This window comes from Erpetoichthys calabaricus, chromosome 11 (genome assembly GCF_900747795.2).
Source record: "Erpetoichthys calabaricus chromosome 11, fErpCal1.3, whole genome shotgun sequence".
NCBI classification, from domain to species: domain Eukaryota; kingdom Metazoa; phylum Chordata; class Cladistia; order Polypteriformes; family Polypteridae; genus Erpetoichthys; species Erpetoichthys calabaricus.
The window spans coordinates 100,016,747-100,088,835 of record NC_041404.2 but is presented as its reverse complement, the minus strand read 5'-3'; the positions used below and the strand labels follow the sequence as shown (position 1 = coordinate 100,088,835).

At 39.3% G+C, this 72,089-nt stretch overlaps 1 long non-coding RNA gene across 1 annotated transcript; it reads right to left on the bottom strand.

Annotated features, from left to right (window-relative positions):
* Positions 1 to 25,544: 25,544 nt before the first annotated feature.
* LOC127529584 (uncharacterized) lies at positions 25,545 to 42,750 on the bottom strand. The gene is made up of 2 exons (XR_007936206.1): positions 42,529 to 42,750; positions 25,545 to 25,602 (listed from the first exon to the last, which is right to left on the bottom strand). It is a non-coding gene; the product is annotated as an uncharacterized LOC127529584 (long non-coding RNA).
* Positions 42,751 to 72,089: the final 29,339 nt, after the last annotated feature.

Here is a 72,089-nt window from a genome sequence, read left to right as displayed (position 1 = left end):
ACAATGACAACACAATTACATTGACAATCATGTTACGTTATTTTAAAAATGTTTCCTTTACTTTTTCATAACCTCTTTAACACACTACTTCTCCGCTGCGAAGCGCGGGTATTTTGCTAGTAGATATATATAGACACACACACACACACACACACATGTACAGTATACATACACATATACATCTATACTAATAAAAGGCAAAACCCTCACTGACTCACTCATCACTAATTCTCCAACTTCCTGTGTAGGTAGAAGGCTGAAATCTGGCAGGCTTATTCCTTACTGCTTACTTACAAAAGTTAAGCAGGTTGCATTTCGAAATTCTACACGTAATGGTCATAACGGTCGACAACGTCCGCCATGTTAAACTTTCTTATTTATGGCCCCATCTTCACGAAATTTGGTAGGCGGCTTCCCTGTGCTAACCGAAACCGATGTACGTACTTATTTCGGTGGTATGACACCACTGTCGGCCGCCATATTGAACTTTCCAACAGTCTTTGTTACTTAATGGGCCCATCTTTCAAGAAATTTGGTATGCGGGTTCCCAACGCTAACTGAATCCTACTTACGTACATATATTTGTCCATAGCCTGCATCTCGGTCCACACTCTGAATCCTCCAGGCACTGCTGAGCATAATCTAATTTTGAAGGTTGGGGCACCAATAATGTTACTGAGAAACTTACAGCCACCGAAACTTTGTAATGGCACGAGACTTCAGGTCACATGCTTGCAAAAGAACCTAATTGAGGCAACTGTTTTTACTGGCGGTGGCTCAGGGGAGAGAGTTTTTATTCCTCGCATCCCCGTTATACCCTCTGATCTCCCATTTCAATTCAAATGCCTCCAATTTCCAGTAAGGCTCTGCTTCACAATGACAATTATTAAGTCTCAGGGACAGACCCTACAAAAGGTTGGCATTGATTTGAGACAAGATTGCTTTTCTCATGACCAACTATACGTTGCATGCTCAAGAGTAAGCTCAGCACACAGCTTGGTTATATTACAACCGGAGGGGCGAATTGACAACGTAGTATACTAAGAGATCCTTAACAAATAATTATTGGTACATTTTCTCTCAGTTTATTATTTAAAATTTTAAAGCAGTACTTCGCCGCTGCGAAGCGCGGGTGTGTTGCTAGTAGACAATAATAATAATAATCCTTGTGTACTGTTTGAACATTGGCTAATTTAACATATGGGAATTCAGATCTGCTGTGCAAAATACTAACAGACATTAGCAGTACATACTTTATGAACTTCTTTAATGAGAAAATTAAAAAATATAAGATGTCGGCATCACAGTGCATCAGCATACTAGCTTGGCAGAGCCTGTCTCGCCTTGCATTCTACACTTTAGAAATTTTAATTCTGTACCAGAACATAAAGTCTCAACTTTAATTTCTAAAATAAAACCTACTACTTGTTCCCTTGATCCAGTGCCAACAAAACCAATAAAAAGTGCAATGGATGTTCTTGAAACATCTGTTCTTAACATTATTAATAGTTCATTAAAGCATGGCACAGCACCTGATGCACTAAATTTGCCGGTCATCAAATCATTACTTAAAAAGTCAGACTTAGACCCACACACACTTAATAATTATAGCCCAAGGGTGTCCAGTTTTGGTCCCGGTGGGCCGCAGTGGCTGCAGGTTTTCATTCTAACCAGTTTTAACTCCTTTTTCTTTCATTTAATAGTTCTGACTTAATTTGTTTCTTCGTTAAATGGCAGCTAATTTGGTGAGACCAACAGGGGGCTTTACCCTGTGGTCTGAATGTGGATCCCAATGCCTAGTACAGTGATGGGGACAATGTGCTGTAAAAATAGCACTGTCCTTCGGATGACACATAAAACCGAGGTCTTTACTCTCTGTGGTCATAAAAGATCCATAGCCATCCTTCATGAAGAGCAGGGTGTATCCCAATGTCCAGGCTAAATTAACCTAGTCATTCTGGCCCTCTAATTATACCCTATCTCTAATTGGCTATCTCTCTCTCACTACTTCACCACCTAATAGCTAATATGTGCGTACTGGTGCAAATATGGCTGTCATTGCATCATCCAGGTGGATGCTACACATCAGTGGTGGCCGAAGTGGCTCCCCACTCACTATGAAAAGCACTTTGAGTAGTGAGAAAAGCTCTATATAAAAAGAAAAAAAAAAATTATTATTATTATTATTATTAGTTCATGCATAATGTCTCTGTCTCAAGCATAACAAAAAATAACTTTCATATTGGTGACTGTATGTAATTTATAAACTCTGCTGAATCCCTGATGTAGGAATATGAGAGTTTAATAAAATGTATGAAAGTCAAGAAATTGATTGACAGATTGGTATAGAGAGTGATTGGCAAACTGAATATTCAGGAAACCCATTGGCCAGTTGAAAATTTCCTTCCAGTTTAAAGTTGTTAGAATAACAGCAATAATTAAGAGACATGGCTCACATTTCAAGGTGTACTTCCCAGCATGCATGAGAACACATATTATGGGATGTTCAAAAAGTGAAAGAGATGCACATGTACTGTATTACCGTATTCATTTCCGTGTTAGAGAAACATTTGTTTGTAATAACTAAGAGCCAGTAGTGTCCTGAATTAATAAAAAGTGTGCGTTAATGACCAGAGGTGGGTTCGTTTGCATTTTACTTGCATGTTTTAACTTTAACTTTATACTTTAAGATGCAAAGCTGTTTAAAGTGTACTGTTTAGCGTTTATATGTTGAGAATGTGCCTTAGTGTTACTTACATGCAGAAGTATTATTTAATAATAGTTTATGGTATTACATCAATGTACTTTACTATAAGTTTGTTAATACTATTTACTGATAGTTTATTGACTTGGATTTCATACTGCCAATAAGCTAGTGCCTAATTTGAGTAATACTGCCATCTAGTGGACTTTGTGTAATTTACCAATACATTTTATGTATTCTTTTTATTATAGACCACACACACATATACAGTATACCTATTCAAATACAGGTGTATATCTTCAAATAAATAAGTCAATTTCATTCTGAGCTGCTGTGTGGAATTATCTGCATCATTTACCAGTGTCCTGAACAACCGAAGTGAAGACTACAAGTCCTGAACACATTACAGATACAGTAGTCCTTTGTTACAAAAGTTGTTGGAATTATCTGCAATCTTTACTTGTCCTTGGAATCCTGTTGAAAAATGTAAGATTCTCCACGATTTAAACTCTATTTGGACATAGCTCATTTGATGGACTCCCTTGTGATGGTGCAGGTCAACTGAGCAGCACAAGTCAGTCACTCCAGCTTTGAGGTTGCTTAGCTGGAATGGTAATCAGCCCCTGAGCACTCCCTCCAGGACTTCCTCCCAGCTATCTGCCTTCTATCTTTCTCATCCAACTGCACTGGCTCTTTCTCACTCCTACCTTCTCTCTCTATCTTTTAACCTCATTTCCCATTCATCACTGATGTCCACCTTTCAAACTCTTATTTAATTCTCTGATTTACTCCTTTTTTCTCATGCCGGTTCTGTGGGAGCAGCATCTCATTCACAGAATATATGAAGCCGATGAAATACTTGCAACAGACCACACCCTCACATGCAGGAGCATCTTGACCCAATTACTCTACTAACACCCCACAGAGGGTGAGCTGGCCAATTATTTATTTATTTATTAAAATGAACACCTTTTTCTGAATTGCAGACCTGTTATACCACATCCCTTTTAAATTAGTATTTCTTTTGTACCAAATGCAGTTGCTATTTTGTCACTTGGTCTTATAAATGTTTTACTTTAATTTGTATTAAACTGTATATAATTATAATTAGGTTTATGTATGCCTTCTTAGGTATGGAATGTGGTTTTACATATATAATTTTATAGCTTAGGGCACGGTGGCGCAGTGGTAGCGCTGCTGCCTCGCAGTTAGGAGACCCGGGTTCGCTTCCCGGGTCCACCCTGCGTGGAGTTTGCATGTTCTCCCCGTGTCTGCGTGGGTTTCCCTCCGGGCACTCCGGTTTCCTCCCACAGTCCAAAGACATGCAGGTTAGGTGGATTGGTGATTCTAAATTGGCCCTAGTGTGTGCTTGGTGTGTGGGTGTGTTTGTGTGTGTCCTGCGGTGGGTTGGCACCCCTGCCCGGGATTGGTTCCTGCCTTGTGCCCTGTGTTGGCTGGGATTGGCTCCAGCAGACCCCCGTGACCCTGTGTTCGGATTCAGCGGGTTGGGCAATGGATGGATGGATTTTATAGCTGGAATGGCTATATTTTTCTAACCAAATTGTTTATTACTCAATTTAATGTATTTGATACTTATATGATAATATGAATATACAAACAGTGTATCTGGGCAGCATATTTCTTTACCAGGGCAGCTGTTAAGGGTGTAAGTGTTTTTCCCTAAGATCAAGAGTTTGCCCAACACCTCTGGAGGAGGGAATAAGGACAAGTTGTGGATTGTGTTTTGTTATGAAAATTTTGGATTGCGTTTTGTTGATTTTCTGTTCCTAAAATAAGACAGCAAAAAAAATTAGTATGTTTCTGATTAAATGACAAATATTAAGATAAGGGCTACATTGGTGATACAGTTAAACTCTATTCCAAGTAAAAGCTTGTGGTTAGACAAATTAGGTAAAGAAAAAATAAGATAAAAATTATGTACGTCTCTGATTGACAGCATATACATTAAATAACATAAAGTCTAGAATGTTCTGGGTTTAATTACTGGACTCAAGCAGGTGATTGAAGGGGATGTAGACAATGATAACACGCTCAAAAAATTTTTAATAGATTTTCCCTCCCACTGTCATATTCTTCCAATGACCAGTTTCCCCACAATATCCCTACTACATCAAAAACTCCTTCCACATCAACTGGAATGGCCAGTGATGAGTCCATCTCTGGCCATCAGTGTGGGCTGAACATAACTGAAGACCAAGTAAGGTGGCAAATGAAGAAGCAACACACAGGAAAATCTGCTGGACCAGATGGAATCAGGTCCTCAGATTCTTAAGGCCTGTGTTGAACAACTTGATGGTGACGATCTTAACAATTTTCAGCCTATTTCCCATTGACCTTTTCTGTCAAAAGTTCTTGAGCGCGTTGTAGCCTTCCAGCTCACCAATTACTTAACCACTAATAATTTGATGGAACTCTTTCAGTCTGGTTTCAGGGTGCATCACAGCTGTGAAACTGCTCTTCTTCGGGTAACCAATGATTTGCTTATGGCAGCAGATTCTAGGTAAACCAGCATATTAATTCTGTTAGACCTCAGTGCACCATTTGACACTGTCAGACATGACATTCTACTGTCCAGAATGGAGAACATGCTGGGTATCTCTGGCACTGCCCTCCAGTGGCTCAAGTCCTATCTGACTGATAGGCAAGAGTTTGTTAGTCTTGGCAACAGCAGATCCAACTCAGCACCAGTCACACAAGGAGTTCCTCAGGGCTCTGTCCTCGGCCCTCTTCTCTTCTGTATTTATATGCTTCCCCTTGGCCATATTATTCGTAGCTATGGACTGGGTTATCATTTTTATGCAGATGACACTCAACTCTATTTCAATGTCAAAAGTGCAACTTCATCAGAGTTTTCTCAGCTCACAACTTGCCTCAGTGAAATTAAAACCTGGATGGAGCAGAACTCTTTAAAATTAAATTGCAACAAAACTGAACTCCTGCAAATTTGCACTAAAGCGCTACTTAAGAAAATGAGCTCCTTTTCAGTCACTCTTGATGGTGATCTCATCAGACCTTCTTCTGATGCAAGGCATCTTGGTGTCATTTTTGATTCCTCCCTTTCTTATTCCACCCACATAAACCACATTAAGAAACATTCTTACTTTCACCTCGATAACATATCCCATGTTCGCTCATTCCTCTCCTTTTCTAATGTTGAGAAACTTGTCCATGCTTTTATCACATCCCGCATCAATTATTGTAACTCACTGCTGGCAGGTGCCCCTTCTAATCTTCTATCACAGCTCCAGTTGATTCAAAACTCTGCTGCAAGAGCCCTTTTCTCGAACCAGCAACAGTGAGCACATCACACCGATCCTGCTTCGCCTTCATTGGCTCCGTGTCTTACAGGATTGAATATAAAATTTTGTTAATAACCTATAAAGCTTTAAATGGCCTTGCACCGGACTACATGAGTGACCTTCTAAATCACTATGCTCCTGTTCGCCTACTAAGGTCCTCTGATTCTGGTATTATTGTTGTGTCTCACACTAACCTGCATTCTATGGGTGACAAGGTCTTCAGTTCCATAGCACGCAGACTTTGGAATGACATCCCGAAATTAATTAGATCAGATGACTCCATTCATTCTTTTAAAAAACAACTTAAAACTCATCTATTTAGGAAGGCTTTTAACTTAACATTCTGCCCTTTCTTTCAGTTTACCTTTCTGTCCAGGTGCTCAGGATAATTTATGTGTCTGTTATATCACAAATTAGGTTATTTGTTAAGTTTTTCTTTTAGTATTGAATTTAGTATTTTACTCTGGTTTATTGTTCTTTATTCTATTTAATGCTTTGTTATCTGTTACATTGTTCTATTCAGGAAAACATTTGAATCCAATGTTACATATACCGTGCTATTTTTTCTAAGACTCTGTGAAGTGCCTTGAGCATGGGAAAGGTGCTATATAAATAAAATGTATTATTATTATTATTATTATTAACTTTATTGAGTCCTCTGTCGCCTGTTCAGTCTGTCTCTAAAGCTTCAAAAAGTGCAACTGTTGTTGAAAACATTTTGCATTGCACCTGTTCCTAAGAAGGTAGATGCCTTTTGACCAAATGACTACAGACCAGTGGCATTTGAATTTAACATCATAAAGACTTTTGAGAAATTGGTTCTGCACTATATGAATCTTCTTATGGTAGGCAATCTGGACCCAGAGCAGTTTGCCTATCAGACAAAGAATGTAGTGGAGGATGCATTTATCTATTTACTCCACAAGGCTTATTCTCACCTGGACAGAGCTGGCAGCACTGTGAGGATTATGTTTTTTGATTTCTCCAGTACATTCAATACCATCCAGCCATCCCTATTAAGGGGTAAACTCAGAGATATGCAGGTGGATTTGCTTATTGCGTCCTGGATAACGGAATATCTGCCAGGCAGGCTGAGAATTATGAGACTCAAGAACTGAACTTCTGATAAAGATTAGAACAACAGTGGAGCACCACATGGAACATTCCTGTCTCATTTTCTCTTCATTCTGTACATATTAGACTATAAATATAGCACAATGTCATGTGTATTGTTAGCAGTCCTGGGTATGACATTAAACTGCATGTGGCCCTGCAAGCGGTCCTCCAACTTGCATGGAAATTATGGGGGTTTGTGGCAGGATTGTCACTCTAGCCACCATAAAAAACCATGCAGCTCTGAGATGATAGACAGGACTTTTTTCTGCCCTCTGGCGCCTTACCCCCGGAAGAGTCAAAACCGTTGGTGAGCCAATGGGGTCAGGCCTGTTAGGGATCAGAACTGGTGTGGTGCTGAGGCGTCAGTCTCCACATGGCAACACTAGGGTCCCAATTTGAGTCAGCCTATTCAGCTAGGCACGTGGAGCATCTTGTATCTTCAGCATGAAGTTCATCTTCCTCTGCTATCGGAGGAGCTTCGTAAACTTCTCATTTCAGTGGTGGCACTCTCTGAGGTTTGCAGACTGAGGATTAGCTAGATTTATGTGGGTGAGTACACCTTTTATTGGTCTGGTCACTATGATGGCTGTCATACTCAGGGAGTAGTTATTGCTTTTGTGGAATGGCTTCTTCCGTTGGTGTTCAATGTCACTCCTTTCAACGAGCGTATCATGAGACTCAGATTAAGGCACTATCTGGGTGCCTTGTCTGTTGTCTCAGTGTATGCTCTGATCACGATGAGTGATGTCTCATTGAAAGAGACATTTTATTTGCAACTTTGCTCGGTGGTTAATGGGTGCTTAGCCATGTCGTTGGACTTGGTACTTTAATACTGGTGGTGCAGTGAAAGAGATCGATCACATTCTTGTTACAGTTTCTGAATTCTGATCAGTGACTTGTTGTTGCTACCCTGAAGATCCAGCTTAGGTCCAGTAGGCTACCACATACTAAGAAAATGAGGCTGCACCTGTCCAGACTCCAAGATCAGGCTGTTTCTAACGTGTTTGTGTACAGTTTTTGTGAGGAACTTACAGACATGGATGCAACTACTGATCTGAATGTGACGAGTGTTATTCCAAATGACTGGAAAAAGGAACTTGTTGTCCCTATCTGAAAGGGAAGGGTGATCGCCTGGATTGTGGCAAATACAGGGGGATAATACTTATCTCTGTAGCAGGTAAGGTCCTTGCTAGGGTCATCCTCAATAACATCTGTGATCACTTACCCACCTACCAGCAACCAGAGCAGTCTGGTTTAATGCCTAAGAAGTCTACCATCGACCGCATCCTGGAACTGAGGGTTTTCATGGAGCTCAAACATGTAGGCTGAGTTTCTTTGTAACATTGGTTGATTTTTGTAAATCATTTGACTCTGTGCCCTGTGGGACAGCCTGAGGGTTGGTGGGATCCCCTCAAAGTTGCTGGATATCATGGCTGACCTGTACACTGGTACTGTGAGTGCTGTGCAGAGTGGAGGCACAACTTCTGCATTTTTACTTAGTTGATTCAGGGGTTAATCAGGGGTGTTTCAATGATGCTGTGATCTTTGTAAAGTCAATGGAGGCTCTTATCCAGGCTCTTAAAAGACTGACAGAGAAGTCTGAGTGTCTGGGCTTGCGAGTTTCCTGGATAAAAATGAAGATCCAGGCCTTTAATGACCTCTTGGGCACAGCCATCAGCGGTGTGTCTGTCTTTGGAGAGAGTGTCAACCTTGCCAAGAGGTTTACTGCATTGTGAGGGAAAGTTGGTAACAGCAACAACAACAACAACATTTATTTATATAGCACATTTTCATACAAATAATGTAGCTCAAAGTGCTAGTGAAGAAAAGAAAAATAAAAGACAAGGTAAGAATTAAAATAAGACAACATTAATTAACATAGAGTAAGAGTAAGGTCCGATGGCCGTGGGGACAGAAAAAAACAAAAAAAAAAACTCCAGACAACAGGAGAGAAAAAATAAAATCTGTAGGGGTTCCAGACCATGAGACCGCCCAGCCCCCTCTGGGCATTCTACCTAACATAAATGAAACAGCACTACGGCCATGTGGCACAATTCCTCAAGGGTGATCCAGCTTGCAGGATCCTCATTGTTGAGGACCTAAGCAGCTGGACCAGGCCAAGGTTTCACCCACATAACACCTGGCTGCAGCAGATAGAAGGTCGTGTTCTGGATGGAGGGACTGGACCATGTGTCTGCCTGGGGCGTTGTGAACCAGGTTCCAAGCTTTTTCGTAATGTGGTGGGTGCAGCAACGCACTGTACCAGTGCATGCTACCCAACCTGTTCTGACCTGTGTAACACTGATGCCCCATGAATCCAACATACAGATATGCAGACACAGGGTAAAAGCACAAAGAAGATCCTTTACTTATTCTTCTTTCTTTAAAGTACCTTTTAAGCACTACAGCCACCATACGCAAATAAAGAAATAATAAATCAATACATTTCTCTCCTCCACATCTCCCAGCAAGCTCTGTCTTCTACCTCCCAAATCCGCCTCTCTTGCTGGGTTCCCATCAGTCCTTTATATAGTCCTTGACCCGGAAGTGCTTCTGTTCTTCCTCCCACGTGACTTACTAGCACTTCCGGGTCAGCTAGAGAATTCAGGTTTTCAATCAGCCCGGAAGCACTTCAGGGCTTCCATTGTCATAGTCCATTAGTACTTCCGGGCTAGGTGAGAATTTGTTTTCCTACCAACTTCCCACAGCTTTCCCTGGCGGCACCCACGGTACCCAGCATCCGGGGTACTGCTGCAGTCCAGGGAAGCTGCTTTCTATCGTCTTGGGGAGGCAGTGTCCTTGATAAGCTGCCTTCCCCCATCCTTTCATTACTGGGGCATCCCAGCCAGATAAAATCCCTTACACCTGATAAAGGAGATTAAGCAGATTATAGATGTCAGGTGGAGAACTTTGTTTCCTGGTGCAACAAGAATCGTCTGCATTCTAAATATCAACAAAACCAAGGAACTGGTTATTTACTTTCACTGCACCAAAAAACCTCTATGTCGGGTCACTATTCAAGGAGTGGGCGTAGAGGTAGTTTACCTCTACAAGTACTTGGGGATCCACATTAATGACAGGTTGGACTGGTCTTCGATCACAGAGGAACTATATAAGAAAGAACAGAGCAGGCTCTTTTTTTCTTATAAAGCTTTGTTCCTGTAATGCGGGAAGTGACATACTTCATATCTACTATAACTCTGGGTGATTTTCTATGCTCTGATGGGCTGGGCCAGTAACATCACTTCAAGAGAGTCCCACTGAATGAACAAGCTAAATAAAAGGGCAAGCTCAGTTATACGACACAGGATCTCCTGAACATAGCAGCTAAGGAGAGAGTTAAAACAAAACTAAGTGTCATTACGAACAATGCTGCACATCCTCTTCATGACACACTAACACTGAATACTTTCATCCAACAAATTAGTTAGCAGAAGTGTGTCAAGAAATGCTACTGGGGCTCCTTTATACCAACAGCAATACATCTGCATTTTGCCTCACTGTGATAGCTACCGTAAGTCAGTTTCCTTTATTTTTAATTATCTTCTTTGTTCAGACCAAAGTGTATGTCTATATTTATTTATTTATTTATCTACCTATTTGTGTATTTATTTATTTAAAGAGCTTCTGTAAAAAAACAAATTTCCCCCTGAGGGCAAATTGCAACACCTATTAATTAAAAAACATTGAATTAGTGTTGAAAGCTGGAATCTAAAATAGGTCACTGCTTTTACTTAATACCACAAAATATCCACTAACATTCAGAAGCAGCATATCTCTAATCATTCACTAAACTTTCAAAGGTGGAATATCCATCCATCCATCTCCCAACCCGCTGAATCCAAACACAGGGTCACGGGGGTCTGCTGGAGCCAATCCCAGCCAACACAGGGCACAAGGCAGGAACCAATCCCAGGCAGGGTGCCAACCCACCACAGGACACACACAAATACACCAGGGCCAATTTTAGAATCGCCAGTCCACCTAACCTGCATGTCTTTGGACTGTGGGAGGAAACCCACGCAGACACGGAGAGAACATGCAAACTCCATGCAGGGAGGACCCAGGAAGCGAACCCAGGTCCCCAGCTCTCCCAACTGCGAGGCAGCAGCGCTACCCACTGCGCCACCAAGGTGGAATATCATAGGTCTAAATCACAAACTAAAGAGAAAAAAAGTAGCCTTCCATCTCATTCATAGGCCAAAATAGCAATTTTACATTAGATTAATCTAACACAAAAAGGACCACAGTTTCTACTGAAAAGAGACTGGATCGAATATAATAAGAAAACAGAGGTGTGGGAATTATTATACATAAAACAATTAAACATGTATCAACAGATGTAGAATCTGATAGCACTGACTGTATTTCTTCATGAATATTCATTTCTACCTACTTATTTTTATATCACTATGTCCAACAGTACATATTCAGCTTGCAACTGTTTTCTTACCCAATGTCATTAGTAGAGGATAACTATAGAATTCATCTCCAAGCAAATCAGTTATTTATTGAGAACAAATATCTCCAATGATTTTCACATTAACCTTTTAATTCACATGATCTTTTAACTATTTATCTCCAGAATAAACCAGAGTTAAAGGGGACTTTCAGAGAAGGACTCAAACAGAACACATCTCTATATGCAGAAGGTATGGTGTTTAATATATCAAGCCCATAATCTTCTCTACCATTAGTCTAAAATATGTTATGAAAATTTCATAAGATCTCTAGATTCAAAATTATTTTGCATAAAAGTGTGCTTTTCTCAGTAAATTTTTAGCAAAGCATACTAGAGTGTATACCTATTCATTAATAATATAAAAACAGTTAAAATATAACAACCACAAGTTAAAATAAAGCTTATTTTAATACAATTGTACTTTAAAAAAAAAATAAAACAAAATGTTAAAAAATGATTTACTCTCCACCTCACTTTAGGAGGGAGAATCATCATTGCCAAAATGAATATTCTCCTTAAGCTGCTATATGTATTCTGGAGTATCCTTTTATGTATCAGGTAGGAAATAAAAGTCAATCATAACATCATTCATCTAGAATTCGAAAGGTGGCATGACACTACCCCAACTTTCAATTTTACCAATGGGCAGCAAATATATACTCAATAACATCTTGGAAATTGGCAGAAATTCATTAAGTTTACAGTGGCCTGAATTGCAATGATAAACTAATCCTGTTGTAAATACTCCTTTTATGATCTGCTTTGTGTAGTAACTATTGTCAGTTATCAGCAATCCAGTTGTCCACCAATTACTTAAAATATGGATAAAGTGTCCTACCAATGTAGGACACATATCAAGGTAGGGAAGCTCTTATCTATTGTTCCTATACATAACAATCCCTTTTTTAATTTTCTCAGACCTACTCAGTACTTAATCTATGAAAAACATTAGGGATTAAGATGCTTACAGATCTTTATATAGACAACGTAAAAGCATTTTATGAACAATTATATTCCAAATTTAAACTTCGAACTACACACTTATTTTCCTTATGCACAATAGTAATTTTATTAAAATAAACCTACCAAGTTTTTAAATTCTTGAACCCATAACAATTCCAGAGGTTATACTGGTTAGACTTGATCAAGATTCAGGCAGCATTTCAACAACATATAAAAAAACTTGTAAAGAGTCTAACCTTTAAAGATCCTGAGGAACTAGTGGTAAATGAACCCTTTTTAACTCACATTTCTGAAAATGAGTGGAATCCAGATGTACATAGAATATGTTTTAGTTCTATATGCATAAACACTCCATAACTCAACTGAAATACTTTCATTGATCACATTTATCTCATTTAAAATTGTCTAAAATGTACCCAGGCAAGATACAACCTGCCAGCATATCCAGCATCACTGAGCCATATGCTTTGGGAATGCACTAAATTAACATAATTTTGTACAGAAATCTTTATATACTGTAATTCTCAGCACTTTAATGTAACAATCACACCTAATCTATTTAAGGTGATATTTGATGTACCCCTGGATGAAATTACAGTGAAAAGGAATACAGTAAGTCGACTATAACATCCTATACCACACTACTAGCATGTAGATTTATTTTGTTCAGCTTGAAGAATCAATGCCCATATTTTATATTTCTCTCTTTCAGGATATGTCCAAAATGTTTTTAAAACTTGCCAATATTAGTATTATTTGAGATTACGCATGCTGAGCCTGTGATTCTCTCTCGTACGCAATTAATTTTTCTATTATATTTTAAAAAAAATTAATGATTTTTTCTTTTTTTTTCTTGCATGTCTCTTGTTTTTACTAGGGTGGGGATTATTATTAATTTGATTGAGTAATTTAACCTCCTTTAACCGCCACCTTATCGTGGTGGAGGGGTTTGCGTGTCCCAATGATCCTAGGAGCTCTGTTGTCCGGGGCTTTATGCCCCTGGTAGGGCCATCCAAGGCAAACTGGTCCTAGGTGAGGGATGAGACAGAGCGGTTAAACAAACCTCCTATGATGAAAAACAATTTTGGACGGCATTTTCCCTCGCCCGGACGCGGGTCACCGGGCCCCACTCTGGAGCCAGGCCTGGAGATGGGGCTCGATGGCGAGCGCCTGGTGGCCGGGCCTGCACTCATTGGGCTCGGCCGGGCACAGCCCGAAGAGGCAACATGGGTCCCCCTTCCCATGGGCTCACCACCTATGGGAGGGGCCAAGGAGGTCGGGTGCAGTGTGAGTTGGGTGGTGGCCGAAGGCGGGGACCTTGGCGGTCTGATCCTCGGCTACAGAAGCTGGCTCTTGGGACGTGGAATGTCACCTCTCTGAAGGGGAAGGAGCCTGAGCTCTCACGAAGTTGAGAGGTTCCGGCTAGATATAGTCGGACTCACCTCGACGCACAGCTTGGACTCTGGAACCAATCTCCTTGAGAGGGGCTGGACTCTGTACCACTCTGGAGTTGCCCCCGGTGAGAGGCGTCGAGCGGGTGTGGGTATATTTATTGCCCCCCGACTTGGAGCCTGTACATTGGGGTTTACCCCGGTGGACGAGAGGGTAGCCTCCCTTCGCCTTCGGGTGGGGGGACGGGTCCTAACTGTTGTTTGTGCGTATGCACCGAACAGCAGGTCGGAGTACCCACCCTTTTTGGAGTCCCTGGAGGGGGTGCTAGAGGGCATACCTTCTGGGGGACTCCCTCGTTCTGCTGGGAGACTTCAATGCTCACGTGGGCAATGACAATGAGACCTGGAAGGGCGTGATTGGGAGGAATGGCCCCCCCGATCTGAACCCGAGCGGTGTTTTGTTATTGGACTTCTGTGCTTGTCACGGATTGTCCATAACGAACACCATGTTCAAGCATAGGGGTGTTCATATGTGCACTTGGCACCAGGACACCCTAGGCCTCAGTTCGATGATCGACTTTGTGGTCGTGTCGTCGGACTTGCGGCCACATGTCTTGGACACTCGGTGAAGAGAGGGACGGAGCTGTCAACTGATCACCACCTGGTGGTGAGTTGGCTTCGATGGTGGGGGAGGATGCCGGTCAGGCGTGGTAGACCCAAACGTGTTGTGAGGGTCTGCTGGGAACATCTGGCAGAGCCCCCTGTCAGAAGTAGCTTCAACTCCCACCTCTGGCAGAACTTCAACCACATCCCGAGGGAGGTGGGGGACATTGAGTCCGAATGGGCCATGTTCCGTGCCTCTATTGTTGAGGCAGCTGACCGGAGCTGTGGCCATAAGGTGGTCGGTACCTGTCGTGGCGGCAATCCCCGAACCTGTTGGTGGACACCGGCGGTGAAGGATGCCGTCAAGCTGAAGAAGGAATCCTACAGGACCCTTTTGTCCTGTGGGACCCTGGAGGCAGCTGATAGGTACCGGCAGGCCAAGCGGAATGCGGCTTTGGTGGTTGCTGAGGCAAAAACTCGGGCGTGGGAGGAGTTTGGGGAGGCCATGGAGAACGACTTTCGGACGGCTTCGAGGAGATTCTGGTCCACCATCCGGCGTCTCAGGAAGGGGAAGCAGTGCAGTGTCAACACTGTATATGGTGGGGATGGTGCGCTGCTGACCTCGACTCAGGACGTTGTGGGTCGGTGGGGGGAGTACTTCGAAGACCTCCTCAATCCCATTAACATGCCTTCCAATGAGGAAGCAGAGCCTGGGGACTCAGAGGTGGGCTCCCCCATCTCTGGGACTGAGGTCACCAAGGTGGTCAAAAAACTCCTTGGTGGCAGGGCCCCGGGGGTGGATGAGATACGCCCGGAGTTCCTCAAGGCTCTGGATGTTGTAGGACTGTCTTGGTTGACACGCCTCTGCAACATCGCATGGACATCAGGGACAGTGCATCTGGATTGGCAGACCGGGGTGGTGGTCCCCCTCTTTAAGAAGGGGGATCGGAGGGTGTGTTCCAACTACGGAGGGATCACACTCCTCAGCCTCCCTGGAAAAGTCTATTCAGGGGTCCTGGAGAGGAGGGTCCGTCGGATAGTCGAGCCTCGGATTCAGGAGGAACAGTGTGGTTTTCGTCTTGGTCGCGGAACAGTGGACCAGCTCTATACCCTTAGCAGGGTCCTGGAGGGTGCATGGGAGTTTGCCCAACCAGTCTACATGTGTTTTGTGGACTTGGAAAAGGCATTCGACCGTGTCCCTCGGAGAATCCTGTGGGGGGTGCTCCGGGAGTATGGGGTACCGGCCCCCCTGATAAGGGCTGTTCGGTCCCTGTACGATCGGTGCCAGAGCTTGGTCCGCATTGCCGGCAGTAAGTCGAACCCGTTTCCAGTGAGAGTTGGACTCCGCCAGGGCTGCCCTTTGTCACCAATTCTGTTCATAACTTTTATGGACAGAATTTCTAGGCGCAGCCAGGGCGTTGAGGGGGTCCGGTTTGGTGGGCTCAGGATTGGGTCACTGCTTTTTGCAGATGATGTTGTCCTGTTTGCTTCATCAGGCCGTGATCTTCAGCTCTCTCTGGATCGGTTCGCAGCCGAGTGTGAAGCGGCGGGGATGAGAATCAGCACCTCCAAATCCGAGACCATGGTCCTCAGCTGGAAAAGGGTGGAGTGCCCTCTCAGGGTTGGTACCGAGATCCTGCCCCAAGTGAAGGAGTTCAAGTATCTCAGGGTCTTGTTCATGAGAGGGAAGAATGGAGCGTGAGATCGACAGGCAGATCGGTGCGGCATCCGCAGTAATGCGGGCGCTGCATCGGTCTGTCGTGGTGAAAAAGGAGCTGAGCCGCAAGGTGATCTATGTTCCTACCCTCACCTATGGTCATGAGCTATGGGTAGTGACCGAAAGAACGAGATCGCGAATACAAGCGGCTGAAATGAGTTTCCTCCGCAGGGTGTCTGGGCTTTCCCTTAAAGATAGGGTGAGAAGCTCAGTCATCCGGGAGGGGCTCAGAGTAGAGCTGCTGCTCCTCCGCATCGAGAGGAGTCAGATGAGGTGGCTTGGGCATCTGATCAGGATGCCTCCTGGACGCCTCCCTGGTGAGGTGTTCCGGGCACGTCTAACCGGGAGGAGGCCCCGGGGAAGACCCAGGACACGCTGGAGGGACTATGTCTCTCGACTGGCCTGGGAACGCCTTGGGATTCTCCCGGAAGTGCTAGAAGAAGTGGCCGGGGAGAGGGAAGTCTGGGCATCTCTGCTCAAGCTGCTGCCCCCGCGACCTGACCTCGGATAAGCGGGAGACAATGGATGGATGGATGGATGGATGGATGGATGATTGAGTAGCATGTCATTGTAATGTTCTGCTTTTCAAAATAAAATAAAAGTAAAAAAAAAACAATTTCAAAGTAATCACCAATGCAGGCAGTAATTAGGGTGATAGCAAAAACATATTGCTATAATTAAATAAATATAATTAATTATTTTAATTTAAATGCTATTCTTAAATAGATAGATAGATAGATAGATAGATAGATAGATAGATAGATAGATAGATAGATAGATAGATAGATAGATAGATAGATAGATAGATAGATAGATAGATAGATAGATAGATAGATAGATAGATAGATACTTTATTAATCCCAATGGGAAATTCACATTCTTCAGCAGCAGCATACTGATACAATAAATAATATTAAATTAAAGAATGATAATAATGCAGGTGAAAAACAGACAATAACTATGTATAATGTTAAATATTAACGTTTACCCCCCCGGGTGGAATTAAAGAGGCGCATGGTTTGGGGGAGGAACGATCTCCTCAATCTGTCAGTGGAGCAGCACAGTGACAGCAGTCTGTCGCTGAAGCTGCTCTTCTGTCTGGAGATGATACTATTAAGTGGATGCAGTGGATTCTCCATAATTGATAGGAGCCTGCTGAGCGCCCTTCGCTCTGCCACAGATGTTAAACTGTCCAGCTCCATGCCAACAATAGAGCTTGCCTTCCTCACCAGTTTGTCCAGACGTGAGGCGTCTTTCCTCTTAATGCTGCCTCCCCAGCACACCACTGCGTAGAAGAGGGCGCTCGCCACAACTGTCTGATAGAACATCTGCAGCATCTTATTGCAGATGTTGAAGGACGCCAGCCTTCTAAGGTAGTATAACCGGCTCTGTCCTTTCTTGCACAGCGCATCAGTATTGGCAGTCCAATCTAATTTATCATCCAGCTGCACTCCCAGATATTTATAGGTCTGCACCATCTGCACACAGTCACCTTTGATGATCACTGGGTCTATGAGGGGTCTGGGCCTCCTAAAATCCACCACCAGCTCCTTGGTTTTGCTGGTGTTCAGGTGTAGGTGGTTTGAGTCGCACCATTTAACAAAGTCATTGATTAGGTCCCTATACTCCTCCTCCAGCCCATTCCTGATGCAGCCCACAATAGCAGTGTCATCAGCGAACTTTTGCACATGGCAGGACTCCGAGTTGTATTGGAAGTCCGCTGTATATAGGCTGAACAGGACCGGTTTCCTGTTTTTTTATTTTACTCAGAAACAGTGCCATTGTAAAACTGGGAGGTGGTTGGCGTCTCCACCTCTGCTGTGTGGGTGGGGCTTTCCTAAAGAACAGCAAGTGAGATTGGCCATGCTCTCAGTTCCTGTGATGGCCACTATAAGGTGAAGGTTTTCTTTTCTTTTAAGTTTTCTTTTTATATAATGTTTCAATTTCTTATGTTTTATTTATTGACATGTAAACATATTCTGTATTACAGGGCAAGCAGATGATGAGACCCTGTTCATATTCTGTATTGCCGATATCCATTTTATTTAATATTTTAAAAGTTTATTTTTTATAAGTTCTATGATGGCCACTGTAAGGGAATGCAGGTGATGAGACCCTGTTCATATTCTGTATTGCAGTGAAGAAATAAACTCGCAGAAGAGTGGAACAAGTGATTGTGTGGCCTCTACGATAATACATAAATCATAACGTAGAGGGGTTATTTATTTTTGTTAATTTTATTAGGAGTATGTTTGAGTTTTTTTCTAGTATACACATGATCTAGAACAAACCTCCTGGCTTATGAAGGTCTGCATTTACACCCACAAGGATCTGACTTAGCCTACATCACTTTGTCAGTTGAACTGAAGTATATCACAATCAGTTTGCTCAACTTTTTAGGTTTTGGCTTGGGTCTCTCTGTGCTATATCTCAGCATGTTACGCAGAGTTAAGGGTGATTTCTGCTAGTGCCTGATCTTGAAATATTCAAGTCAAAAAATTAGATTATTAAAATTAATATAATTGGAGAGAGTGACTGCTCTACCAGTCTGCCTGTAATATTCTTATACTTGCTTCCCAGAAAAAGACTAAGAAAGATTGCATTACACTTTTGGATGTTATCCACAAATTTGGTCAAGGAGCGATATGCAGTGACAGTTTAAATAGCGTCACACCAATGACATCACATGGTTTCACTTCAGAAACACTCCCCTAGCAAGCATTGTTGCATCCTAGCAATGGTTGCTCAGAATGGCAAGGCTTCAAACCTACTGATTACGTTTACGAGGATAATAATGATGAAAAGATTGCAACTATCTCACAGTATGATGATTAGCAAGTGAAACCCAAGAACATTATTCTGATCGATTACTATACAAACACACCAAGTATTCTACTGTGGAACTTCTGCAGCATGCAACAAGGATGTGCAACAGTAACTGGTGGAGATGCAGACTTAAGGAAAGGACTAGTATAAATGGATTTCAGCTGAGAGATATTAAACACAGGATGTATTCTAAAATAAATTCAGAAGACAAGCTTTTAAGATACCAGACAATTATGCTTTATCTATATAATAAAAGACAAGAGAAGGATCTTTGTCTGAAATAGGCACTTTCATTTTTGGAGATTTGACCTCAGAATTTCGACTATAAAGGGGTCTGAACAACATGTGGAGTATTTGTCAATCGACTCAATAAAAGACAGAACTGAGCAGAATCAAATTAACTTTCCATCAATTTCCTCAATTACCTCTGTAGCCGCTGATGTATAAGGCAAGTTCAAGCACGGGTAAAACACGTGCTGAAAGAAATAACTTAGTCCAAAAGTTCATATTAAAAATATTTAGTGAAAATTAAAAGCAAATAATCCACACAAGAATAAATAAAAAAGTAGTTTCACACATAGAATGAAAGGCAAAAAAAGGAAAATGTATCTAGCTTTTCTTGAAAAACTTTAGTTATTTCTGTACTTAAAAGTTCTTAATTTCTTCTTCTGTACACCTTAAGCGTATGGCTCTGCACTTAAATAAGCGCGTTGTCTTACGAGTTACTTCACACACTCAAAAGGCCCATAGGCACGGTTTAAAACCATGTGCCCTCTACGCCTTACACATGGCAAGGCTGGTCACTAACTGAGAATAATGTTTAGTCAGAGCTGTTAGAAATGGTTAGAATATACCAATTCAATTCTACTTATGGGGGTTATAGGAACCTCCCATAGATTATGCATAGTAAAACATTTATGAATCTTATTTAACTAGGAAATGGCTCTTACAACCTCATTCCAACTGGAATTCCCATATATCGACTTAAATTGAAAATAAGAGCCATTATTATTATATTACGGAACATCAATATGAAAAAAGGTTTATGTAATGGAACAAAACTTATTTTTTTTACACAATTAAAAACTAATCTCATATTCGGAGAAGGTCCTACTGAACCTGCTAAAGGACAAACAATTTTTATACCATGGATTATTTTGGATGATCAAAGATCAAATATTCTTTTTCAACTTAAATGACAACAATTTTCTATAAGAATTACATTTGCTATGACGATTAACAAGTCACAAGGACAAACTCTTCAAAAAGTTGGAATTTACTTACTTAATCCTTTCACTTGGGCAACTGTATGTTGCTTTCTCAAGACCAACTTCAAATGAAAATATCAAAGTTCAAATAGAGAAAACTGCGATTCAGGGAAAACTAATATCAAGAAGCGCCACAGCTTTTGCCCAGAATGTAATAGAATATAGGTCAATAATATGTGGAGACAATTTATTAGATTTAACCCTCAAGCAAATGTTCTGCATAGCAAGCCACATCTTCTGCCCAGCCCTGAACTTTGGGGCCTTACAAGGTTTGCAGTCTTGTGGCAGTTTCTGCCATCTTTGTTGTTTTTGGTTGCTTTTGAGGAAACCCATTTTTGTTTCCATATTTTGTGTCTGCAATTTTATTTCTTTGAAATATTTTTAAAATCTTTATAATAAATAATTAAATACTAAAAGAATTAATTTTTCTCTTTGGATCAGAGGTTTTCATGGTTTTCCATTCCTCCTTTTTAACAGACACTTTGATAGTTAGACTTTAAAATCCTTTGCCTTATTTTTGGGCCAATATTTGAATTTGGGACCTGGCTTCCAGTGGTGATTAGATCTGCTCTTTTGGAGTCAGCCCTGAGTGAACTTCAGGTATGGTTGTTTGTTTTTTCTTTCTTGACTATGAATACAACCCACATGTTTTCTCAGTATTGCAATGTATTCTTCCAAACAAATTCCTAAGTTTACTGTCTTGGTTTGGTATATTGATGGGAGGATCAGTAATAAAATCCATACAAATTGATTTCTAAGGTCTGAAAGCAGCTAGGAGGGGATAGGAAGACCCTGAAATGGTTTTGCTCTAGCTCAAAGACTAAAGGTTATAATATAGTTTCAGATGTCATAAAACATATTCCACCACCAGAAACAGGGTTCCTAATTTTTGTAATTGGATCCCAATTTTAACACCGGAGGGACATGACCTTTAATATCTGAGCATGTGACACCAATTGGTTGAGAAAGGGTAGCATGTATATATTTCATGTTATGCATATTTTATATATATATTTAATTTTGATTTATTTCTTGTTTCTTTGTTATTTCTTTTGATTCTCATTGTGACATTATAGTTGTTTGTTCGCTTTAAATGTTCTTCTGTTCAATGTTCTTTGTGGATGGAGCCCCAAAAAGGAGGGGACCACCGCTCCTAGGCCCTCCTTCAGACTATTTAAACTGACTAAAAATGCTTAGAAGTGTGAATCCTTCATTTGTTGGAGTTATTTAATAAGTGTCACTGTTTCTTTTTGGAGTTTTTAAAAATGGCAGCAAAATGTCACAAAAGTCAGGATTCTGTTACTGGATTTTGTATTGAAACTTTGTTTGCTTTGGATTGCCTTTTATGCAACATTGTGTCTCTTTATTGCTCTTTTGACCTTTTCTTTGAACTTTTATATTTTTTTGTTATAAATCTTTGATTTTGTTGCCCTTTTTGTACATAAGCTGGAGTTTTTATGAGAATCATTCTCCTTGTAGGGTTTTCATTTTGCTTTTGTAATATTTGTAATAGGGCGGCACGGTGGCGCAGTGGTAGCGCTGCTGCCTCACAGTTGGGGGACCCGGGTTTGCTTCCTGGGTCCTCCCTGCGTGGAGTTTGCATGTTCTCCCCGTGTCTGCGCGGGTTTCCTCTGGGCGCTCCGGTTTCCTCCCACGGTCCAAAGACATGCAGGTTAGGTGGATTGGCAATTGTGCTTGGTGTATGGGTGTGTTTGTGTGTGTCCTGCGGTGGGTTGGCACCCTGCCTGGGATTGGTTCCGGCCTTGTGCCCTGTGTTGGCTGGGATTGGCTCCAGCAGACCCCCGTGACCCTGTGTTCGGAGTCAGCGGGTTGGAAACTGGATGGATGGATGGATGGAATTTTCCTTGCTTCATTATCATTTTTGTTGTGTTAATTTATCATAATAATTTGGGATCTGTACCTTTAAATGCTCAGCCTTTTTTTGTGTTGTGGGTGAACCCCAGGAGGCAGGACCACCTGTACCTATGTACTATACAACATAGTAACTTGTACATTTGAGAGATTATCTTGTGTGTTCACTATATTATATTGTATTTAAGAGACAGGAAGCCTATTTTTACCTGCCAAATGTTTGATTTTGCAAATTCATAAATAAATTTTTTTACAATAATAGCACTTCCCTATTATTATACAATACAATACAATACAATATATGTTTGTATAGCCCAAAATCATACAAGAAGTGCAGCGATGGGCTTTAACAGGCCCTGCCTCTTGACAGCCCCACAGCCTTGACTCTTTAACAAGACAAGGACAAACTTCCAAAAAAAACCCTTGTAGGGAAAAAATGGAAGAAACCTTGGGAAGAAAGGCAGTTCAAAGAGAGACCCCTTCCCAGGTAGGTTGGGACTGCAGTGTGTGTCAAAAAGAAGGGGGTCAATACAATACAATACACAGAACAGAACACAAGAATCCTCAATACAGAATAAAAATAAAAATATTTCAAGTACGTAGCAGAATTTAACAGTAGATAATAAATCACATAATATGATTTGGATTTGCTTTATTAACATCATGCAGGTATAGTGATGGCAACAAACTGCAAGTATTTGATTGATATTTCAATAAACATATAGGCTCCGTTATATGTTATTAATCTATATTCCCAATTCCCTCGTTGTTGTTCATGCTGTTGATTGGCACCATTAAAAAAGATGAAAAATGAAAAGCGACTACTGTCGTCTGATGGGTGAAAACTGAGTACTGATGAGTGATGGCATTGTGAAGGATAAGGGAGTAGTGATGTATGATAAACAACTCCTGAGTAGTGATGTAAGACAAGTGATGAGTTACTGCTGATTCATGATACTGAGTAATAATGATGTTTATAAATGTTGAGGTTTTTAAATGATAATTGATACCTGGATAAGGAGAACTACTGATGTTGAATGACTAAAGTAGTTAAAAAATTACATGGTTTTAAATGTAGAGAAAAGCCAAGCAAAATGACACCTTTTATTGGCTAACTAAAAAGATTACAATATGCAAGCTTTCGAGGCAACTCAGGCCCCTTCTTTAGGACATCTTGCCTGAAGAAGGGGTCTGAGTTGCCTCGAAAGCTTGCATATTGTAATCTTTTTAGTTAGCCAATAAAAGGTGTCATTTTGCTTGGCTTTTCTCTACATTCAAAATGGCTAACACAGTACAACACCATGGTTTTAAATGAATACTGATAAATGATATGGAATAATTCTTATTTTTGGTGATTGGAGAAATGAAAAATGATGATGTCCCAAAATGGACACTATACCTAACATCACTGCTGGTGGGCTGTCTCACAGATTTTATATCGAGATGGGAAAGAATGTCTGAGCAGCAGTTTTTTGATTGTCTAATATTTGGAGAGTGCTTTTCTTGGATTTTTTATTTTCTGTCCTTGGATTTTAATTACTTGATTAAGATTTATTAGAGAAACCCTTTTTGCATTATTTTTACCTTTTTTTTTGTTCTCCTTTTGTTTTGACAAATAAATTCTTATTTTATAAATATTTTTTGTAGACTTGCTCCTCAAACGAAATGTTTTTCACAGTATCCCTTTCTTTTGAGATACATTTTAATATATTTTTAAATATTTGAATTTTAAAAGCCTCTTCCACATTTTCGGGGCCTGAACAAGTCAAAAGCCTGCCTGCTGAGTTGGGGTCTACAGGGAAGCCCATTTTAGGCAGGCTAGAGAAGGCCCTTGACTGCTTTTGTGGGTCTTTATGGGGCTGCATGCCATTTCTCCATTTTGTGTGCTGCTCTATCATAACAACAGACACCTGGGTGAATAGATGCTTGAGATATTCCAATGATTTTTTGAGCCTCTAGTGTAAAAAAATTTTTATTGAATTTAATTAGGAAAGGAACACAATTTCTGAATGAATTTTTTAAGTATTGATAACAGCATCCTGCAAAACATTGCACCTGTTTCATGCAATGTGGAGGGCTCCAATTCAGTATAACTACAAACTTAGTCCTACTGATCTGTGATTGAGGTATTTTATACCCCAGAAAAATAACTGATGGAATACACATTTTTCTAATTTCAAAAATAGGCTGTTTTTGTGAAATCTAGAGTACTTCTAGAACATGATTGAAATGATCTTGACATGTAAGCACAAAGGTGGGGTCATAGATTCTAAGAGCTCAGAACCAATGGACTTTCCATTAGGTAGTGGAATTTCTGATTTTATTGTTAAAGAAATAGTTTTAACTTTATGTTTCAATAAATTGGAACTAGAAAATTTTCTTCTGAATCAATTCAGAGAAGACAGTTACTGGTGCATTCATTGAATTATTTTGATGTACTTGACTACACACTCCCACCATACCAATTCTCAAGAAAGTTAAACTGTTCAGTTTCCTGGGAGCTAGGGCAAATTTGCTAAAAGGTTTCCTAAGCCCCCACAATAAAAAATTATTTTCCTGGGTTTGGCTACAATGTTCTTTGGAGTGAATTTAAACACCCCATGTACTCAATGTGCAGAGAGAGATTTTTCCATAGGGCTTGACTTGCCCAAGTGCTACATAACCTGAAGTACAGGCCTACATACGGACTGTTGTTTTAGTCCTGCTCTTGCAAACTTTCATCCCATTCCCACCTGAATTGCCTATCATTTATTCTGTGATGCACCTTTCCCATTTATCTTTAAATACAGTCCCACTATTAATCCTGCAGTATAATATTATGATGGAGTTCAACATACAAGCTCAATGCAGTGAAGGCACCACCTCTGTAGATTTCAGTGATATTAGCTCCCAGACATAAATATCAATCCATCATGCTCCATGTATTTTCAATCCTTCTTATCGCAGTTCAGAATTGTGGGTACTAGATCCTATCCAGGCAGAATGGAGTCCAAGGCAGGAACCAGTCTTAGACTTGATGTTTGCTAGTAGGGCTAAATATTCAAGCTAACAGCTTCTGCATTTGTTGTTTTGGGGGAACGCTACAGCATGTGATAAATGTGAACCTGATTTTGCTGCAATTTTAATTTTAGTAACGATAATTCAATGGTTGAATTTTCTATTATTTTTCACCACCAACAAAAAAATCTATCAACAACCTTTTTAGTTAACCTGCTTAAAAATCATTACAGTGTAATTAACAACAAGATTGGTTCTCTAATCAAAGCTGAACCAAAAAAAAATAACTTAAAGTCAGACTTACCCCCAGAGATATCAGAGTTATTCCCATGGGCAAGCAGTCTGTCTTTTTGAAGCAGATACCTAAAAGATGTAATATAAAACATTTGTTTGGTCATTCCATGAAATTCTCATGCTGATTTAATTTGCTTGTTGATCAGATTTACACTTACAATTTAGCTAGATGTGCTTTTAAGAAAAATGGTAAAAATGTTGATTACAAAATTACTCTAGATAGCTTTGGTTCAACATGTGTAATTCCCAGTTTTGTTTTAGTAATAAATCTTGGGGTTGAACCTATATTATCATCGATAAGTGGTGACTCTACTGCAGCTGTAGTTGTCACTTTCTATACCAAGCATACTCGTTCAAATAATGCTAGCAAACACTTTCCCCAGTCGTACCTTGAGTTATCAGATCACTTGCTTACTTACTTTGGACTGACTCAGTACTTTTGTTTAAACATCAAGCATTATTCTTTGTGTCATAAACGAGGTACTGAGCATCAGCAGTAAATAACTGCAGGTCTGGCAGAAGGTACCAGCCTTCCTTGATGTATGAAATAGTTTTTGCATCAACTCTTTTCACTCACAGAGCAGGAAGTAGAATAATCAGGCACCAGCCCTTCTTAAAGTTAATTGTCAGATGTCTTATGCAGGCCCTAGTTAATTTGAGCATTTCTTTGTGCATCAGAACATTATGGCTGAATATTAGGTGCTGAACATTAACCCTTAATGAGCAGCTTGTTGGGTATTAGTACATCCAGGATTGTATGTAAAACTAAGCACAGGTTTTAATCAAAGCTCATTGTAGCATATATGCCAGTGCAGGACAGTAAAAGTAATTTAAGTACTACATGTCAGTTCTTTCTTCACATCTCTTCTAACTTATGCCTTCCTTTATTCCTTTTGCAACTGAAACACTGCTTTTCTGCATTACTCTGACAGATGTTAAAATAGCATAGTAGAATAGTTAACAAAAGCAAAATGTTTCACATTCATAAAAGCCTTCCATTTTTTTAAAATAAAATCTGGATAGTATATGTATTTCAAAGCAAATTCAAAAGGTCAATACAGGTAAACCTGAATTTTGATTACAGAGAGCAAGGAGACATGAAGCAGGAAACAATTCCTTACATGATGCTGGATCAAGTAGATATAACAAAGCACATTTTTCTTTCCATAAATTAAATTATTCTGCCAGGTGTTGATAAAGGTGAAGTTTTTATCTTTTTTTGCATTGTTGTGTGGTGCCTATAAAATAAATACAAACATACACATTTCTACAAAGTCAATTTTTGCTCGCCATCTTTGGTAGCCATGCAGATTTCAGTATTCCAGTGTTTTTTATGATCTACAAGTACATTTTGAGTATGCAAGGACACCTATATTTATCTGACCCATTGATTTTAGATGGCCTGAATTTGCCAATACTTAAGAGACAGGATTGAAAAATGTGATACAGAGAAGTTTTAAGGAGAAGTATAACATTAAAATGAATACATCTCCATTTTGCTCTTGACTTTCCTTTTGCTACAAGTTTCTGCTCATGCAGTCCTTTGAAAGCCTTGTGAAAGATGTGTTCAGGTAATTAAGATAAAAGTAAGACAGGGGCTTCAGTGTGGAAGACTGTGCACAACTAGAGTATATTTTAATTATTTAGCAACTTGTCTTCCACTCATCTACTTATGCCATTTCATAGTGTCATTTGCACTTGTCTGCACAGTACAGAGTCATTGTGAGCCAAAACAACCAAGACTGGAAGAGGGCCTCAAGCTGCTTGAGCAAGCAGGAATGATTTACATCTGTTTATTAACCTTAGCTACAAAAATGTGGGAGGAAATGTGAGTACCCAAAGAAAACCCATGTGAGAACTCCAGAGTCAGTGGCTAGGCCAGAATTCAGCTAAGGGTTCTGAAGTTGTCAGGGAGCAGCGCTAATGAATATACCACTGTGTTGACTTTGAAAATATGACAGATACCATGCAAAATAAACATCATAAACAACTGCAGTTCACTGAGACAGACAAAAGTTGGGTATTTCCCATATAAAAATAAAATAAATTTAATTGTACTAAAATAATAATAATAATAATAAAAATATATGGTTTATTAGTTCATTACTGTTGTAATTAAACATATTAATTAAAGAAAGCAACTTATCCTTTAATAGGACAAATCAGTAATCAGGCAAGTGAAAAGCTGTTCATGGTATCTTTAATTACTCCTCTGCAAAATGCCTTAGAGACAGCATTCTTCAAAAGCTTTCTGTTAGAGAATGATCAGAGAAACAAAGGATACAGGTTCACTGGTTTACACACAAGTTATCAAAAATAAAATAAAACTTTATTTTATAATATAATTATTCTTGTTATACCTTTTGGGTTGATTCACCACCCTTGAAATTTCTGTGTATGTAACAACTGTCCCATTCTCAACTGCTGATTTATTAGTCATCTTTCAGTACATTTTGTTGTTCACTTGACCTTTATCTGATTTCTTGATACGCCTGAACAGGTTTCTGACATCTATTAACCCTTTATGTTCTTTCTTTAAGATGTATGCAATATTTTAATATGGAAAGCATATCAAAACACTATCCTAATTGACTATGTGACCATTAAGTCCAGTCTTTCTTCTACATTATTTAATAGTGTGCTTTCAGTTGCTTTAAATATAAATTCAGTTTTGGTGGAGTTTCACATTATCAAGTGCACTTAATGCGGGGGTGCCCAACTCCAGTACTGGAGGACCACTGTGGCTGCAGGTTTTCATTCTAAACCTTTTCTTAATTAGTGACCTGTTTTTGCTGCCAATTAACTTCTTTTGAATTCATTTTAATTGACTTGCTCTTGACTCAGACCCCTCAATTGTTTCTTTTTCTTAATTAGCAGCCAAGCAATAATGAGATACAAAATGAGCCAAAACAGGACCAGCAAACTGTGACCATCATACAATATATGTAAATAAAGAAATGTGAAGGTCTCAGGAATGCTGATCTGCTCTTAGAAAAGAGAAAATCCACAATTTCGGAAATGTCTGCTATTGCACAATGAGAGCAGCAACAAGCCATGGAATTAAAGAATGGGTTTAATTAATGACATGTCTCAGTGCCTCATTAAGGAACTGGTTGGAGTGAAATTGGTTGGAGTTTGAGGCCCTGACTTAGTTGGTCTTCTGTTGGCTCAATCACTTCACATTTCACTTCTGTTTTGGTGCCATTTAAGGAAAGAAATGAAGCAAAGGAACGATGAAGAAATTCAGGGAACTTTTCTTAAAAACCAAGTGAATTAAAATTAATTCAAAAAGAAGTTAATTAGCAGCAAAAACAGATCACTAATTAGGAAAAGGGTTAGAATGAAAACCTGCAGCCACTGCGGCCCTCCAGGACTGGAGTTGGGCACCCCTGACTTAATGGATTAAGACATTACTTTTGTTACACAATACTGTATGTTTTCAAGGCCTTGTTAGCAAAGCAGATCTGAAGTACTACATGAAGTGTATTAATGATTAAGATAACTAAATTTTGTATTCTTCCAAAGAACACTATAAACCAATACAAAATACTGAACATGTAGTCTTTTCTTCTAAAGTTTGTTTGGATCAGTTTTAAAAAAGATATATAAACAGTAAATTCCCCTTCATTTTAACAGATCTTTTCATTTTTTTTTTAAAAAAACAGTGTTTTTAAGCAGTACTTTAAAATTTGTGTTTCTTTTTACATAACTGAATTTGGATGAACACAAAGAATAATGTGCAATTCATGCTTTTTTAGAACACATAAACCAATATGTATCGGTATATGACTGGGCAATCTTAAAATATATTTTTTAAATTATTACATTTATTGTCATTAAAGAAAAAAATGTACTCCAAAGCTTGGCTCATTTCACATTTGACAGCTATCAAAAATATGCTTACAGTTGTTAGCATCTCAAATAACACATAATTCATCGCTATTACACCACATAGCAAAATAAGATTTATTTAGTTCATTCGTTAATTTACCTAACAACCTGCTCACTGTAATAGCCTCTATTGATGTCCCATTGTATGGAATTAATAGCCACCTAATGGCCATGCCAATTAGAAAGCAGCATTATTTGTTCAATAATTACAGTAGTCTAAAATTACACGTTTTGAATGATACTTGTATTTTCCATCACAGCATCACACAGATCTTAAATTGTAGTCAATGCATTGACATTGTTTTTTCTTTTACAGAATTGTTCTGTACAACATATATTTGATTCAAAGACCATTTTGCAGAAAGTTTTTGCAGACATGTAGCATTCTCACAGTCTACTGTCTTTTAAGGATATTCTTCTGGTAGCATCTTAATTTTGTCATCCTTTACCAGTGGCATAATGCATCGACTTCTGGCTGATTGATGTCTAAAATTAAATTACAAAATTAGAACTTTAGAACAATCTATGCTATTTGGTAGCTTATTCCAAGTGTCTATGGCTCTCTGTGTAAAGAAAATCTTCCTAATGTTTGTGCAAATTTACCCTTAACATGTTTTCAACTGTGTCCCTGTGTTTTTGATTAACTCATTTTAAAATAACAGTCTCAATCCACTGTATTAATTCCCTTCATAATTTTAAACACTTCAATTATGTCACCTCTTAATCTTCTTATTCTTAAACTAAAAATTCTTTAAGATTTTTAAGTTTTTTAATCTTTCTTCATAATTCATCCTCTGTATCCCTGGAATCAGCCTAGTCACTCTTCTCTTGACCTTTTCTAGCACTGCTATGTCCCTTTTTGTAGCCTGGGGACCAAAACTGCACATGGTACTCCAGATGAGGCCTCACCAGTGCATTTTAAACCTTGAACATAACCTCCTTGGACTTGTACTCCACACATCATGCTGTATACCGTAACATATTATTTGCCTTCTTAATGGCTTCTGAACACTGTCAGGAAGTTGATAGCGTAGAGTTCACTATGACTCTTAAATCCTTCTCATAAGGTGTACAGTCATGGCCAAAAGTTTTGAGAATGACTCAAGTATTGGTTTTCACAATGTTTGCTGCTTCAGTGTTTTTAGATCTTTTTGTCAGATGTTTCTATGGTTTACTGAAGTATAATTACAAGAATTTCATAAGTTTCAAAGGCTTTTATTAACAGATACATAAAGTTTATGCAAATCAATATTTGTCAAATCAATATTTGCAGTTTTGGCCCTTCTTTTTCAAGACCTCTGCAATTCACCCTGGCATGCTGTCAATCAACTTTGGGACCAAATCCTGACTAATGGTAGCCCATTCTGTATAATCAATGCTTGGAGTTTGTCAGAATTTATTGGTTTTTGTTTGACCACCTGCCTCATGAGGATTGACCTCAATGGGATTAAGGTCTGGAGAGTTTCCTGGCCATGGACCCCAAACATTTGATGTTTTGTTCCCCAAGCCACTTACTTATCACTTTTGCCTTATGGAACAGTGCTCCATCTTGCTGGAGATTGTTGTTCATTTTTCCATCACCAAACTGTTCTTGAATGGTTGGGAGAAGTTGATCTGGAGGATGTTTTTGTTACCATTCTTTATTCATGGCTGTGTTTTTAGGCACAATCGTGAATAAGGCCACTCACTTGGCTGAGAAGCTACCCCACACATGAATGGTCTCAGGATGCTTTACTGTTGGCATGACACAGGACTGATGGTAGCACTCAACTTTTCTTCTGCCGGACAATTTCCCACGATTTTCAGACCTCCCATTATGTATTCAAATGTAACATTTTTACTTTCACTGTGTATTACTTTACATTTACTGACATTAAATTTCATCTGCCCACAAATCTGCCCCAGCGCCCTGCCCCCATATGCTGTCCAAGTCCTTCTGTAATGATTCAACGGATTTCATATTATCTGTCAATCCACTTATCTTGGTTATCATCTGCAGACTTAACCAGCTTGTTACTTATCTTTCTATCTAAATCATTTATAAACAAATAGCAGCTGCTCTACAACTGACCCCCATGGGACACCATTCTTAACATCAGCCAATTCTAAGAAGGTTCCACCCATCTACAAAAACCACCCTGAACACAAACTTCTTTTAGTTTGATGCCCTACCTCTCATATGGCACCTTATGAAATGTGTGTTAATGCTTTAAGTTAAGTTAAATTCATATTAGCGCTTGCTTAGTCATAGTAATAGACAATAGTATAGCCTTTTAACCCCTGTAAGCTAATAAGAGGATATAACTTTCTTGCTGTAACTAAGATACAGATAGATAGATAGATAGATAGATAGATAGATAGATAGATAGATAGATAGATAGATAGATAGATAGATAGATAGATAGATAGATAGATAGATAGATAGATAGATAGATAGATAGATAGATAGATAGATAGATAGATAGATAGATAGATAGATAGATAGATAGATAGATAGAGTGTGTTAATTGAGTCAGTTGTTGTTTAGAATAGGTTCCAGTGCACAGGGACTTAAAAGACCCATTTTAGAAATAGAAATGGGATAGGTATACAGTTTTCTGACTGTTTTGATATGGTTCAGAAATGTTTTGAAATGATTTTACTGAATAAGCAAACTTAAAGAAATGAAACAATAATTTTAAGCTTTAAACAGAACTTTTCTTAACAAGATCTTTTCTTTTCTTTGCATATATAATTTTTTCTCTATTTAGAGAAATAGACTTTGAATTTTTTACTAAAGCTTTTAAAAATAAAGATTTTTTGTCTGTGGAATCATTTCGATGCGTCAGGCTTTTGCTGAACCCCATTTTGTATGCTAGAGCTAATGAACTTTGGTAATTTTGGGAAAATGCAGCTACAAAATTTTTGCAGAAAGTCAAGATAAATAATATACTGTATGTTCCACTTTGATCATACCATTTTGTTGCTTTCATTGTAGAATGCCAACATGTTGGTAAAAATATGACCTACCTCTTCTGAACCGATGCTGAATGTTCAGAAAAAGCCCTGTACTTGCCATAGGCTGCTCAATCTTATCCTTAGTAATTTTTTCCATTAATTTTCCTGTAATGCATGTTAAGCCTATAGTTGCTTGGATCTGCCCAGTCACCCTTTTCATATAACAGGATAATATTTGCCACTTTTCCAGTCCTTTGAAATTTCCCCAGTGCACAGTAACTTCCTTAAAATATGTGTCAAGGGTTTATATATACACTTGCTAACCTCCTTAAGAACTTGTGGTATAAATTATTTGGTCTGAGAGATTTGTTTGATTTCAGCCCTATTTAATCTAAGCAGTACTTCTACAATTTCTAAATCCCTCAGTACCTCCTTAGTCATCCCTTTTACCACCGGGGATTATCTATTTCTTAACTTGTGAAGACCTCAGAAAACTGTGAGTTTAGAGCTTCCACTACAGTTAGGTCCATAAATATTTGGACAGAGACAACTTTTTTCTCATTTTGGTTCTGTACATTACCACAATGAATTTTAAATGAAACAACTCAGATGCAGTTGAAGTGCAGACTTTCAGCTTTAATTCAGTGGGGTGAACAAAACGATTGCATGAAAATGTGAGGCAACTAAAACATTTTTTGAACACAATCCCTTCATTTCAGGGACTCAAAAGTAATTGGACAAATGAAATAACTGGAAATCAAATGTTCATTTCAAATACTTGGTTGAAAACCCTTTGCTGGCAATGACAGCCTGAAGTCTTGAACTCACGGACATCACCAGATGCTGGGTTTCCTCCTTTTTAATGCTCTGCCAGGCCTTTACTGCAGCGGCTTTCATTTGCTGTTTGTGTGTGGGCCTTTCTGTCTGAAGTTTTAGTCTTCAACAAGTTAAATGCCATGCTCAATTGGGTTAAGATCAGGTGACTGACTTGGCCATTCAAGAATTTTCCACTTCTTTGCTTTAATAAACTCCTGGGTTGCTTTGACTGCATTTAGCTGGATTTGAGCAGACAGTATGTCTCTGAACACCTCAGAATTCATTCGGCTGCTTCTGTCCTGTGTCACATCATCAATAAACACTAGTGTCCCAGTGCCACCGGCAGCCTTGAACGCCCAAGCCATTACACTGCCTCCCTCCACCGTGTTTTACAGATGATGTGGTATGCTTTGGATAATGAGCTGTTCCACGCCTTCTCCATACTTTTTTCTTGCCATCATTCTGGTAGAGGTTGATCTTGGTTTCATCTGTCCAAAGAATGTTTTTCCAGAACTGTGCCTGGCTTTTTTAGATGTTCTTTAGCAAAGTCCAATCTAGCCTTTCTATTCTTGAGGCTTATGAGTAGCTTGCACCTTTCAGTGCACCCTCTGTATTTACTTTCATGCAGTCTTCTCTTTATGGTAGACTTGGATATTGATATGCCTACCCCCTGGAGAGTGTTGTTCACTTGGTTGGCAGTTGTGAAGGGGTTTGCTCTTCACCATGGAAATGATTCTGCGATCATCCACCACTGTGGTCCTTCTGTGGACGTCCAGGTCTTTTTGCATGGCTGAGTTCACCAGTGCTTGCTTTCTTTCTCAGGATGTACCAAATTGTAGATTTTGCCACTCGTAATATTGTAGCAATTTCTCGGATGGGTTATTTCTGTTTTCGCAGCTTAAGGATGGCTTCTTTCACCTGCATGGAGAGCTCCTTTGACTGCATGTTGTCTGTTCAGAGCAAAATCTTCCACATGCAAGCACCACACCTCAAATCAACTCCAGCCCTTTTATCTGCTTAATTGATAATAACATAACGATGGACTTGCCCACACCTGTCCATGAAATAGCCTTTGAGTCAATTGTCCAATTACTTTTGAGCCCCTGAAATGAAGGGATTGTTAAAAAAATGCTTTAGTTGCCTCACATTTTTATGCAATCGTTTTGTTCAACCCACTGAATTAAAGCTGAAAGTCTGCACTTCAACTGCATCTGAGTTGTTTCATTTAAAATTCATTGTGGTAATGTACAGAACCAAAATGAGAAAAAAGTTGTCTCTGTCCAAATATTTATGGACCTAACTGTATTTCACTGTATTTTTTAATTCCCCTTAGCTACTCCTGATACACTTCATCTCCTCCTTGACTGTTTTTTACTACTAAAAACCTGAACGAATATCTTTGGGTCATCTTTCACCTTAACTGGTATATTTCTGTCTGTCTGTTAGCCCTCCTAATACCCTTATTAATGGTTGCCCTCATATTCTCATACTCCGTACGATTCACATTGGTATTATTAGTCTTATAAGCTAATACAGCTGTTTTTTCCTTTGCAGCTTCCTTTTTCAATGATTATTAACCCACTGAGTATTTTTAAAATGTCCTACTAATTCTAAATTTAGGTATGTACCTATCCTGCATGTAAAACATTTTAAAATCTTTTTCACTGCTCCATGACTATCTCCACACTTAAAATCTTATCCCAGTCTGTTCTCCTTAGACATTGCAGCATCTGCTCAAAATTTGTTCTGCCAAAGTTAAACTTAATAGTTTTACGGTTTGCATCTGCATTCTTCCAAATCACAGAGAATTATATTATGGGTCACTTGACTGCAGTGGTTCAATCTACTCTATACCCTCATTTCTGTCCTGATTATTACAAAATACTGTACCCTGATAGGCTTTACCATTCATTGTCACAGTCACTGATTACTTCTACAAACTCCCTGCTCTTGTGCTCCACTATTTGCAAGATTAGCCCAGTTAATATTCAGGTAGTTAATGTCCCCCATGACTATAATATCCTCCTATAAACTTATTTATGTAAAAATATTACTAAAATGATGTGCATTTAAATTATTGTCTGCATTGAGTGGTCTATAACACACTCCTAAAATAAGATCTCTTTCTATAATGTTTTCATGTCCTCACTAAGATGGGACTCATCATCCAACTGAAGAGGACTTGAATGTTATGACAGATGAACTGTTTTGATTGTTATTTGGCCCTTATTTAAAAAGCATTAACTGCAGAGCACTTTGTTGCACTTACGTACACTTCTTTGCAGAGATCCAGCAAAAAGTACACTGAAGTACACCTAATTTAAGTACACTAAGTGTGCTTCCATAATATACTAAAATTGTGCTCTTTCTGAGTGTAAATACATTTGAAATATGTCACAAATATCTTTTCAATGCATTATCCTCACATTTTAATTGAAATATAAATCTATTTCCTCCAAATTATATGTATTAACAAAATACATTTATGCAGTGGAAACAAAGTACTTCTATGAAAGTACAGAAATAATAAAAAATGTACTTAAGCATATTTAAGCACATCTTAACAGTATCTCAAAATAGCACACTGAAGTACACTTAGTTGTATTTAAATAGATATTTAGTTACACTAATGATATACCATTAGCACACTAAGTACAAAATTAGTGCTTGAAAATAGCAAACTTTTGATATAATATGGAAGTATACTAAGTGCACTTAAGTGTATTTTACTGCACTTTTTTAACCTTGGTTGTATTATGAACTTCCCATGAATTTGTGTCAAGAATGTACTGTCTATCCATTTCTGTTGTTCTGTTGTTCTGTTTTTCTGAACCAATATTCCACATTAAAGTACTAATTAGTAAGGATGATCTGTTAAGTGTTACACCAGACTAAAGAAGTAAGTCAAATGCTTATCTCACTAGTAAAGATCTCTCACATAATCATTTAAGACAATGTCTGACTCAGCTGACAAAAGAGACATTAAATAAGTATATTTATGTGACATCTTTTAAATAACAGAGAAAGGGACTCGTTTGATGTTACCCAGCTGGAAGCTAAGGCATGCAAAACTAAAAAAAAATCACATACAAATATGCAATGTTCTATAAATATGTTATAATTTGGAATAAAGTACAGTTTGCATGTTCTATTTGTTTCTGCATACATTTTTGCACTCTTGTTATTTCCATCACAGTACAATGAAATGTAAGTCTACAGGTTTATTTATCTTTTATCACAAATATCCACATCTTACACCAATATAACATCCAACAGTACAACATTGTGACCAAAAAGTAAAAGAATTTATGAACCTCCTGGACTCTTTTGATTTGAGACAGCTCGTTAATCAGCCTACACATAAAGCAGGTCATACTAACGTTAGACTTAGTGATTACTAAAGGACTAAAAGTTGATATAAAACAGGTCATTGATATGGGTCTATCAGACCATTTTCTTCTACTTTTTAATATAGAAATAATGATAGAAAACACTCATGAGAAGGATATTGTTAAAAAACGCTTCTTGACTCATCAGCTGCTTTAAAACTTACAAACATTCTAAGCAATCAGTCTGTTTATAGTGCCAATTATAATAGCGAGGATAATGTAAATAATAAGGTGGAAAGATTTAATACTAAAGTGAGAGCTGCTGTTGACATAGTTGCACCTGAAAAGACAGTTAAAAATCTTCTAGCATTGTTATACCATGGAAGACCCAAAGAGTGTCTGATTTAAAGAGATATTTAAAGAGCAGAGCGTAAATGGAGGAAGACTAAACTAACTATCCACTATGAAATATTAAAAGTTAAAATAAACAGAATACAATAACACAGTTCGTCTTGAGAGGCGCTGCTATTTCTTTAAGATTATAAATCTTATAAATCAATGCTAGTAATCCCAGAGTCTTATTCTCGGCGATTGATTGTCTGCTAAACCCAGGTAACTCAAAGGAATGCCTCCTAAGTACTTCCAGTAAAACCTGTGAGGCTATTGCTGTATTTTTCAATCAAAAAATTAATGATATTAGAAATAATATAGTATATCTCCCCCTATACTAAGGATCTTCCTAAACCCCAGTATTCCGTTATAAACAAATTAAACTCTTTTCACTAGGATAGATTTACCTGATTTATATAAAATAATTTCTCAACTGAAACCCTCCACCTGGTGTCCTTGACCCAATACCAACAAATTTTTTCAAAGAAGTATCGGACGTACTAATTGATAATATTCTTGACATAGTAAATTCGTCATTAGATATGGGGGTCTTCCCAGACTGTCTTAAGACTGCTGTAGTTAAATCCCTACTTAAGAAAAATAATCTTGACCCCCTCTGCTCTTGAAAATTTTAGACCCATCTCTAACCTGTCTTTCTTAAGTAAAATTCTAGAGAAGGCAGTCATTATGCAGTTAAATGACCACCTCAAGAAACATGCTATTCTTGATAAATTTCAGTCAGGTTTTAGAACAAATCACAGCACAGAAACTGCACTCGTTAAAGTAGTAAATCTGTTCTCATCCTCTTAGATCTGAGTGCCTCATTTGACACTATTGATCATAATATTCTTAGAAATCTCCTTAGTCAATGGGTGGGCCCTCTCTGGCAGTGTCTTAAATTGGTTTGAATCCTACCTGGCAGGGAGAAAATTCTTTGTTAGTTGTGGTAATTACAACTCAAAGACACATGATATCCTATATGGTGTTCCACAAGGTTCTATCCTGGGTCTGCTACTCTTCACAATCTACATGCTTCAGTTAGGTCAGATTATGTCAGGGCACAACGTGACCTACCACAGCTATGACACACAGCTGTATTTATCAATAGCACCTGATGACCCCGATTCTCGCCCCATCTTATATATCAGAATGTCTGACATCTTATATTCCAAATCGTAACCTCAGATCCTCAAATGAGTGTCTCCTTAGAATTCCAAGAGCAAAAACTTAAAAGAAGTGGTGAGGCGGCCTTCTGCTGTTATGCACCTAAAATCTGGAATAGACTGCCAATAGGAGTTCGCCAGGCTAATACAGTGGAGCACTTCAAAAAACTGCTGAAAACACATTATTTTGACATGGCCTTCTCTTAACTTCACTATAAGTTAATCCTGATACTCTGTATATCCAATTCATTATAATAACTATTCATGGTGGCTCTAAAATCTGTACTAACCCCTATTCTCTCTTCTGTTTCCTTTTCCGGTGTCCTTTTTGTGGTGGCGCAACCACCACCATCTACTCAAAGCACCGTGATGTTCCAACAGTGATGGATTAAAAGCTAGAAGTCCCTTGTCGCCACTGTTGTTTGCAATCACTATTGAACCACTGGCGGTTCACTGCCGAAATTCTTATCAGATAAAGGGGATTGTCAGAGAAGGACTGGAACAGAAAATTTCTCTATATGCAGATGATATGGTCTTATATATATCAGACCCAGAAAACACTGTCCCTGCTGTTTTAACAGCACTAACAGAATTTCAAAAGATATCTGGTCTTAGAATTAATATGAATAAAAGTATACTCTTTCCAGTGAATTTACAAGCATATAATATTAGATTAAACACCCTACCTTTTACCATAGCAGATCAGTTTAAATACCTAGGGGTAAATATCACAAGTAAACATAAAGCTCTTTATCAACAAAATTTTGGCGGTCTGTATGGAAAAAATTAAGCAAGACTTGCATAGATGGTCAACCCTTCATCTCACTCTAGCCCGGAAGAATTAACAATGTTAAGATGAATATCCTTCCTAAACTTCTCTTTTTATTTCAAAACATTCCAATATATATCAATAAATCGTTTTTTAAACAGTTAGATTCAACAATAACCTTATTCATTTGGAACTCAAAACACCCACGTATCCGAAGAGCGACCCTACAAAGACCCTCAAGCAGAAGGTGGCATGGCTTTACCTAATTTTCAGTTTTATTACTGGGCAGCAAACATACAAGCCATAAAAACCTGGACACAAATAAATGAACATACACAGGCTTGGTCCGCAATAGAAGTAAAATCCTGTAGTACTTCTTTATATTCCCTGCTCTGCTCTCCAATAAATGAAAGTTATCGCAAATATACTAATAACCCAATTGTGCTTTACTCACTCAGAATATGGAACCAAATTAGAAAGCATTTTAAGATGGAAAATCTTTTATCAGTGGCACTTCTGCAAGAGAACCACCTCTTTCAACCTTCGCAAGTATATCCAGTTTTTAATACCTGGAAAAGTTTTGGGATTAAAATGCTCAGAGATCTTTATATAGACAACATATTTACATCTTTTGAACAATTACGTTCAAAATTCAACCTCCCAGCTACACATTTCTTTTACTATCTTCAAATTAGAAATTTTGTTAAACAGAAATTGCCCGATTTCCCCCACCTTGCACCCTCCACAATGCTGGAAAAAATACTGCTCAATTTTGAGGAAATAAACACTATTTCCGCAATATATAAAATCTTATTAGAGTCCCTACCTTTCAAAGATCCAAGAGGACATTGGGAAGAAGATCTCTTAATCAATATATCAGAAAAGGAGTGGAAGATAGCAAAGCAGAGAATTCACTTGAGCTCTATATGCGCAAAGCATAGAATTATTCAACTAAAAATTATATATCTAGCTCATCTGTCTCGCTTAAAACTGTCCAAAATGTTTCCAGGGCAGGATCCAACCTGCGAACGCTGCAACCAAGCTCCTGCCTCACTGGGTCACATGTTCTGGGCCTGCACCAAACTAACATCATTTTGGACAAAAATTTTTCAGTGCCTCTCAGACAGCCTTGGTATCACAATCCCTCCTAACCCATTAACAGCTGTGTTCGGTGTTCTTCCAGATGGACTTGAATTGGAGAAGGACAAGCAAACGGTGATTGCATTCACTACACTTTTGGCACGCAGACTTATTTTGTTAAATTGGAAGAATCCTAATTCTCCTCTTATAAGTCAGTGGGAAACCGATGTTTTATATTATTTGAAATTGGAAAAAATCAAATTCTCAGTTAGAGGATCTGTACAAAATTTTTTCAAAACCTGGCAGGATTTAATCAATATTATTTTAGAATAAGAGAAATAACTATTACCGCATTTAACTCCATTCTCCATCTCTTATTTACATATATATTTACTTCTCCATTTCTTTTGTTTAATGTTGCCTTATTAAAAAGCCTTAAGCAATTTTCCTTTAGCTAAGCTCTCCTTCTCAGGGGTGGGGTTTGATTTGTCTTCAAATTTGTTGGTTTATAAATTGATCTGTTTGTATGTAATGATTACAATGAAAATTAATAAAATAAAAATATAAAAGCCAGAAGTCTGCATGACCATCATCAAGTCCTTCCGTGAGAACCCTAAATACAAAGAGGACTATTTCATTTATGTTAGGTAGAATGCCCAGAGGGGACTGGGCAGTCTCGTGGCCTGGAACCCCTGCAGATTTTATTTTTTTCTCCAGCCGTCTGGAGTTTTTTTTTTTTTTTTTTCTGTCATCCCTGGCCATTGGACCTTATTCTTTTTCTATGTTAACTAATGTTGTCTTATTTTAATTTCTTATTTTGTCTTTTATTTTATTTTATTTTCTTGATTATGTAAAGGACTTTGAGCTACTTTTTTGTATGAAAATGTGCTAAATAAATAAATGTTGTTGTTGTTGTTGTTTTACTCCTCCTTATTTGACATGTGCTGGGAGAAAATAGGAAAGAACTTAGACGTAGAAAGGAGAACACAAGGTACCTCAGGACCTGTTCTGCACTCTTTTTCGGAGAAGACTGGATATACATCACCAAGGTTTATTCCCCAGAAGAGAGGCCAGGTACACCAGGAAGATGGGTGAGTAAGAAAGAGAATCACTCCTCTCAGTTACATAGCCACAATAGAGTATAAATAAAGTCCAAATCACAGGGAGGATAATACATTTGACTTATTTGTTAAAAATGTCTTCCTGCAAGTGTGCTCCATGCAGTTCTGAAGGAAAAATGCTTTAGAGAAGCACTGAAAGTGGCTGCAGACCCAATGAAATTAATGAAAATAAATATAAATAGTATTCCTAGATTTTCATATATATTTCATAGCCTTCACTTACATTCAGCTGCACTGTATAACTTTAAAATTTATTTGGGATTTGCTTAAGTACAAACTAACACATCTATTGCTCAGGGTTCAAATCATGTGTGTGGTTGCTGTTTTTGTGGAATCTGCACATTCTCCCAATGTCTGTGGGGACTTCTTTCCGGGTACTCCAGTTTCTCCTCACATATCCAAAAGATGTGCATATTAGGTTAACAGGAAACTCATATGCGGACAAGTACATAAGTGGGCCATTTGACTGATTGTGTATCCAGTTTTAGGCCCTGGTCTAGCTTACTTTTTTTAGCAGAATCCCCTGATCTAGTTGACCTTTTTAGCAGAATCAATGTAGGCACCGGACAACCCTAAAGTGGATTAAGCAGGTCTGAGAAAGTTATAATATGTTATGCAACTTGCCCTGAAAATCAGTTTCAGGGTGAAATCTTGATTTTTTCTCTGTGTTTATAATTTTTTACTCAACCAATAACCCTTAGATGAGTAAGTAGGTTTGAAACACATATATGTATAATATCTGAATACTAAATTACATTTTGATAACTTATATAGATAACTTCCTTATGATCCTGTACTAGATTAAACAGGTTTTGTTGGAATCTTAAAAATTCTAAATCATTCTAAATCACACTTTCTGACCTAGCGTCACAAAGTTGTGTTTACTATTGTGTTACTACTGAGTACAAGAAGGAGGTAGCTATAGATGCGATACCAGTGCAACACATGGGGGCAGTTGCTAGCACTATGACAGTTTATGGGTGTTACTTAACCAGTTCTTTATATACTTGGGATGTCAGCAGAAAGATGTATCTGTCACAAATGTGGTGAGAAAATGTTCATATGGATAGTGAGCAGGTCTGGACATTAACCACTGTCTTATTGAGTCATTCTTACTATGCAGAGTTTGCTGCTGTTTTACATATATTCATAAATATATGTAAATAAATATGTTGTTAAGGTTACTGTATAAATATACTGTACATGTTGTTTTATATAAACATATATATTTAGCTATTTATTTATATATACACACTTTTCAATAGCTTTTACAAAGAATTTGAAACAAAAAAATGAAAAGAATACAGCATTACATTTTTAATGTCTAGTAAGCTGAAGTACAATTATAAGCTTTTTTATGCATATGGAAGTTAGATGCTCTTTCAGATCAATTAACTTTATTCTTTTGTCATTGAACTATGGCATCTTTACTAATTTGTTCTGTACCCAAATCAAATTCTGGCATTTGTTTTCAGGTAGATTTAATTTCTGTGTCTTACCAGGAAGCAGCAGCTTTTGCGTTACTCTCTTCTGTCTCCATTGGATTTTGTACTTTTTAATACATTCCTTTTGCAAATAACAATAAAACTGTTCTTCTTTGAGTGGAGAAACTTGTCTGGATCTTCAGCTCCAACTGCAGAAGATATACATACAAGTTCTAAGTTTCCCTTGGTAAATTTACTTTTTTAAATTTGCTGTTTCCTGATTTTGCTTCTTGCTTGTTTCTCAGACTTAGACCACTTCCTTTGCTATTTCAGTGTAAACCTGCTGCATTGCGGGGGAAACGAACATCCTGTTTTGCACAGAAAAGTAGGTGTATAGTCACATATATAATGGTGTGCTTTTATGATGAGACAGTTAAGTGGGGTTTATAGATATTCATTATAAAGCCAGAGAAGCTCCAAGTTCAAGTTTCACGTCAACTTTAGTATTAACTTATAATTGAAATGAAAAATAAAAGCCAAGTGTATGTTCTTGGTAGCCTGATGTACCTGCAAATAAGTTAAAGTACAAACAGGAAGTATCTTATTAAAATGAGTACATGTACATCAATCAAGCATTCAAGCATTTATTTATATCCACAAGGGCATATTTTGCCAAATATGAGGTATAATAATGCAAATCAATTTGTTAAATTATCAAGTACCTTTAGGAAAACTTTATGGCAGGCTGTGGAACCTTGCATTTAAGGAGCTACAGTAAAAATGTAACTGTTATACTAAATTGTAGTGTCACAACTGGACTCTTATCTTAAAAAAAACAAAGTCTAAGAAAATGTAATTCTGATTTCCCTCTCAGTCACAACACTGAAACAGCCTAAACATCTATAATGTCAATGTTGGCATTGGGCTCTGCCCATGAATGGTCTTTTTTTGGCTTTCTTCTTGTGTAAATTGAGTGGAGCCTAGTTTTGACTCTACCTATCATAATTCTTATATTTATATGCTTGCTAAATTAATCAGGTTTTGGGGTTTGGCCTGAACTGTCAGACCTCCTGATCTTGTGTTCTTTCTGATGGGTACAATTAATTTTTATCCTTCCAGGTTTATTCTTATATACCTGGGCTTTTCTTGTTATAATTCCTGTTTTGGTACTACCAGTTATTTGTTTAGTTTTGAGGTCCTTATTTCTTAGGACTTGTTTATTTGGAAATATTGCATGTCTTAGTTCATGTAAAGGTTTATGCGATAAATGGACCTCAGGCAAAGTATTATCGGGTGTTTGGAACTTACCGAGTTCAATATGGATTTACTTACTCTTGTACCCCACACTTAATAAACACATGCACACACACACACACACACACACACATATCTGCCATCCCACTGACAATGAAGCCTGCACAGTACTAACTAGCTTAACAGTCACTAGCTTAGCATGAACAATGTGTAGGTGTTCCTGGATATAACCCAGACCTAAAAGCTGATATACCTTGGTCTACAAGAATAACACACCTTCATTGTGTCCTTGCATATAACCTATACGTTATAGCTAACACACCTTGGTCCCCCAAGAATAACCTAGACCAGCAGTTTTCAACCTGTGGTACAGGCATTACTGGTAGTACTTGAAAAATTACTAGGTGATAAGTGAAGGAGCACAAAAGAAAAGGCAAGGAGTGTCAACTGTGAGCAAGAGAAGAGAGAGATAGAGAGAGAGAGAAATGTGGTCTCAATTGTTCTTACACCTAAAGAAGTGTTTCCAGGGTTTGAATTTCAGTACTGGATTGCAAGAATCCCATTTGTTACTTAAATATTCTTCATGGCTTCATTTAATAAAGCATGAGAATCCTGCTACACTTTCAAGGCCAAAAACATCTTACCTCTTTTTATTATTGTGGGTTTTGTGGGACTTGATTAACATAAGATTTTAAGATTACATACAGTGGAACCTCGGGTCACGACCGTAATTCGTTCCAAAACTCAAAACCCGATTTGGTCATGACCCGAAATAATTTCTCCCATAGGATTGTATGTAAATACAATTAATCCGTTCCAGACCGTACAAACTATATGTAAATATATATTTTTTAAGATTTTTAAAGCGCAAATATAGTTAACTATACCATAGAATGCACAGCGTAATAGTAAACTAAGTGTAAATACATTGAATAACACTGAGAAAACCTTGAAAAAACAGAGAAAACTAACATTGCAAGAGTTTGCGCTATAGTGCTATGAACTGCTTGCTAAAAACACTTTTTTTTAATGAGTTTTAAGTACAGGGAAAAAATGAACATTTGAAAAATCCTTAATTTAATCAACCACCAAGAAAAGTAACATTGCAATAAATCACGTTACGAACCGCTCGCTAAAAACACTTTTTTTTAATGAGTTTTTAAGTACGGGAAAAACATGAACATTTGAAAAATCTGTAATTTAATAAACAACAAAGAAAAGTAACATTGCAACAATGCACGCTATGAACCGATCGCTGTAAACAGAAGTGAAGTGGAGGTTAAAATCCAATAGAAAAAAGTCTTCATTAAATACAACGAGGTTAAAACAATGCTTGAATCAGTCTCTTTAAAAACAAGCCTGGTGCATTCTTTAACTGCCTTCTCAGTCTTATACGGTCAGCCCTCTCTTTCTCTCTTGCTCGCTCTCTCACGCACTCTCTCTCTCGCTCGCTTGCGTGCTCTCTCTCTGTCGCTCGCTCTCTTACGCTCTCTCTCTCTCTCGCCTCGCTGCACAAGGAATGCACTGGGAGAGACTGAACACGTGTGGAAATCATCGGTGTGCACAAATCGAAAGGTAAACTGGCTTGTTCGTATACCGAGCGTGTGGTCGTGAACAGATGCAAAAATTTGGCAAACTTTTTGGTCATAACCCGATTTGTACGTGTTCAGAGACATTCGTGAACCGAGGTTCCACTGTACATACAGATACACATACACATAAACAAAGTCTTTAATATTCTTCTTAGAACCCCTTCACTTTCATACATATATATCCTAATTTAGACAATGGTAATGCCTAAATGCATCACACAATTTTCTATTGGAGTCTCTACTTAAGAACTTACTGTCACCAGCACTGACAAACATGCAGGTGTCATCGCAACACAATTAATGCTCAGCTGTTTTGGTTATATGCCAATTATCAATCAAACAATATGCCCTGCTCTTTTTCACAGTAGTCTTTCTTTTGAGGAGAGACCTCTAGCCTTAATAACCTTGTGAGCAAGTAACGTGGTGAACCCTTCACACAGGTGTCTTAATTTTCAATGTATTATTTCAGTATAGAAAATGTAAAAGCAAAGTGGTATTTATTAACGAATAATAATTGCAAATAGAACAAGATATGATAGAAAATAAAATTGACAGTAAGAGTCCGGATATATGTAGTCTTTAGAAAAAGCTTATGGAAAATTGGATGTTTTCCTGGGGTGGCTTTTGACCTAGTGATTGTTATTATTCATAAAATGCTTTTCCTGACACTTAGATAAAATGGGTCATGTGTTTTGGTCTCCTCTTATGACGTTGCCTTTGCCCTTTTCCCGCAGGTCCCTTGGACAAGCCATATTTATGTTATGTTATGTGGGGGCTTTCTGACTTGTGATATAGTGCTCATGATATGTGATATTGCACACTTTTGATTGGCTGGCTGTCAATGTTTCTGATCTTTTTACACATCTATTTCCAAGTGATAAGCTGGTTGTCCATCTAATGGATGACTTTGCTCAAAGTTTGCGATTTTCCCAAGAGATTAAATAATCAACATGTCCTGAGTCAAACCTTAAAACATCTGTTTTAAGGTGATAGATTACTGGTGCAATTCAGGAAGAGATGTTAATTGCTCCTATAATTCTGTCAATTAAGTTCATCTTGTTTGTTTGAGCAAAAATATGCTACAAATATAAGCATCTATTACTTTAAAAAATGAAGATCTGGTACTCTGGGGACAATTTTTATGCCATCATAAAATTAGAATTAAAAATATATGACTCATGCATGCATTGAGAGTGTGATGTTGAGACCAATAAAATGAGCGTTAGTGAGTTGAGAAAATGGTGACATTATATGCTTTTTCATATAATGACATTCACAGCAATAAGAGAAGCTTTGCATTTATCATTGATTTGTTATGAACATTGCTACATTTGCCCCCATAACCATTCATTTTTTAAACATTGTATGCAGTTAAGGGTCGCTTTGAGTTGGTGCCCATCCCAGATGCATTGCGCAGAAGACACGATATAAACTTAGAAAGGACATCAACTTCTTACACACATCTTTCTAAACTAAAATGTATGTAGTTAGTGTTTCAAAATTTCCGCATTGAACAAAAAATCCTTAATGTTTTGAGCACAAGACAAAACTCTCCCAATTATACCATATTCAACATGTTAATGGAAAAGCACAATATGACAGGTATGCTATTACCAGAAATGAATCAACTAACACTAAATTTGTATCATTCATTGGGTTTTTTGAAACCAATGTAATGTCTATTATTTGAATGATATAGGATCGATTGCATACTGTATACTGTAGCAAAGTCTGGTCACTCATTTGAGATATCCAGAAAACAACACAACAAATGCTGCTTAATGAGAATTATGAAATAATAATCTTAAATTTACATGTTTGATTTCATAAAGGTACCCTTAAACTTGGGACTAATCTAAAAAAAAGAGATATTTGGAAAAATAAAGCATCAGAAGTGTGACATTTGAAAACTGAATTAATTTGACTGGCGTCTTTGGTCCGTGTACTTTTTGGTATTTGAAATTTCATTTTAGAAGCAAAAATGAAAAAACGAAAATGAAAGGAATTTTCAGATTTTGATTTTTGATTAAAGAATAAATTTAATTCTGTGGTAACAAATAGCAGTCATAAACTTAAAATTACAGATACTTTTCTGGATTCATTTGTGATTCAAATAATGAAAGTGTAATAGCTCAAAAACAACAAAACAGATGCATTTTTGTTGTCTGGCACCAGAGGTACTTCTTCTTCTGCGCGATTTTTGATGAGTTCTCCTCACAACTCATCGACCGACGGCCTTGAAGTTTCACTGCATGGCATCAGCAGGGGATGGACCATTATGTTGTTTTTCAGAATTAAAAGAACATTTCAATGTTCACTCCGGGACGAGGACATGACTGTAGAAAAACTGAGTTGCATCTTTCAGGTAAAAATACAAGCTTTGCAAACTTTGCTTCATTGATGTAGCAGTTCTTTTATGAACGCTATTGTTGTTACTTACTATGAAACAGCTAACATTTGGTGATTTCATTTACTAACACTAAGCCTGGCAAATTTTGTAGTGCTAGCATTTGATCCGAGGGTTCAAGGGAGCAATAGCGCCCCCTATCTGTCACACTAAGTATTTAAATGTAATCTATTTATTTATTTAAAGAGCTTCTGTAAAAACCCAAATTTCACCCTTGCAAGAAATTTTAAAGTTCTATCTATCACTTAGATTGATGACTCAGGCGCCGCCGAGAGTGGCAGCCTTTTCAGCAGCTCCGTGTACGACTTTATTTTTCTACCTTTTATTTTTCTCTTTTTTAATTATTTTTTTATTGATCAATCCTATTACTTTCTTTTATGTGGATTCGTTCCCTGGACACTCTTACTTTTACAACGTGGATATGGATTTTTACACGCCGAGACTCATCTATTCCATTAGTCAACTTCAAGCGCTTTTTTGTGAATTTCCCCTTGGGATTAATAAAGTATCTATCTATCTATCTATCTATCTATCTATCTATCTATCTATCTATCTATCTATCTATCTATCTATCTATCTATCTATCTATCTATCTATCTATCTATCTATCTATCTATCTATCTATCTATCTATCTAGATAACAGAAAAATGAAAATTTACAAAGAACATCGATTAAAACAGTGTCTTTCAGTGTTTGCTCTTTTTATGAAACAGCTCTGAGCAAAGTCCCAGAGAGAATCCATTTACAGTACTTAGTAATCCATCTGAACATCATTTTTAATAGGGTAGATTGTAACTTGCTTTTAATATAGGGCCTGCAGTCCCAAAATGATATTTGTCCACCGTACAACATTGCAACACCAGTTCTGACAGCCATAGTCCCTGAATCATTTAAAAAAGCAATGCTGAAGTGCTATATTTTGGGAGTTCCCAGTCAGTAGAGGGCACTATTAGGCTCATGCAGTATGCTGGGTGTTTTGTCTTGGTAGAGTAATATATTGCTCTACTTTCCCCTTTTGTATTATTAATAAGTAGCCTTTGTCAGAATGCCTCAAATCTCCCAGACTTACTGCTGTTTATAAGGTATTACAGTATATAACTTCTCCCCACCTTCTCTCCTACATCTATAACCTCAGTCAATTAGGTGTAGTAAAAGACAAGCAGGAGTTAAGTTACACATAAAATAATATTATTGATAATATTCATAAATAATAACAATATGCAAAGTACATTTGAATATTGGCAACCATACAACCTGATTAAATGGTAATCTATAGTTTCAGCAGAGGGGCCAGTGGCATCCTTGGGATGTCTCCCTGCCACTCCTGAAGCTGCCTTCACTGAGGTGTTGACTCCCAACCAATGTCTTTGCTCCGCAGCCAGAGCCAGTAGCTCCCTTTCTCCACTTTGTCTCCCAGCACCTTTATGGGTTTCCTCAAGCCAGAGCCGCCACTTCCCATACCATGTAACAACTGGACGGCCGCTTTGCCAACAAAGCCCTGTCTACCGACCTTCACGGGTAAACTCTGGCTTTCAAGACAGCATCTTGGCACTCCACTTCCAGCTTGATATACCTCAAGTGCTTCCTTTCATGGGCTTCTATTATACCCTCCTCCCAAGGGATGGTTATTTTGATAAGCAGGACCCTCTTCTCCACCACAGACCACATCATAATGTCTGGCCAGAGAGCAGTTATTGCAGCCTCTGTTGGAAAGACCAGCTGTTTCCTGAGGTCTGCCAACATCTGCTACTCTTTGTCAGGTGTAAGCATGCTAACCCTCTTCTGCGCAGGAGGTTCATACGTACTGCTGGACTTTACAAATCCTGCTAGTGCATACTTAGCTATTGCTGGTGTGCAGTTTGCTGCTACCCTACAGCTCTCTAGGATCTCAGACAGCTTTGACAGGATTTGTTCATGGTGCCTCCTAAAATATCCCTGGGTCAAAGCCACCTTACAACCTTGACAATATGTGCTGGAGGCTCACTTTTATAACAGCTGACTTCCACACCATACCACTATGTGAGGTTCCGATGGCTAGGAAGGATGTCGTAGGTTGACCTCAACAGGAAGCTAAGTCTAGATTGTGGCATCCTCCAGATGTATGCCCAGATGATGTGTCGGTTAATGGTAGCGCTCCATCTTGTCCAAGCACCTTGGCTACCCTGGGTTATTGCTTTCACATGGAAGTGCTCCTGCTAGAGCCTGGTGACTTTGTACACCACCATGATCTTCTATTGTTTCTTGATGGCATTGGATCAGAATTGCTGTGCTGCTCCCCAGCCCAGGCCAGTATGACTGGTCTAGACTGCCCCCAACCATCTCTTGATGTTGCAAACTGGAGATAGCTTGATTCACCTCAACCTGCACCTTCCATTTGCAGCCTGTGTGGATGGGGACTTTCGCAGGAAGAGAGAGGAAAAAAACAACCCGTGCTTTATGGTGGAGGGGAAAGACATAACCTTTTTAAGACCAGGAAAAAGATTGTTTCTCATGGAGCACCAAAAGTCTAATACAATTTGGGGTGGCCACCTCAAAGAATCATAATACACTGAGGGAAGTGGACTAGACAGTGACAGGATCGGAATCAGTGTGATCAATAAACCTTTTATTCTGGGATTGGCACGTCTGAGGAACTGAAATATTGGGAGATATGATAATCTGATAGAGAGACTAAATTTGAGTGGATGTTTTTGGGATATTTTTGGGGTACATGATTTTATGACATTTGTTTACTGTATATGTTGAGAAAAGGTGGGTGGTTTTTGGAATCAGTTTATGCACGGGGAGTTTGTCTGATTGTAGATAAAGCATTAATTACATTTTTTGCTGCATCTTTTCTCTGGATCATTTTTTGTAAAATTCATTTGTTTTTAGTGGATGTCATTTTCAGCACTGTGGAAAGGGGTCTGAAGACAGTTTGGGGTTGACTTGCAATCAGTAAATCCCCACTATAAACTTAGTGAAGTGTAGTGGTTACTATCGCTACAAAGCAGTGGGGCAATCCTAGCCACTTATGGATATAACTGTTAGCAAGAGCATCCATCCTGTTGACTTCTGATAAGGCGATTTCGCAGACCTTTACTCGCCACAGTACCTGTTGGTAAAGGGTGTGCTGGTAACACCACACCTTGTACTTCCCAGGCAGGTGGCTGTTCTTGATCTTTGTCAGCCCCTTGGCAAATTGATTTTTCTTCCCTCTCTTGCAACTTAGGCGGGGAGATGTCAAAAGACAATGTCAGTGGGCCTGGCTGTGGTACATACCCTGTCTATCATCGCTATACTGGGTCTTGATGTATAACTCCAGTTCCTCCTTACTGACATCTAGCTTGTCACCTCTCTTCACATGATGAGCAGCTTTCCTCCAGCTCCAATGGAGCTGCCTCCTGGCTTTAATCAGCTGTTCGATCTCCTTCTCTCTCCTTCCATTTTTTGGGGCTGTGGGCTCCTTCCTACTCTTTCCTCATGAAAATGATATCAAGTATACATCTTAGTATTTAAATTGTTCAGAGAGCTGTAATATCATGAATGTAATGAATTCTTGGTTCTGTCGACGTAAGAGAAAGCCTGTTTAAGAAGCACATAGAATAACACATAGAATACGAAGCATTTAATGTGCTACTTTAGTTACAATGGGATCTGAGAAACTAGTAAATGAAATGATTTTAAGATGAAGTTTGTAATGTTATACTTTAATGAGAAAATAATCTATGTGATGGAAATTTTGAGATTAAAGTTGACATTTTGACCTTTTTTTTCCAATTTGTCCCTATTTTTTTTTCTTTTCTCTGTACCATAATATACTTCCATATGACACTCAGATGGTGGGCTACAACTTGTTTTCACAGCGACTTTGATATTTGACCACTTCTGTTTTAATTCAGGCACTGTGCAACTTTCTGAACTTGAACTTTCTAGTTTCTTTCGCCACTCTATTTCACTCGATCAACTTCCTTTTGTTGTTTGTACTACTGCTTAAACCAACAAATAGTATGATTTTCCTTGCCTCCACTTGGTATTCGCTGAAATTCTTCTATTTTCCCCATAATTTTGCCATTGTCTTTTCAGAGAATGCTTAACTTAAGGGGCTATTTATATTTATTTGCATGCTCAAACAGGTGTAATTCTTGGAGGAGTCGGGGTGGGGCAGCAGGCATGTGCATGTGCGTTACATGCTGACCAGGATTTATGTAGTGGAAGAACGTGGAAGTTGTTGTCTGCTTTTACAAAGTACATAGTACGCACAGTTCTGTTTTTGTCCGTATATCATGTTTTAGCGTGAATTCTACACACGGCATTACACATGAGGCCTCTGGGCACAAATTCACATTGTAAGATCCACAGACTGCCACATCTTAAAACATAACTCGCCCCCCAACCTGTCTTGTCCTGTGGGTGTAATACAAATTCAAACTAAATCTTGTTCTGCCTTTTCAGTCAGGACACCTACATTTCCTTGAATATAAATTTTACCTTCCTTTCATTCAGGCCTGAAATTTTCTCACTTCCTGAATAAATTGAGACATTTCACCAAGCCTGCCAAAATATTTAGCCTCTTACTATTGTCTAGATCAGTGTTTCCCAATAATTCTGTAGTGGCACACTTCTTGTAACCAATATCATCCCAAGGCACACCACTATTTTACTAACCACACATTATATCTCATACACTTGCTCAACTGCCCAAAGGGCAAAACTAACAGAGAAGCTGATAAAAAAGGAGCTCTGAGATCAGGCATTTGCAGACAGAGCATTTAGTGAAAACGTTTGGTGGCATGTCCAAGCTTCTTCGCCCCTTTGCCCGTGCATTAGAGTCAACTCATATGCCCACCATCAATCAGCCCTGTGAGGATCCCTGGCGACCAAACACCCTAGGCAGATAGACTGTAGCAGCCAGGACACAAGTTTGAAGTGCTCTAACATAGCAATCGTGGAGCTATCTTCCTCAGACAGGTCTCAAAAACCTGTGGTGCTTCTCCCTCTCTGGTTCAGAACCAAGTGTGCTACACTACTATTTCCATGGTGCACCACTGTGCCACACCACACTGGTTGAAAAATAGTTGTCTAGATGACTGCGGCTGCTTTCATGCTTTTTTTTCAGAAAGATGTTTTAGGTCTTGTACCCCTGTCGTTGTCCACAACTCTTCAGTACCGACACTTTGAAACAGCAAACAGGGAAAGCAAATATATGTATTGTCACACACGTGCAATTTGTGAAATCTCACAGGATGGGGATCTAAGATGGTGTACTAATGCTTCTTTCCTTTTCTCCCCAGAAAAACCGAATAGCAAACACATTCCACTACTTCAATTTTACGCCAAGACATGATCCCATCATGGGAGCAACTTCTGCATTCTGCCTGTCCCTCCACTTCACCTCCGGTCGCCCTCCGATGACATCACCTCTGTCACCCTCTGCTCACGTCATCTCTTCCCTGCACTTACTTCCGGTTCATCCACCATAAATAGAGCCGTCTTCTCACTATTGGTTGTCAATTGTATATTACAACTCTGACCGTGCCATACGAAACAGTGACTTTGTTGGTTCACCAACAGTATATGGGGATGGCTCCCTAATCCTTAATCTGTCTCTCTGGTGTCTTTTTCTTCACAAAAAATGTATATATATATATATATATATATATATATATATATATATATATATATATATATATATATATATACAGTTAGGTCCATAAATATTTGGACAGAGACAGCTTTTTTCTAATTTTGGTTCTGTACATTACCACAATGAGTTTTAAATGAAACAACTCAGATGCAGTTGAAGTGCAGACTTTCAGATTTAATTCAGTGGGGTGAACAAAATGATTGCATAAAAATGTGAGGCAACTAAAGCATTTTTTAACACAATCCCTTCATTTCAGGGGCTCAACAGTAATTGGACAAATTAAATAACTGGAAATAAAATGTCCATTTCTAATACTTGGTTGAAAACCCTTTGCTTGGCAATGACAGCCTGAAGTCTTGAACTCATGGACATCACCAGATGCTGGGTTTCCTCCTTTTTAATGCTCTGCCAGGCCTTTACTGCAGCAACTTTCAGTTGCTGTTTGTTTGTGGGCCTTTCTGTCTGCAGTATTGTCTTCAACAAGTGAAATGCATGCTCAATTGGGTTAAGATCAGGGGCCTCATGTATAACGGCGTGCGTAGAACTCACACTATAACATGGCGTAAGCACAAAAGCGGGAATGTGCGTACACACAGAAAAAATCCAGATGCAGGAATTTGTACGTACGCAAACTTCCACATTCTTCCGCTACATAAATCCCGATCAGCGTGAAAAGTAACGCACGTGCACGCGCCTTCTGTCCCGCCCCAACTCTTCGCAGAATTACGCCTCTTTGAATATGCAAATCAATATAAATAGCCTTCTGTGAAAAGACAATGAGAAAAGCACGGGGGAAAATATAAGAATTTCAGCAAATACCAAGGGGAGGCAAAGGAAAAACGTACTATTTGTTGGTTTAAACAGTAATATAATCAACAAAAGAAAGTTGATCGAGTGACAGAGTGTTGGAGAAACTCGAAAGCTCAAGTTCACAAAGTCGCACAGTGCCCGAAATAAAAAAAAAGTCACATATCAACGTCGCCGTGAAAAGGCGAGTCGTAGCCCACCGTCTGAGTGTCATATGAAAGCTTATTAGGGTACAGACAAAAAAAATAGGCACACAGTGTGAAAAAAGCATGTAATGTCAACTTTAATCTCGAAATTTCCACTTTAATCACGTAGTTTATTTTGCCATTAAAGTAGAATATCATAAACTTCATCTTAAAATCGTTTAATTTACTAGTTTCTCAAATCCCATTGTAACTAAAGTACACGTTAAATGCTTTGTTCTGTATTTGATCTTCTATATGCTCTGTGTGTGAATCACTACCTACTTCTTAAATGGGCTTTCTCTTTCTCCGACAGGACACATAATCCATTACATTTGTGATATTACAGCTCTCTGAATAATTAAAATACTGAGATGTATACGTGATATCTTTTTCATGATGATAGGAATGAAAGCATGTTATTAAACATGGGAACACGGTGGCACAGTGTTTGTTCATGTCTCACGCAAGATGCTTGCTGAGCCATGCGTGACCTTCGATGAAATAATTTATTACAGAAGTACTGTCTCTTTCAAACATACTAACCTCCAATTCCTGTCCTTACTTTTCTTTCTCCAAATACCCAATCGCCACACAATCAGCTCTGTAATAGACGTGAAGCCATTTGTAAGCTTAGAACGCCGATTCTTCAGAACTTTTAAGGAACACTGAAATATCTTCGTAGTAAATGTTTAATTATTCTATCCGTCTGTCCTTCCAGTGTCGCGTCAGCACCAGTATGAATACAGCGCGAGGCAGGAGTTTTCCGTGAACTAGCTAGCACTGTGGCACCGTGTCCTCACATGTTTAATTATTAACAATACAGATTATTTAAATGAAGTTAAAGTTTTATCTGTATAATATAATCAACATATTTTGCTGCATTTCATCTTAAAAATGGTATCGTCATCATATGTAAATACGCGCTTTATAAAGTGGCGCAGGTTGTGCAATATTATAACTGTAGTGCAAGTTTACAGTGAGGTAATTGTACTTATACGTCCAAACAGTTCTACAAGGAGCACTTGATGGACTGATTGACTGCATTTATAGTTCTTGGGATGAAACTTTTTCTAAACCGCGATGTCCGTATAGGAAAGTCTCTGAAATGTTTTGCCATGGCTGAGGCAGCGTCTGCTTCATGCTGTATACCGATAATTCTCTTTCTAATTAGCTGCTGCTGTGATTCCCCACTCAGATACAGTGATATAAATACTCCGAGTTGGGCAGTGAGAGTAATATGGAAAAAGATGATCTGCTGTCGCAACACCTAACGGGAGCAGCTGAAAGAAGAAGCAGATGCAGTGAGAGTAATAATGCTAAAGCAGTTATGGTATTTGGAATACTATGGCTATTCCCTAGACCATTATATTGCTGCAGGTTAATTACAATCAGATGCATTACAGTAATAAACAATATGCAGTTAGTTTCAGTGTATTTATAAAGCCGCATCAGGAATGTGGATCTAAGAAAGAAAGAGTGACCACACAGGAACAGTAGCACTGCTTTGATGCTGGATGCCACCAGTCTGCAAAACCGAGCGGAGAAATTGCGTACGCCAAGGTATGAGGTACCGTGGAAATCTGGCTTAGGTTTTATACATCACGATTTAAGCGTGGAAATGTTCGACACGCAACATTTCTGTGTGTACGCACCGTTTCTACATGAGGCCCCAGGTGACTGACTTGGCAATTCAAGAATTTTCCACTTTTTTGCTTTAATAAACTTCTGGGTTGCTTTGGCTGTATGTTTTGGGTCATTATCCATTTGTATCATGAAACGCCACCCAATCAATTTGACTGCATTTAGCAAGATTTGAGCAGACAGTATGTCTCTGAACACCTCAGAATTCATTCAGCTGCTTCTGTCCTGTGTCACATCATCAACAAACACTAGTGTCCCAGTGCCACTGGCAGCCATGCACATCCAAGCCATCACACTGTCTCCACTGTATTTTACAGATGATGTGGTATGCTTTGGATAATGAGCTGTTCCACGCCTACTCCATACTTTTTTCTTGCCATCATTCTGGTAGAGGTTGATTTTTGTTTCATTTGTCCAAAGAACGTTTTTCCAGAACTGTGCTGACTTTTTTAAATGTTCTTTAGCAAAGTCCAATCTATTCTTGAGGCTTATGAGTGGCTTGCACCTTGCAGTGCACCCTCTGTATTAACTTTCATGCAGTCTTCTCTTTATGGTAGACTTGGATATCGATACGCCTACCCCCTGGAGAGTGTTGTTCACTTGGTTGGCAGTTGTGAAGGGGTTTCTCTTCACCATGGAAATGATTCTGCGATCATCCACCACTGTTGTCTTCCGTGGACGTCCAGGTCTTTTTGCGTTGCTGAGTTCACCAGTGCTTGCTTTCTTTCTCAGGATGTACCAAACTGTAGATTTTGCCACTCGTAATATTGTAGCAATTTCTCAGATGGGTTATTTCTGTTTTCGCAGCTTAAGGACGGCTTCTTTCACCTGCATGGAGAGCTCCTTTGACCGCATGTTGTCTGTTCACAGCAAAATCTTCCACGTGCAAGCACCACACCTCAAATTAACTCCAGGCCTTTTGTCTGCTTAATTGATAATGACATAACGACGGACTTGCCCACACCTGCCCATGAAATAGCCTTCAAGTCAATTGTCCAATTACTTTTGAGCCCCTGAAATGAAGGGATTGTGTTAAAAAATGCTTTAGTTGCCTCACATTGTTATGCAATCGTTTTGTTTACCCCACTGAATTAAAGCTGAAAGTCTGCACTTCAACTGCATCTGAGTTGTTTCATTTAAAATTCATTGTGGTAAATGTACAGAACCAAAATTAGAAAAAAGTTGTCTCTGTCCAAATATTGATGGACCTAACTGTGTGTATATATATATATATATATATATATATATATATATATATCCATCCATCCATCCATTTTCCAACCCACTGAATCCGAACACAGGGGTCACGGGGGTCTGCTGGATGCCAATCCCAGCCAACACAGGGCACAAGGCAGGAAGCAATCCCGGGCAGGGTGCCAACCCACCGCAGGACACACACAAACACACCCACACACCAAGCACACACTAGGGCCAATTTAGAATCGCCAATCCACCTAACCTGCATGTCTTTGGACTGTGGGAGGAAACTGGAGCACCCGGATGAAACCCTTACAGACACGGGGAGAACATGCAAACTCCATGCAGGGAGGACCCGGGAAGCGAACCCAGGTCCCCAGGTCTCCCAACTGTGAGGCAGCAGTGCTACCCACTGCGCCACCGTGCCGCCCCTATATATATTGTGATGGACGACCGGCTACGGGCTACGGACGCCGGTCGCCACCCCCAGGCCGCTAGGAGGAGCCCTCCGGACAGCATGATGGTGCCCCGACTTCCAGCAGGGCCTCATGGACTTTGTAGTTTATACACACAGCCCTGCTGGATACCTTGGGGGCCACCAGGAGTCGCTGTAGGGGGGCTAGTGGGCTCTTGTGTGCCCTATAACCCGGGAGTGCGTCAGCATCACGTGTCCGGAAGAAACGACGTGCTCCCGGGGTGAAGAAAAGGACTGTTTACCCTGACCCGGAAGGAAAACGGACTTGTGGGTTTTGCCAGGAACCATTTCCGGGTCAGGGGGATATAAAAGGACTGTGGGAAGCCCAGTACACTGAGCTGAGCTGGGAGGTAGGAGGGCGAAGTGTCTGGGCGAGGAGGATTGGTTTTGGGAGAGAGTATTGTGATTTATATGAGTAGTGTGGTGTGTGGAGTGCTTTGTGCACAGTTTAATAACAAAATAAATAGTTATTATACTTTCACCTGGTCATCAGAGTGGTACCTGAGGGTTCAAGAGGTGGACAAAGGGCTTATTTGCTACAATATATATATATATATATACTCACACACTGTAACATGTGAGTTGGTGTCTAGCACCATAGGCACCATGTAGCTGGAAATTCACAATGGGAGAAAATGGATAATGTATCTTAAAACAGGTTTTAATCCTAAGCTTTCGATTCCTACCAAGAATCATCATCAGAGGAAAAAGATTAGACTTGCAGGAATCCAAGGCAATTTATACCAGATAAGGAGGGGAGGGTAGGTGGATGTGGGGGAGAGGGGGGAATTGATGAGATGGGGTTTGGAGGGTTTTGGTCAGAAATTCTTATTTATTATTTGCATGTTCTTCTTTTCAAGTCTTTATAAGGTAGGTTCATGTCCAAATGTCTATTAATGTTGTTTTTTTAGATAGCCACGTTTCAGCCAGCTCTCTGGCACTTTTAGTATTAGCTTTGAAGTAAACTGACACATTAGTTTCCTATATGTATCCATTGAAAGAGGTAAAGACACCTCCCTGATTACAGGTGTTTATCATTAAGAATAAATAAACCATCATCTCATAAAAAGAGCTGCGATAACCCTCTCTCCAGAAGAGTTCACACCCATTATAATACCAAGGAGACTAAAAAGAATGAAACGATCTAACATTTTCAACTATTCACATCAAACCCAACGGCATTCATCAAACAATGCCTACATATGGGATGCCAGAGACACCATCAATCGACTCTAAACTTACCCACCATTCTACATGGAACACACTCACTTATCATCATTGGGTATAAGAAGAAATAACACATATACCTCAGTATTTTAAGAGGGCATTGAGTTATACTTGAAAGTCACACAGTGTGTTATAGAAGCAGGAAATAATTAACTCAAAAGTGGTGCTACAGCAAGAAACTATTCTACGCAGTAAATCTATGAGAGGAAACATTCAAGTGCTTTAGCACTGTTATCACTTCAGTGAAACAAGGAAAATTGAGTTATAATCTACATCAATGTAGCACAAGGCGTTTCAAGTATGAAAAAAATAACTAAGATGTTCAGCTGTTCTATGTGTTGTCACACACGTGCACTTAGGAGGCAGTCAACAAGCCCGGTGGTGAGCGATATATTATCCGACGAGGGGTTGAATTGTGGTACTGATATCTCTCTCTCTCTACCTTTACAGAACCAAGGAGGAAAAATGATCACGATCTACACTCACCATCAACATTCCCAGTACTTGAAAGTGGCTCCCCAACACCAACCTCTTCAGAGTCGATGTCACTTCCGACTCCCCCAGATGACATCACTTTCCGGTCCCTCAATAACGATGTCACTTCCGGCCAGTACAGATGATGTCACTTCCGGCCCCGCAATAATGACATAATTTCCGGCCAACTCAGATGACGTCATTTCCATTGCCAGCTAACTTCCTGCCAATTCATTTCTGGTGGCCATTTTGCTCTATAAAAACGATCATCTCACCACTGTTTGTTGTCAAATGTTTTGATATTTTCATCGCACTTTGACCATATTTGATTCCAGATATTATACAGGGCAATTCCCCAACTGTTTTCAACATGTTGTTCACCTTTATTTATTACAATTGACGTAGTCGGCAGGATTATTGTTCCAGGATGTCAGAGGAACAGAACCTAAACACCATACTCAATTCCATGATGGTAGAACTATAGCAAGTAAATATACAGCTGGGTGATACGAGGACCAGATTTGCGGAATCGGAAGCTTGGGCAGTGGTGGCGGTAAGAGTGGAGACTTCGGAGTCTATTCCTCCTCAGTTAACTAATTTGACTGAGGGGGATGATGTAGAAACATATTTTTTAATTTTTGAAAGAACTGCCAAACGCAATGCATGGCTGCAGGCAGAGTGGGCATACATTCTGGCACCCTATCTGAAGGGAGAAGCGCAGAGAGCATATTATGACCTTACTGAGGAGCAGACCACTAATTACGATGTTCTTAAAAAAGAAGTGTTCAAACACTATGGTGTATCTGTGGCACAGCAGGCGAGAGAGTGGCAAGAGTGGAGGTTTGATCCAGAGCGATCATTCCGTACCCAAGTGTATGAGGTATGGGGCAAAGTGGGCCACTGGCTAAGGCCAGATGTGAATAGTGCCCAACGTATGGCTGAGTTACTTACCGTGGAAACCTTAATCAATGCTCTCCCTGAACAACTCACCCAGCAGGTCCGCAAACAGGAGGTAACCTCCATGGACAACCTCATTGAGTTAGTCGAACGTCATTGGGCGGTCTGCAAATCGGATGGGTCAGAACGGTCCCCTCGCCAATCCCGACAGGTTTGTGTACCTTATTCTGAGCCCACCTGTTCTTCTTCCAAAGTCTTTGCTCGGAAAAAAGAAAAACCGATCTACCCTCCTCGGTGTTTCAAGTGTGTGTGTGTGTTTGGGGTGGGGGGGTTGGTCACATGTTTACCGCTTGCCCTAATCCAGAGCCCATGCACTGTTCACTGGGAAAGGGAGAGAGGTACTGTGCTATAATTAACCCTTTGTATTTTCCTTATACAGGAGTAGTAATCCTTAATGGCTATAGAGTGATAGCAATGTTTGATTCCAGGAGTAACATTTCCATTGTTGCTCACTGTTAGGTTTAACAATGGTTAAAAAGCAAGATCAGTCTGAAATGTATTCACGGAGAAACTCGTTATTACAAAGCCACCTCATGTGTCATATCAGTGGATAACATAATGAAAAGCATGGTAGTGACTGTTATGCCTGATCCACCTTATCCCGTGATACTAGGGCGGGACTGGTCTAACAATAATTGCAGTAAAAACATTACTACTCCTTTAATAAATGAGGGCTTGGTTATGGATGGAGAAGACGCTAATCCGACTGCCTCCACGCCGTGTATTAGCTCACTTAGGCCCACTACAACCAACTTATCAAATGGAGATAAAGGTCCTTCAGGCACTGCGAGAGGCACACCGCCTCATGAAGGACCCGAACAGACTGAAACTCCGCCCCTTGAGGTTACGCAAGTTCCCATTCATGAATCAGAGTCCCAATTTAAATTTACACCTTCTTCTTTTAAAAGGGAACAATGGAATGATGATTCCTTAAAATTTGCAAGAAATGCGGTAGTTTCAGTAAACAGACATATGTCGTTAGATCCACCACCACGAATGCCTTAATTTGTAATTAAAAATGATTTATTGTATAGTGTGGCAGAGCATGAGGGAGAGAGAAGAACATTGCTGCTAATTCCACGTACTTATCGTCATCAGGTGTGTGAATTAGCGCATGCTCATCTCCTTGGAGCCTATTTGGGGACCGAAAAAACATTAGAACGAATTAAGTTCAGATTTTATTGGCAAGGAATAAATGAGGAGGTTAGAGGTTTCTGTACTTCATGTCCAGAATGTCAGATCCGTCAAATTCCTAAATACATTTTAGTCATGGTAGATTATGCCACACGATTTCCAGAAGCTGTTACCCTGCACTCAGCAACCTCTAAAATAATCACACGGGAATTGGTAGGGATTTTTGCTCGTGTTAGGATTCCAAAGGAGGTATTAACAGACCAACAAACTCCTTTCATGTCTGAGACGCTCAGGGAGGTTGCTAGGTTACAGCAAATTAAGCATCTGAAAACTTTGGTCTATCATCCTCAAACTGATGGGTTGGTAGAGTGATTTAATCAAACACTTAAACAGATGTTATGCAAGGTAGTTAGTGAGGATGGAAGGAACTGGGATCAGTTACTCCCCCTCAAACTCTTTTGCATATCGGGAAGTTCCTCAGACCTCAACGGGTTTTTCTCCTTTTGAACTCTTTTATGTAAGACAACCCCGAGGTCTACTGGATATGTTAAAAGAAGGTTGGGAAGAGGAGGTCCTCCCATCCTCTAATATATTGGAATATATCACACAATTACGCGATAGATTAGACAAAATTAGGCCGATACTTAAAGAACATGTAGAAAAAGCTCGAGCAGCGCAGGCATGATATTATAATCGAAACACCACCCTCCGGGAGTTCTACCCAGGGGATTGTGTGATGGTGCTCGTCCCTACTTCCCACTCCAAATTGCTGGCACATTGGCAAGGCCCATATGAAATTAAGGAACGAAAAGGGCTTGTCGATTATTTAGTTAAACAACCTAACTGTCGACCGAGCGAGCGTGTCTATCATATCAATTTGCTGAAACCGTGGAAGGCTAAAGAGGCTCCCTTTTCGTAGAACATCAACCCCTTAATTTCAGATCTAATTTGTCATGGAGGCAATGACAAGAGCTAGAAACTGCCATCTTGTCTATACCAAAAGTAATAAGCGATCAGCCGGGTCGCACTATGCTGATTGAACATGATATAATAACTGACCCAGGTGTGGTTGTCAGAGAACGCCCATATAGACTTCCCAAAGCAAAAAAGGCAACAGTGGAATTGGAAATTAGACGAATGCTGGAATTGGGCATTATTGAGGAAAGTTACAGGCCCTGGTCCAGTCCAATCATCTTATTTCCTAAACCTGACAGCTCGTGGAGGTTCTGTAATGACTTCCGACGACTCAATCAGGTGTCCAAGTTTGATGCTTACCCGATTCGTAGAGTGGACAATCTTCTCGAAAGGCTAGGAAATGCTCACTTTCAAACTACACTTGATATGACGAAAGGGTACTGGCAAATTCCCTTAACGTCCTCCTCTAAGGAAAAAACTGCCTTTAGTACACCTAGTGGACACTGGCAATACGGGGTCCTTCCCTTTGGTTTGCACGGGGCACCTGCGATATTTCTGCATCTGGTGGATACACTGTTATCTGGATGACGTTGTCATCTATTCTGGCACATGGAAGGATCATGTACAGCAGGTTATGGCTGTCCTAGCCACACTAGCACAAGCCGGGCTGCGAATCAACCCGAAAAAATGTTTCTCCGGATTGAACGAAGCCATATATTTAGGCTATCTGGTGGGTGGTGGTTCAGTTCGACCTCATTGTTCTAAAATTGATGCCATCATTAAATGGCCCCATCCGATTACTAAGAGGCAAGTACAGGCTTTCTTGGGATTAGTAAGCTACTATCGTCGCTTTTTTTTTCTTCTCCTCTCAGAGAAGGCTACACCTCTCACAAATTTAACAAAGAAAAGGGCTCCTCTTAAAGTGGTGTGGAATGGTAATACTGAAGCTGCATTTTGTGACTTAAAACAGGCCCTTACGTCAGCACCTATTCTAAAATAATCTAACTTGTCTTATCCTTTCATCCTCCAGACCGATGCATCAGACACAGGATTGGGTGCCGTGTTGAGCCAATGCATCAATGGTGCTGAACACCCCGTGATGTACCTCAGCCGGAAACTGTTGGATAGGGAGACCAGGTATGCGGCGGTGGAACGTGAGGCTTTGGCTACTAAGTGGGCTGTGACACAACTTCAATACTACCTGTTGGTGCGAGAGTTTATTCTGGTGATGGACCGTGCCGCTTTGCAGTGGATGGTCCTGAATCGTGAGTCTAACCCTCGTATCACTAGGTGGTTTTTGGAATTGCAGCCTTACACGTTCAAAGTCACTTATCGTCAAGGTTCTCTTCAGGCCAACGCCGACGCCCTCTCCTGGACCTACGACATCTCAGTTCAGGCCGCCCGACCCTGGGGGGTGGGGGGGTTTTCATGTCACACAAGTGCGCTTAGGAGGCAGTCAACAAGCCCGGAGGTGAGCGATATACTATCCGACGAGGGGTTGAATTGTGGTACTGATATCGCTCTCTCTACCTTTACAGAACAAAGGAGGAAAAGTAATCACAATCTACACTCACCATCAACATTCCCGGTACTTGAAAATGGCTCCTCAACAACAACCTCTTCAGAGTCGATGTTACTTCCGACTCCCCCAGATGACATCACTTTCCGGTCCCTCACTTCTAGCCAGTACAGAAAATGTTATCGAATGTTTTGATATTTTCATCACACTTTGACCATATTTGATTCCAGATATTATACGGGGCAATTCCCCAACTCTTTTCAACATGTTATTAACGTTTATTTATTACAGTGTAAAACATAGGAAATGATCAAAACAGCACGTTACAAAAGCTGAAAAGCACTGAAAGTGACAACAAGTGTTACAGTTAGTTCATGACTTAGAAAATCATCTACACAGTAAAGTTCTCTTAAGAACCTATTTTCACATGTGATACAAGTGGTTTCAACACATTGAAGGTAAGGAACATTGCATAACACTCCACTCCAGATTCGTGCAATGCCTATCAAAGAGGAGAACAAGTGAATGTGAAATGTTGAAGTGTAGCTTGAGTAACACTTAGAAAACCATTCAAACAGTTCTTACCCATTAATATATTTTACATCATTTAGAACAGTTTTACATCAGTATTTTCACGGGGCACTATGTTATAGTTGAATGAAACTTGATTTCACAATAGCACGTTTCAAGTGCCGAAAAACACTCCAAATGATAAGAAGTGTTATTGCTGGTTAACCTAGTAGAATCTGATCTACACAGTAGAATTCTGTTCGGAACCAACATTTTATATGTGATATAAGTGGTTTCCACACATAGAAGTTAAGGAACATTGGCTCACTTTCAACTTTAGTTTCTCCCAATGCGTTTCAATGGGGAAAACAATTGAATTTGAGATGTTGATGTGTACCTTGAGTAACACTTAGGAAACCATCCAAACAGTTCTTACCCATTAGGGAACTATGTTTTACATCATTTGGAACAGTTTTACATCAGTATTTTCACGGGGCACTGAGTTATAGTTGAATGTAACTTGAATTCACAATAGTGCGTTTCAAGAGCTGAGAAACACTCCAAATGAAAAGAAGTGTTACAGCTGGTTAACCTAGTAGAATCTGATCTAAACAGTAGAATTATGTTAGGAACCAACATTTCACATGTAGTACAAGTGGTTTCCACACATAGAAGTTAAAGAACATTGAGTAACACTCAACTTCAGTTTCACCCAATGCGTTTCAATGGGGAAAATGAGTAAATCTTAGATGTTGATGTGTACCTTGAGTAACACTTAGGAAACCATCAAAACAGTTCTTACCCATTAGGGAAGTATGTTTTACATCATTTAGAACAATTTACATCAGTATTTTCACGGGGCACTGAGTTATAGTTGAATGTAACTTGAATTCACAATAAAGCGTTTCAAGAGCTGAAAAACACTGCAAATGATAAGAAGTGTTACTGCTGGTTAACCTAGTAGAATCTGATGTACACAATAGAATTATGTTAGGAACCAACATTTCACATGTAATACAAGTGGTTTCCACACATAGAAGTTAAAGAACATTGAGTAACACTCAACTTCAGTTTCACCCAATGCGTTTCAATGGGGAAAACGAGTGAATCTCAGATGTTGATGTGTACCTTGAGTAACAATAAGGTAACCATCGAAACAGTTCTTACCCATTAGGGAACTATGTTTTACACTATTTAGATTAGTTTTACATCAGTATTTTCACGGGGCACTCAGTTATAGTTGAATGTAACTTTAATTCACAATAGCGCGTTTCCAGAGCTGAGAAACACTCCTAATGAAAAGAAGTGTTACAGCTGGTTAACCTAGTAGAATCTGATCTACACAATAGAATTTTGTTAGGAACCAACATTACACATGTGATACAAGTGGTTTCCACACATAGAAGTTGAGGAACATTGACTACCTTTTAACTTTAGTTTCGCCCTATGCGTTTCAATGGGAAAAACGAGTGAATTTGAGATGTTAATGTGTACCTTGAGTAACACTTAGGAAATCATCCGAACAGTTCTTACCCATTAGGGAACTATGTTTTAGATTATTTAGAACAGTTTTACATCAGTATTTTCACGGGGCACACTGAGTTATAGTTGAATGTAACTTGAATTCACAATAGCGCGTTTCAAGAGCTGAGAAACACTCCAAATGAAAAGAAGTGTTACAGCTGGTTAACCTAGTAGAATGTGATCTACACAGTAGAATTTTGACAGGAACCAACATTTCACAGGTGATACAAGTGGTTTCCACACACAGAAGTTGAGGAACATTGAGTAATATTCAACTTCAGTTTCGCCCAATGCGTTTCAAAGCGGAAAACGAGTGAATTTGAGATGTTGATGTGTACCTTGAGTAACACTTAGGAAACCATCCAAACAGTTCTTACCCATTAGGGAACTATGTTTTACATCATTTAGAACAATTTACATCAGTATTTTCACGGGCACTGAGTTATAGTTGAATGTAACTTGAATTCACAATAGCGCGTTTCAAGAGCTGAGAAACACTCCTAATGATAAGAAGTGTTACGGCTGGTTAATCTAGTAGAATCTGATCTACACAATAGAATTTTGTTAGGAACCAACATTGCACATGTGATACAAGTGGTTTCCACACATAGAAGTTGAGGAACATTGACTAACTTTCAACTTTAGTTTCGCCCTATGCGTTTCAATGGGAAAAACGAGTGAATTTGAGATGTTAATGTGTACCTTGAGTAACACTTAGGAAACCATCCAAACAGTTATTACCCATTAGGGAACTACTAGGGGGCTCCGCCCCCTGTTCGCTTCGCTCGCCAACCCCTGGTGTTGGGAAATGACAAAGAGCGTGATGTATGAATGAGATATAGAATAGTGTGAAGGTGTAGATGATTCATATAGAAAGCAAACAATAAAGTGTGTGGCATAGTGTAAAGGTTTATTGGAAAATTTCTTTGTACACAACATTAGTAATAAAGATGATGTATTGTCCTTGAATGAGTTTTCCTTGGCATGGAGCACTTATAACCTTAACTGTAACGTCAGATGAATGTCGAACTCGTGAGAAGGCCACATATAGTTTTCCATGTCCAAAAACGGGTTCAGAGAGGTAGATGCCAATGTTGTCCATGGTTTGTACTTGTGATTTGTTGATGGTCATGGCAAATGCAGGGTTAATGGGGAACTGTCGCCGTTTAAGTGTAAAAGGTAATTCCAGGTCAGAACTTGTAAGGTCAATTCTAGGAATCAGAACAGTATTCTTAGCATGTGATCCTTTAAGAACTGTCGCTTGAATAACATTGTGTATCATGGTGTTGATGACCAAACGTGTGCCATTGCATAAACCCTGTTTAGTGTTAAGGTTTCTTAATAGCATGCCGGGTAAATAGTGTTTAAATATTCTAAGGGGAAATGAAGATGGTCATTGTCGTAATCAGAGTCAACTTTGTCAGAGCTTAGAAAGAGTTGTGTCTCTCCAGGAAGTAATGCAATGACTTGGGTATTTATGTGATCCACATTAATATTTTTTGGACATAATATAGTGCGTTGTGTTAAAAGGGGCATTTGGTCTAATGAGATTGCTGTTCCAAATATCTCTGTAACTAAGTCGTCACAGATAAAGGCTTGAGGAATTGTAATAATATCTGGGTGAAGTCTATCTGTATTGGTGAGTGTACCATCTCCCAGTTGTAATAACCAATTGTTATAATGTGGATCTGGACATCGCATGTTTTGTACTAACTGTATCTTTTGAAAGCAATGCCAATTGCCTGCGTATTTTAAGGTGGACTGAACAATAGCTGAGCGCATGGCATGTGGAACAATAGCTAAGCACTGTCTAAAATCTCCTCCTAATAAAAGTACCTTTCTTCCAAAGGGAATATTATTATTCATCAACGTTTGTAGAAGTTTATGAATGGTGTTGAGTAAGTGACTGGATGCGATTGTACATTCATCAATAATTAACAGTTTTGCAAGACAGATGTCATGTGCAGTGCTACTGTTCATGTTCATAGTGGATACCGATTTGTAGGATCTAATGCAGTTCATAAAGTTTTTACTTTCAGGTACATCGTTAGTTAGAAGCTTCTGTAGATATTCAGGATATGAATGTAAAGGAGGCAGTCTAATTTGACCCTTTTGACAACAACGTGTAAATTCATTACTTGTATTGCCAGTTGTTTCTTCAGGGAAGTTAAATGAATGACAATGATTGCAAATGACATTCATTAATCCCAATGAATTTTCCTGAATAGTGGACTCATTATCGAACGCGTTGTCAGCTAAGTGGCGCAAGCGTTTAGCAGGTGTCTGGCGTTGATGTCCGTGATGTGTATCTTTTGCTTGTGCGTTGGAGAGGCACGTCGTTGCATGTCCAGTATTTGGGACGTGCTGTTTTGGAGCTGTAATCGATTCGCCTGTGCTGTGTGAGAAGTCCGTTGTAGTCTACGTCGTGCATTGTTTGTATCGAGCCTTGCCCGTTTTTGTATGTCGGTCAGTTGAGCTTTGTCTTTTTGGAGCCTTTCCTGCTTGTTTTCCGGCATTTCAGATGCGCGTTGTAGACGTCTGCGTTTATTTATGTTGTCTCTTCGCTGCCGTTTTTGTATGTCTGAGACGCAAGGTGTTTCCTTTTGAACCCGTGCCTGTCTCGATGCAGCACTTTGAGACGCGCGCTGCATGCGTCTACGTTCATTGTGTCTGTCCATTTGGGCTCGTCTCTGTAACTGTGTTAGTTGAGCTTTGCGTTTTTGGAGCCGAGACATTTTTTCTTCCGCAGTTTCAGAAGCGCATTGTAGGCGCCGACGTGTATTTTGTTTTTTCATGCGGGTTCGTGTGTTTGGTCCAGTTATCCGAGCCGTATCGTTTTGTACCCGTGATCGTGAATTCATGACTTGTTTGTTCTTCAGCGTGAGAAATATGGATAAGTAATAAGGAGGATCACACTCACTGTTAATATGGAGCCTTTTCTGCGGTTGAACGGTTAATAGTGCCTCATTGTAATGAGATCCACCTATGCTGCATAGTGTGAACGTATTGAGATGACGTATGTTTAATACGGACGGTTCCTTCAGAAATGGGGCTTTGTGTGTCATTTCTTATTTATGTCAGTGTGTTCGCGGGTCTGAATCGTCGTTTTTGTGTACGTTTCGAGTGCTATGTCCGTAGTCTGTCCTGTTTCGTGTCCAATGGGCTTTGTGGGGTGCTCACGGCTTCTTTTGTTTTGTGTGCTAGGGGCTTGTTGAATCCTCCTCTTTGTGTGTGTCACGTTTCGTGTGCAATGGGCTTCGTGCGGCGCTGTGTACGGCGCCGGCGTCTGACTCCTTTTTTCTGTGGTCGCGGCACCTCATTTCTTATTTTACGTTGCATTCCATCCGGTTCCCGTTGCTTGGAGGGGGGGGGGGGGGTGATTTGTGGGGTGCCTGCGCAGTACGTCTTTTGCGTCCACGGCCCCTGGCCGGATGTCCCTGCGTCCATCCGGTTTACCATTCTCGGTTAGTAATGTGGATGTATTACATCATTTAGAACAGTTTTACATCAGTATTTTCACGGGGCACTGAGTTATAGTTGAACGTAACTTGAATTCACAATAGTGTGTTTCAAGTGCTGAAAAACACACCAAATGATAAGAAGTGCTGACATTTTCAGATGCCGGAGTAGATCTCTTTAGAACATTAGAACATTTGAACATTAGAACACTCTAGACGAGAACAGGCCATTCAGCCCAACATATCTCACCAGTACTATCCACTTATTTCTTCCAAGAAAACATCAAGTCGAGTTTTGAAAGACCCTACTGTCTACCATACTACCTGGTAGCTTATTCCAAGTTTCTATCTTCTTTGTGTAAAGAAAAACTTCCTAATGTTTGTGCGAAATTTACCCTTAACAAGTTTCCAACTGTGTCCCCATGTTCTTGATGAACTCATTTTAAAATAACAGTCTCGATCCACTGCACTAATTCCCTTAATAATTTTAAACACTTCAATCATGTAACCTCTTAATCTTCTTTTGCTTAAACTGTAAAGGCTCAGCTCTTGTAATCTTTACTCATAATTCAACCCCTGTAGCCCTGGAATCAGCCTAGTCGCTCTTCTCTGGACCTTTTCTAGCGCTGCTATGTCCTTTTTGTAGCCTGGAGACCAAAACTGCACACAGTACTCAAGATGAGGCCTCACCAGTGCATTATAAAGGTTGAGCATAACCTCCTTGGACTTTTACTCCACACATTGTGCTATATATCCTAACATTCTGTTAGCCTTCTTAATGGCTTCTGAACACTGCCGGGAAGTCGATAGCTTAGTGTCCACTATGACTCCTAAATCCTTCTCATAAGGTGTACTCTTGATTTTCCGACCGCCCATTGTGTATTCAAACCTAACATTTTTACTTTCAATGTGTAATACTTTACATTTACTGACATTAAATTTCATCTCCCACAAATCTGCCCAAGCCTGTATGCTATCCAAGTCCTTCTGTAATGATATAACAGATTCCAAATTATCTGCTAATCCACCTTTCTTGGTATCATCTGCAAACTTAACCAGCTTGTTACTTTTATTCCTATCTAAATCCATCCATCCATCCATTTTCCAACCCGCTGAATCCGAACACAGGGTCACGGAGGTCTGCTGGAGCCAATCCCAGCCAACACAGGGCACAAGGCAGGAAACAATCCTGGGCAGGGTGCCAACCCACCGCAGCATATCTAAATCATTTATATATATTAAAAATAGCAGCGGCCCTAGCACTGACCCCTGTGGAACACCACTCTTAACATCGGCCCGTTCTGATGAGGTTCCTTGCACCATCACCCTCTGCTTCCTTTGTCTGAGCCAATTCTGCACCCATCTACAAACATCACCCTGAACTCCCACCTCTTTTAATTTGATGCCCAACCTCCCATGTGGCACCTTATCAAATGCTTTCTGAAAGTCCAGATAAATAATATCATAAGCTCCACTTTGATCATATCCTTTTGTTGCCTCCTCATAGAATTCCAGCATGTTAGTAAAACACGACCTCCCTCTTCTGAACCCATGCTGACTGCTTAGAATAACTCCTGTCCTTGCCAGGTGTTGCTCGATCTTATCCTTAATAATTCCTTCCATTAATTTTTCTGTGATGCATTCATAATGGCCTATAGTTGCTTGGATCTGCCCTGTCACCCTTTTTATATAATGGGATGATATTTACCATTTTCCAGTCCTTCGGAATCTCTCCAGTGTGCAGTGACTTCCTAAAAATATGCGTCAAGGGTTTATATATGTACTCACTAGCCTCCTTAAGAACATGAGGATCAGCTGACATCTCTTGCAGATGTAGCCCACATAGTTAACTGGCTCTTCCAAACCATCATCTAAAAAGTCCAACATAAAACAGGACTTGCATTGCACGGGCCTCATTATTAAAATGTGATTTGGGATTAGTAAACTGCCTTAAGTTTTTTTTTTAAAATTAAATTTCTCCATCTATCAGCTGTTCCTTAACTTAAATGGTATAACTAAGATCTGCTACCGATATTTTACACCTTTTCCCCATAAGCTCCTGTACTGTTCTCCCTCTCAGATGCCTGCTATTTGTCTTTCTATGAGGGTAACTTTACTTTTCTCTGTCCCTTCTCCTACCTTTGCGCTCCTCTTTCTTATAAGCTCTCCACTCGCACTGTTTGTATTTCCCCATATTAATGAACCCTTATGCTGTCGACCACTTACTGTTCTACCTCTGGACCACTAAGGACTGTTTAACCTAAAATAAACAAAGTAAATAAAACTTTACTACCTTGTTTGCTCCTACAGCCGCTTGTGCCTGCTCGGCGCCTTAACGCTGGCCGCTTACCTGCGCACTGCTGAGCCTTTTACTGCTTTGAAGTCAGCCGCGGCCTTTTTTTCTTTTCCTTTTCCTTTAAACTAAGGAATCGCTGTAACGACGATGTGGTTATTTGCTTACAAATGCCGATATCAGTTAATGCTGCTTTCTACTTTACCTCCTCGATGCTACTTCCTATACAGATAACAAGAACAAAAAGAAAAACAGGTACAAGTAACTTTTCCAAGCACACCTCCAAACACCCAGCTACTTTTGCTCTTGTGCGGGCAAAAAAAAGCAAAACAACCCTTCTAAAGGGAAAAAAGCTTTAAAAATTCCCACACGGTTCCTTAGCGGCAACCAAAACCGAACTTTTAAGAGAAAAATGTATTTTTTTTATTAAAATCTCACAT